Below are 70,451 nucleotides of genomic sequence, written 5' to 3'. Positions count from 1 at the left end.
GCAGACATGGAGCAGCATTAGCGTTTATTTGGAGTTTAGTTTCTGTCCACTTAACAAACGCAAGTCCAATATTTGCTGTCTTTGCTCTGTACTGGTTCTTAAGAATGCAAAATACTCCACTGTGTTCAACAGCTAGTTGCTAACTCTGCGTGTCTGTGATTTGGAGCTGGCCGGGTGACACAATCATGCATATTTTCATTTCTGTCTTTTTCTCAAAAAACAGATGATTGCTGCAGCTGGAAAGTTGAATAGATGGAACCGAAACAGTAAAGTTGCAGGCTGTAAAACCAAAACAATGAGCTGAAAGAAGCTAAAACCTAAGAGGAACTGCAGAGTCAGGAGATAATTGTCTGTGGATTTGCTACTACAAGTTACCCCTTTCACATTTCAATAAATATATCTGACGGAATTTTTTTTCACGGTGGATTTTCCCTTTAAACCATGAATTCAAAATACGTGAGTACGTTTCTTTTTATCATTTTGGAAAGGAAATAGCACCGTCCTAGAGCATCATGTGACACTAAATCTCAAATTAATATTCATTATAATCCAGTAACAATTAAAGTAATAAAAAACTGATGGAAATTGCAAAAAACACCTTTAGGTTATCCATCATGGTGGACAACACCAATCTAACTATGACTAGTTTTAAATAAAATGTTGATGGCAGTCTTTCCCTGTTTCACCTTCGCAAACAAATGGTCAAACAGCATTAAAAACTCAGTTTTCCTGCTCTACTCTACTCATATCAGAGGTGCACTCCGTGGCAAATCCACCGTGACCTGCTCTCTGCTACATAATAATAATAAGACAGCTTTTATTATTCAGACTATTGTGTAGGGGAATACGCAAAACTCAAGAGAAGGAGAGACAGTGGCATGTTATATTATTTTCTGTCATTCTTTTTTGTTTTTAAGGCCCATGTAATCATGTTACAGCTCAATTTCCCCTGGGCTACATCCTCGCTTGTCTTTAATGGAAACTAACAGGGAGCGCAAATATAAGGTAAGGCTCTTAACTCGCCCAGTGTTTTCTGCACTCCACTTCTGGTTGCCAAAGGAAACCCCCACTCCTCATATGGAGGACGATGACTCAAACCCCCCACCACCCATCCCATCTAAAAAATAAAGAAAAAAACAGCAGGTTGATACGTGCCCGTCTCTCATTGTTGCTTCCTTTTAACAACCACTTCTCAGAGCCCACCTCCACCTACAAAAGAAGCTGAAGCACCACTTGGGAGCAGAAACATTCGGATCAGAGAAAAGGAGCGCCTCTTTGAACATGCACTGCAAAAAATAAAATAAAAGAATACATTAAAGAAGCTGAGAGCGACTCATGTAAAATGTATGAACTTCAGATCAAACATGATACGGTATTATTGTCTCCCAAACTTTGACAAAACTGTTCATTTTTAAGGAGCATACAGGCCTATGTCTTACTTAAATGTCAATTTAAACTTCCAATGTCACAGATTGTACGCCACTTTTTCAATATTTATAGAGGCTTTGGATATTGAGTTCCGGATCCGTTTTCTCTTAAATTCACTGATAGGATTTGCCATTCAAAGTAGCACTGTTTATTTATTTTCATGTCGACTTACTTTTGGCTCAGACAGTGGCGGAGTGTCAGTCAAGAGGGCTGAGTAAAACCCAAATTGGGCCGCAACTATTTGGGCCGGTGCTAAGAACTGTGCGCTTCCTCTCACAGGCCGCCTCCACTATTTAAAAAAAACACAGATTGGTCGCTTTGCAAATTATTTTTCAGTTAAGGAGTAAATGAGCAACCGCTCTCCGAGACTGATGCAGCCCTACCTCGATTTGACCTGTTGAGAAACAATGGGCATCCTGCTGAAGTCAGAAGTCAGTAAACTAAATCCATTTTTTTAACAAATTAACAAATGGCATAGCAGACAGAGCAATGGCAAGCTATGAAATGGTACAGTTTATTGTTGTGGCAGGTAGCAGAAAAAACGGTTAGCAATTCAGTTTCAAGTCTGCAAGCTTTTCTTTTATTGCCGTGGAGGCTTGAGATGTGCTGGAGGGTTGATTTTCTTTATTTTGGCAAAGCCACACTAGCTGTCTCTTTGTTTCTAGTCTTTATGCTAAGCTAAGCTAACCACCTCCCAGCTAGCTTCATGTTTATCAGACAGCTACGAGAGTGGAATGGATCTTTCATCTAACATGAATAACAGTATTTCCAATGTCCAACTGTACCCGACTGTGAGACCCACCACTGGGTCTAGACTTGGTGAGAGAGTAGGTAATAAATGTCCTGTGCCCCCCTTGGTTATAAAGATGAGTCATTGTTTACTATAAGTGAAACCCCAGATATCCTTAGAGGGCTTAATAATATAACCACTGACTATGATGATAAACACAGAAGTGACCTGGGATCAGGAGCCAGTGTGTGTTCAGAATTTAAGTAGCTACAGTAAATGTATTTGAACATTATCTTTGTCCTAAGGGCAAGACTTGTGGAACCTGTAGACCAGTTTTGCTCATAGAGAATCTCTGAAAAAGCCTTTATCTCTAAATCTTGTTTTTCAACTTTACAGGAAGGCTATTTTGAGCAGCTTGCTTTACGATCTTAATTGGAGGCCAGCAAGAGCACAAATGATCCGATGTTACCCGCTGTGATTGTAGCAGATACTAATCTAGCTTTGATTCCTAGTGTTTTTGCAGCCAATCTGCACACAAACACATAACCTGCACTTGCTGGGCCATGCACTTCAATATGAATCCAATTTTTTGTGTCCTTTTATTCCAAACAGCGGGGGGGACATTACTCAATTATGCTGAAATGATGCGATGGAACCCAGTGAAACAGCCCACTTGAACTGTACCCCTACTTTAGAGTGAGATGTGTAATAAATAAACAGCATTATGTTACAGCTTTAACAGGAGTAGTCGGATTAAAGGGCGGAGGAGCGAAGGGAGCCAAAGTAATGTGATTAAATGTAATTAAGAAAGCAGTTGGATGAGACGGGCGGAATGAGTCAATCTAACTGAATCACAAAGGAGATGGTGGTGTTGGTCAGCACTTGGATTTATTATTGTTGTATACAGACATTAGTAATTCATTATTATTATTCAATTCATTTCATTGAATAAATACCATTGAATAAATAATTATATATATATATATATATATATATATATAAATATATCTTCCGACAAAATAAAGCTGCAGCGTAACACCGGCAGTATTTTACAGTATACCTTTTATCATCAAGGATTGTCATCACATGCTTTGGAACGACAGCGTCATAAAACTAGAATATTTCATTGAGATAGTGCAAAGATTCCAACATGCTACAGCAGTAGGTTATTACATGAAATCCAACAAGAAAAGAGGAAACAAGACAGGCAGGATTTGGATCATTCATTAAAAAATAAATAAAAAAGCACTTTGGTGAATGCACCTTAAATATTAAATATGTGCAGCATCTTGATTCAGTCTACAGAACAACTAAAAAAGGGAACATATAGAGGCTGGTGACAGATGGTCAACAGAAGGCCTGGGAGGGCTCCCAGCTCACAGCTGTTACATTTAAAAGTGTCGTCTTGGCCTGGGTGTTACATCTGTGAGTCGTTTTTGATATCATACAGCTTCATATTTGGGCGATGAGAGGACAACAAGCAGAGAACGAAGATAATGGCGACATCTACTGGCCGTTTGCCGGAGCTGCATTCATAAATACGGCACGCGAGGACACAGACAACATTTTGAAGAGGTGGGTAAACTGGAACCGTGCTGTTAGTAGCACTAATAGGACAGACACCTTGGCTGGGAGTCCAACTCGTATACATACAGGTCAGTTGATGCATAAATAACAACAAAAACATAAATACAAAGGCTGGTAATCCTGTGAAATGAACTGAGTAGAACGTGACACTCAATCTGCCAGAGTTCGGAGAGGCAATATTGTAAAATGTATCACTGGACTGGATAGACATGTCAACAACACAGAGTATTAGTCAGATTGCACAATAAACAATCACTGTTATCTAGCCTGTGCAGACATGCTGAATTAAGAGTGGGTAATCCTTAAATACACACAATTCAAACTATCGCCCGCTCTACCCCAAACACCTCTCTTATTGTTCAAACCGCTGCTGATTGACTGCTTCTTTGATACTGGAACCACGCAGCGCTTGAACAAAGCCTTATCTTAAATTCTCTAACGTTCCGTAATTGAAAATGTCGATCAAAACTCTGGCATAAAGTCACTAGTGAGGGTAGAAAAATAGAACAATGATTGCGTTGCTAAGTGAATTGTTGAGTTAAGATCTTGGAATGTTTCCCTTCAATTCACGCTGCTTTTTAACTGACGGATTTATTTTCCCAGGAGGACATTGAATCAGTATGCTACTCTTGGATGGATAATTATTTGGCTCGCAGTTGCGCTGCTATGCTACAAAAGAGCCTTCCTGTAGAGAAAAGATGGTCTTGTCCTTTAGAGAGCATCAATTAACTTTCTGTGTGGACACACTAGGTAATTATTAACAGAGGGTTAGTCTATTGAACAACAATACTTTCCAATGACTTAGCTCATAAAACCAGAATTCAATTATACAGAGAAATAGGACACTATGGTTACTCGACAGGTGAAATCTAATCTCACACTTAAAGTGCATAAAGAAAGACCACAAAGGCACTGCCTTTTTCATTTACATTTCAAATTTCAGACTCTATCTTAGCATCAGGGTCCAGGTCGAGATCTTGAGTCGGGCTAGTGAAGGCGCAGGCTTTGCCCAGCTGGTAGTTCTCCCTAACGGGCTCGTCCCCCTGCACGTCAGGCCGTTCCCTCTCCTTCACGCCGTTCATTTTGTCGAACTCCGCCGTGATCTCAGCCATCGTCTTGCCCTTCGTCTCCGGCAAGGTGCGCCCCAAAAACACAGCGGACACAAGGCACACGGCCAAGAACGGCAGGAAGCAGAAGCTCCCCAGGTACTTGACGATGAAGGGGAACAGCATTCCCACCAGGAACAGGCAGATCCACATACACGAGCCGGCTACCATGTAGGCGGCCGGCCGAGCCGTCTGGTCAAAGATCTCCGCGGGTAGGATCACCGACACCCCAGCCGGGCCCAGGCCGAAGCTGAGGATGTAGGCGAACACGCATGCCATGCTGAGGTAGGCCATCCCGGCCACCCCGCGGCTCTGGAAGATGAGAGCCACAGTGAAGACCAGAGTCCAGCAAGACATGAGGATGTACCCTCCCACAAGAAGGTACTTGCGGCCCACACGCTCGATCAGCAGATTGCTCAGTATAGAAGCAGTGAATTCGGACGCCCCCGTGCCTATTGTGATGTATTGGATTTTCTCTGGAGGGATCCCCGCTGCGAGAAAGATGTAGTAAGCGTAGAAGTAGAAGGAGTCGTTGCCGCAGAGCATCATGGCACTGCTGGCAGCCATGACTGTCCTGAGCTGGGAGCGCATGTTGGGATCCTTAAACAGGGACCAGGGGGTCTTGGCGGAAGCTGCGGTTCCAGACTTTAAGGCAGCGGATACTTGCTGCTCCTGCTCCTGCAGCATCTCCTCCATCTCCAGGACAGGGGCCTCCCCACCACGGAGCCTTCCCAGAGCCTTGACGCACGCCTCTCGGTCTCCCCGGTCAATGAGAAGGTATCTGGGGCTTTCAGGGAACCAGGGCAGGGTCAGCAGCTGGATCAAGCCCGGCAACGCGTTACTAGCCAGCAGGTAGGGCCAGAGAGGCTCCGTGCCCAGAACCGCAGTGAGTCCCACAACCTGACCCAGGAAGATCCCGAACGCAGTGAAGACAGCGGAGGAAAACGTCACAGCACCTCGCAGGTGTTTGGGGGAGCTCTCCCCAAAGTACATCGGCTGGACGTTCATGCTCACACCTGCGTTCACGCCCACCAGGAAGCGTGCGAGGACGATCATCTCGACCGACCTCGCCGGCCTGCTAGCGAGCACGAACACGGCGCCGACGAGCAGGAAAGAGTTGTTCAGCAGCAGCGAGTACTTCCTGCCGTAGCGGACCGACATGGGCCCGGCTAGCAGGGCCCCGAACAGCCCGCCCAGGGAGAAGGCCGACACGATGACCGTCCACACCAGCGTCACCTGAGCGGTCTCCAGGGCGACGCCCCAGCGCTCCACGTAGGTCTCATTGATGAAGCTCTGGATGTAGCTGGTGGGGGCGTTGATGATGGAGATGTTGTAGCCATACTGGAAGGTGCCTCCGATGGCGGCGAAGCACACGGTCAGAGCCAGGGTCCCGGAGCCGCCGGAGGGTTCGCTGGGTTCTCCTCCTGGCTCGGCCGAGGAGCTCATCTCTCAGCGTCGCTGTACCCCGGAGGAGAAGGCGTTCCTCCCCCTGTCTCACCGCATGTAAGCGCTACGGTTAACTCTCAATAGCCTGAAATAAGCGTAATAGTTAACGTTCTTGCTTAGCAATGCTTGGCATGGAGAAGACGTCTCGGTTGCTCTGTCACCGGAGAGCCGACGGTATCGCTGCTGTGCGGTTTGAAACGTCAAGAAAAAGGGAGATAACTCACGCTCTCCTGGAGGAGCCGGTGTACGCGGTGCTTTTCGATACCTCAGTTGACCCCTGCAGGCAATACCTGCCTACCGCCCCAGCAACAACCAAGCACGCTGAAACAAATAGCCAATGAAAAAGTTCGACCGGTAATAGTATAGCAGTGTTGCGTTTACTATTGCCATTAAGCTATCTGAATAGATGCATAGATAACAGGGTCTGCACAATTGGCAAAATCGTAAATATTACCCTGTCAGCCCAAAATGAGGGAATACAAAGTGGGTAAAATCTCACATGGCCTTGGTCTCTGCCTGTGTGAGCGTCCTGTCTTCTGATTGGTTAACATCGCTTCTGCTTACCGCGTCATCTCTATGCGACTATTACTATCGCAAGTAGGCGGGCAGGTGAAAATATGTGAGTAACGCTACTAGTTCACGTTTCTTCATTGTAAAATGCGTACGCTTAGCCCACTCACAGCAACGCAGTAACGCAAGGCTCGTCCTCAGTCATTTGTTTGTGTTTTGCTACATAAATAATTTAAATCACAGCAGCGCCATATAATGAGCCAATATTAGCTCAGTAGCTAATGCTAACACGTTGAGTTTACGTTAATCACCGATACAACGCAATGTTATTTATTCCGCTCATTTTAGTCGAGTAGCATTTGTCTTTAGAGGAACCACGAGTCACAGCTGTGTAGTCGAAATAAGTTACGTCATGACTGTATTTTCTGTTCCAAGTGATGCATTTACGTTTCATCTCCCTCATGGATGTATTCATGGGACATAGCATGAGGACACTGAACAGTCAATTCTTGTTCTGATTTATCTAAAACTGCGGGTTGCACTGGGTGTGATGCATTAGTTTTTTGATTAGTTGTTTACAGCTGCAATGGACACAATAACCAGTACTTAAATGTCTTCTGCAACGTCTTGTGATTTTATTTATTCTATTTTTTTGTATTAACCCCAGGTTGTATGAGTAAGCACACATGTAAACATTCTGATATTTAATTTTCCAATGTTTTAAATGCAGATATTTTTTGCACTATTACTGTTGCACACAGATAATTCTGCACTTAAAACTGAGATAATATCCTGTAAGATTACCTACTAATTAAGAGTCAGTTTGGAAGTTGTAATGTTCCAGACACAACACAGCAGTGTTGCATGTTGTAAAAAAAAATGTCATAAGAAAAATGTCTGCTGCCAAAGCCTTAATTCCTAACTTTTGTTTACTTTCTTCTCCTCCAACAGGGCGCCATCCCCAACAAAGAGGAAGGAGGACGACAAGAGCAAGCAGCGAGGTAAAGAGAAGTCAGGAGCCACGAAGGAAGGAGGTGACAAAGACCGGGGCCGAGACAAGAACCGCACGCGGCGCAGTGCTTCCAGTGGGAGCAGCAGGTCAGAGGCTGTTTTCATGACAATCCGCCAGTTTCCAGATTGCTTGTTCTTATGGTTCTTATTGACTTTAGGACAGGGGAAGATAAAAAGCTCAAGTTCACACCACAAGTGGTTTCAGCCTCACTAACCAAAAATCTGCTCTTGTTAAGTTCCAGCTCCAGCAGCAGCTCAGGCTCCAGCTCAGGATCCTCCAGTGGCTCCAGTTCCTCTGCCTCCAGCCACTCAGGCTCATCCAGTTCCCGCTCCTCTTCCTCCTCCTCATCCTCCTCACCGAGCCCCAGCCGCCAGCGCCACAACAACAGACGACGCTCCCGCTCAAAGTAAGGAATAAGTCACTTTGCTAATTTATATAATATAGTATAACTGATGACTGAGTTTCTCACACTGCAGTCCGGGAACACTAATAATGTCCTGGATAAGAGCAATTTCATTAATGACTGCAATAGTAACTGAAACATAAATGTCACTCTAGGTCAAAATCAGCGAAGAAGGATGACAGGGACCGACGGCGTAGGAGCCCCACACCCAAACCCACCAAGGTCTACCTGGGCCGGCTGACCAGGAATGTTATCAAGGTGAAATCTCTACATCACTTTGAGACCTTTTGAAGTCTTTGCATGATGCATATAGGCTTTTTGCGTCGGGGTAAAAGGTAACACATATGAAAGACGACAACAAGCCACCAAATAAATATCTAATATTAGGAGGAAAAAAAGTCCTCACGCTTAATAAATACATTAAGGTATTATTTAGAATATTTAGCTTCCATTGCTTGCAGTGACCTCCCCTCCTCATTAACTTGTAAATGTGGAGGGGTTGAGAATTAAATTAGTGTTATGGAAAGGGAGCCAACTGGTTGTGTGATGTCATCAGGCTCCGTCACCTTGTTTGTACATGAGCATAACTGAATTGCATGAATAAATAAAAATGGCCGATGAATAACTCCGCTCTGTTACAAATCTGGTTATAATCCATTATTGAGCCCGCTCGTAATTCTCATCAACTATAGCAAACAATTTCTTTATATTCTATTCTGAAAATGTAGCACCATTTTACATTTTCAAGAACCTCTTTAAGCTTGGCTTTACAATTTCAATTTGGCTGAACCCGTCCTCATATGGTATAAACTCCCTTCATACCAGGAGGTGAAATACATTGTACTTCAGAATGAGGATCCTGTTTACATAAATATGTCTAAATGTGCGGCATCTCAAAGCATTCTCTGTTGTCCTTTTTGAAGGAACACATCCAGGAGATTTTCTCCACTTACGGCAAGATCAAGATGATTGACATGCCCATGAACCGCGTCCACCCCCACCTGTCCAAAGGCTACGCCTACGTGGAGTTTGAGACCCACGAGGAGGCAGAGAAGGCCCTGAAACACATGGACGGAGGTAGGAGGATGTGGAGGAGCATAACATTCTGTCCGAGCAATTAAGTAGGATGGATGAATGATTGTGTAATGCAATGTAGATGGGACTAGGGGCTGACAGACTGTTTGTATCTGGCGCCTTTCTTTAAGGTCTCTAAATAATGTACTTGGTTTTATTCTGTTAAAAGGCCAAACCTTTAATATTCTTGACTTCCTGGATGTTTTCCTTTCAGGTCAGATTGACGGTCAGGAGATCACAGTCACAGCTGTGCTGACTCCCACAGTGCGCCCGCCTCCCCGCAGGCTGTCGCCTCCCCGCAGGATGCCCCCTCCACCCCCAATGTGGCGACGCACTCCACCTCGAATGAGGAGGAGGTAAGCAGAATGTGATGAGCACCGGTGCTGGAAATGACGCAGCAGTTCTTGTATATTGCAATACAGCCTCTATGCTTACTGTTGGTTGCTATGACATTCAGTTTTTTTTTACCAATGTTCTTTCCCATCATTCTGTCTTTCGCCGTGAACCTGCCTGTCTTCTCACTCCTCCCCCTCTCTCTCCTAGGTCTCGGTCTCCACGGCGACGCTCTCCAGTGCGTCGCAGGTCTCGTTCGCCGGGCCGCCGCAGGCACCGCTCACGATCCAGTTCCAACTCCTCCCGTTAGTGAAAAGGAAAACTCCCTCCTCCTCCTCCTCTTCCTCCTCCTCCCCCCCTCAGGATCTGCTCCTCCGCTGTGTTGTCAGTGTGACCAAACATGGTTAATCATCAACCATTTAATGATGAGAGCAACGACACCAACAGTCATTGGAAGGAAACACACTTAAACATGAAACAGTGACCTACCATCATATATTAACCTCGTGTTAGCATGGAGCGAATCACCTCTGGGCTCAGATTATTGATTGCGGCGTCTGTGTTCTCATCTCTGAACCAGGAAGTTGACTGATGACTTTACAACAGTCTTTAAAAAAATCCTGCAGTACAATATGGTAATCCATATTCTCTGAAATCCATCAGGCAGGGCCCTGATGTTCACATTTAGTGCTGTCCAGTATAATAAATTACTATTACTAAATTACAGATTTTAAATAGTGCTACTGGTCAGAATTTCGGTTTAAATAAGCACTGTGTTTTTAAAACCATCACTTCTCTAACCCTCGTCTTCATTTGGGAGTGATACTCCAGCATTACTTCTCATAGTCAATTACAAGGGCAGCTATAAAAGTGGAAGACCAGTTAGCAGCATGTGTCTGCTTCAGTAGAAATCTGAAAATGACATATAGTCATTATTACATTGTAATATTGTTACACATAGTACAATGAGGTAAGAGGGTTTTTGCCTGAATTCCTGGAAAATCAGGAGTTCGGTTCTTCCTTTTCCACCTATTTTTTATGTGTCACACTGTGACCTTCTGATTTAGACATTTGTGGTTTTAGTTTGACTTGGCGTCTGTTTTTTTCCCACAAACTTGTTTTGTATAGCTGGCTTATGGAGTGACAATAAAGTTCATGTTTTGAACCGTAAAAATCATCTTATCTGTCTGTGACTTAAATGCATTACGTTCATTCATTATCTTAAACTCTTTATCTTTTTAGGAAGAAGTATGACTTTGTTTTGCATCGCAGGGAAAATTTTGTGTGCCACGGTTCTACCCCCCCGAATGTAAAAACAAATTTGAATGCAGTAGAAATCCATCCCACCTGCTGTATGACGTTCATACATTGTGAAAACTTTCAACTACTGCTTTGAATAGATGGAAAACACATTTCCTGAGTTTAAATGATGTACATACATGTACGGAAGTGAAAGTATTTAATCACACAAGCTTCACCTTTTGTCAGTGTTTGTGTGTGGTGGGACAAACCAGCAATAATAAGAAATAAAGGAAATAACTGGCACAAACAATAGTAATAAAACAACATCTATACAGTTAGCTATTACAAAACTTAGCTGTAATTTTGAGTCATGAACTTAAATATTACAATATTATATTAAAGCTGCTATATGTATATGTATGACATTTCTGTTGCCTAGTCATGGCGGCTCGCAGCAAACATTGCTAACAGTGCAAACTACGCAAAAGTGCTGACAGAGCTAACAGTTTAGTTCTGTTAGAACTAATTTGCTGAAAGATGAGATGATCCATACCACTCTCATGTCCGTGCATTAATTATGGTATTGGTGCTGATGCATAGCTAAGCATAAAGAGCAGCAAGCATGTTTATCTCCACTAGTCCAAAGTTTAAGAATATGCCTGCCAGCGCAACTCAGTTTACTGTGTTATATCTAAAAAATGTAAATGTTGAAAAAGCCAGTTGTGTGCTGTAACAATTCTTGGTGTATCTATGGTCTCATTTAACTCTTGGCATGAAAGAGAATAAGTGGATTTTCCTAAATGTCTCACTACTCTTTTAATGCTAGCTGTTTTTTTTATGTTAGGTTCATTGGTTATTTATAAACCTTGTTGGTCTCTTGTCTTTTCAACCCTATAGTTTTATCACTGTTAGTGAACCAATGCTATCATGCGGACTCAAGCTTCAGCTGGCTCCCAAGAAGACTGCATAAGTTACAGAATATAAGTCTGGAGACTACGCTCTTACTTTGAAATTCACAACGGAAAGAAACGTATGAAGAAGACTTTGTTAGTGCTTATTGTTTAGTATCTTTTAATCTCATCACGTGACTTCACAATAACTAAACAACACTGGTCTCGAACTGTGGCTCCAGGTTGGAAGTCTATGTTTGTTAGACCTTCCCTTGACTGAAAACATTGTATTTTTCTACATATATAAGACAGCTGTGTTCCTTTTCTTTGAACTATTGGTATTAGTACTATTATTTGTAGTATTAGTATTAGTCTTATTATAACAAAACAGCTTTCAACCGTGTTTCAAAATCTAATATTTATGTTTTAATATATTCTATGCACCTGCTTGGAGGCTTTTAAATTTTGTTTTCTTCTTTTATTTATTTCATAATGTATCTATTTCAGGATGATACGAGCCCATCAATCAATCTGTGGTGGCAGGATCAGGTTCAGGATGAATTGAAATCAATTTGTCAATTCTCTGACTTTTTATCAGGATCAATTTCAATTTGTCCAATACTTTGGCTTATAACAAATACATTCAAAACTAACGAAATGCGAATCATCGTATACACATCAGGGGCAGATTAATTCACATTTACATATTCAAGAAAGGGTTTCCACATTTTGTTAAAGTTAGTCGCCTCTGAGTGTATTAGACAAGTCAGGAAGTCAGTCTTTTAGTTCCATTCCATTGATCTAATTTACAGGAAATCAATGGAAGTAAAATAATTTTACCTTGAACAGAAACGTCAATATCTGAACATCTGTTTTGCATTCAAAATTTCAATTGAATCAATATATTGTATTATTTAAGATGGTTTAAGGCAAAAAATAATGCATAATTGTGAATAACATGTATTTGTTTCATTATATTTGAACAGGCCCACAGGTCACTTTTACAAACACATTTCAACTATACAGCTAGTGAAGCTACTGGCCCTGATATGACTACAAGAAAACGGGCATTTTGTTCTTTAGAACCACTGCTGATACAGAAGCTCTGAAAAACACCACTGAAAAAGTTAAAATCATGAGTTCAGTTTGAACTATTCAACTTCAGAATGGGGAACTCATCCTGGTGACTGACTAACAGAAGCAAAGTCTCCGAGGAAGGACGTTGTTTTGGGCTTTTGTTCTGGCCGTGGATTCTGCTCTGGAAGGCCTACAGTTAGTACACGTAGGTGAACATCTTTTTTGTATTTAACCTGGCCTTGGAGGGATAGTGTTGTGGCACAGGTATGGCTGATGGGGCAGTTAGAACAGAGAATGTATTCCTGGAGGGGGCAAGCATAAACAGGAACTGAAAGAAGGAAAGTGCTGACTGTCAGCCCTACAACACCCAATCCAGATGTTTCGTCACCCATCTCTGCAGCTGTACCTAAGCACAAATTACGCCGTGCAAATTTGTGTCTACTGGTGTCTTTTCATTAACTTTTTATGCCGCCTCTAAAACTAATATATCATTCTGTTTGAACACACAACTTCCTCCATGATTGAACTTTCTTGTTTTCCCTCCAACTACATGAGGAATTCTCGGAACTAGAACAAAATGCCCTTTTTCTTGTTGTCTTTATCTTATCCAGTATGTTTAGTCTGGAAAAATTCACACTTTAAAAGTGACCTGTGCAGGCCTGATTCTGAATCTTTTTTGATTTGCCTCAAAGTTTGGTGGATAACACTCCATTTTGGTTAAATGCCTAAAAATGTTGTATTGCGAGTACTGAGATACATATTGTCGCTGCATGAAAATAAAATGTATTATCCAATATGTTTTTATATCACGCATTCTTAATAATGATCTAGTTCTGTGTTTAAATTAGATGAGATGAACATGACTAAAAGATGACAGTTGAGAGTGATATAACTGGAGTTATAAAGTTTCTCATACTAATTCAATTCAATCTGTGCTTATACACATGCTATTTCGCACTTGGTTTTTCTCATTGTAGAATACATGCATTCATGTAAGGAAAATTAACTCATTCTAACAACCAGCCTCATTTTGTGTCTGTGTTAAGGGATTAGGTGGGTCGACTGTTCGTTTTACCTGTTTTATGAGAAAATATCCGATAAGCCTTCTGTATGCGATGTTTTGGTCAGAGTTGGGGTTAGCACTCACTTATATTTCACCAGTTAAACAAGGATAGAAATCATAATTCAATGACTAGGAGGTAACAACATTTTGCAGGTCAAAGGTCAGTCAAATTTAACTCTAAACGAAGAAGAAGTCAGATGTATCTGTGACAAGGAGCAAATATTTTTAAACAAATATTGAATTGTTTCTGACCCCCATTTGTTTTTGCAACTCTACAGTTTTACCACTGTGAACAAAAAACATTACTGTGTACATCCAGAAGCCAGCTGGCTCAGAAGAAGAATGCACATTTTACAAAACGTAAGTTTCAAAGACACAATTTCAGTTAAATATTTCAAAACTGGAAGGGTTAAAATAAGTAAAGAGCAAATCAAAAAATGGCTATGAATTTTCTTTTTTAAATTGAATTTTTCCCATACTCCATATTCTCAAAATGTCAAAACCCTTTTAGTAATTTTGTACATTTGCAGGAAAATCAAATGTGGCATTAATGTAAGAAACACAAATTCCTTAAATGTTGGACCTTTAATTCCACGTATTAAACTAGTATTAACTCATATTAACCTGTTTTCTCCACAGAGAGGGATACGTTGCCAGTGAAAGGCCTTCAACAGCCAAAATGAGGATGTGTCATCACAACTTCTAATCAGAAAGCTTCACATTTATGCAATTTTAGTTTGTTTACAACTTGCTTAGCTTAATTTACAACTTGTAAATGTTTTATTCATTTCAAGATATTAACTGGAAATATGATTTTGCAGCAGTTTTAACATTTTCACTAAAATAAGAGGCCTTTTTTGGCACATCATGCCTTTAAGGACAAGTCTGGTGATATTCTGTATTTTTCTTATGAATTAATCCCATGAAAAGACTAACAGTGAATTGATCCTAATAAGTATTTTCTGTGTAGCCAAACCATGTCAAAGCTCATCCCTCTGTGGCATAGAGCTCCTTTGTTGTCAAAAATGATTAAAAACACTTTAGTAAGGCACAGCTTGTTCCTTCATCACAGCTTTATTTTGAGTCCACACATACCCCGTCATGCTGCTCTTAATACTATTTAACAAACCAAATACGCAGCCGATAAAGCCCTCAACAAAACCACTATTTCTTCACACTCGTAATCAGCGGAGGAATTTAGTTAATTTAATGAAGTGCTGTACTTAACTATAAATAACAGTTACTTATATTCCCATTTTATGCAACTTTATAATACTCCACTACATCTCAGAGGCAAATATTGAAAAAGTACACTGCATTTGTCTGACAGCATTATTTACTTTTAAGATTCCAGATTTTCATATACTGTTTTTGAAAGTTGTAGACTCCATTTCAGTGTACAGTTGGATAGTTTAATCCTTAATGTTTTTGTGAAATGGCAGTTGGAACATATTTAGCTTCTATAGTGTGCCATGGTACTAAAGAGATTTAATAGTTTTTTTAATATTTTTTATATAATGGGCCGGTTAGATACTAACTCTGTATTACATTTGATTAGATACTATATGTTACCGCCTCTGAGTTCAAGAGGAGAAAAAAAATATATATATATAAATGTCTCTTTCAGCAAAATAAATGAAAGAGATTCTGATATCAAAAGGGTGGGGATGTCTTATCTAATGAAGAAATTAAAGTAAGACCACTTGTTTCCCTACTAACTGATTATAATGGATTAAATCTGCCAGCAGGTGTCACCATTTTGACTGAATCAAAAGCTAGAGTCAGTCTGCACACACAGTTTACTTAAAATACAAAATATTTATTGAAATGCCAAAATAGCATCTCCATATATTATAAATTATATCTTATATACACACACACAAAGGACTGATACAATTAGTTTGCTCTCTGTAACAAACTAAAACCCCAACGTCCTCTTGAAAGCCCACATTCTCAAAGTCTCTGAAGTCCCTCGTCTCAGTGTCACACTCACAGCAGTCTTTGCCCTTAATATTCCTTGTTTAGGAGCTGTGTTGCCATCTTATAACAACAAATTGTTCGGTATGTTAAGTTCACAGCAACACCGTCCTTCCATTTTTTTTCTTTTTGGTCTTTGGGGGAGTAGCAGGTCAGGGTTTAGGGTCTCCGTCTGCTTGGCTGGGAGGAGGATCCATCAGGTCCTTGTAACCCAGTTTGGCCAGTGGCTCCTTGGCCATCAGCTGACTGGAAAACACAAGATAACAAAGACATTAGTGTGTTTATCTACATTGAGTCACCAGATATTAGGATTCTAAGAGCTACATGGGGCCTCTCACTTGTCCATGCGGCACTCCAGGTAGTCTTTGGACTGCAGTCTGCACTTGGAGTTGTCAAAGTTGTTGTCTCTCAGGCATTTCATAAACGTCTCTTTGAAGGCTTTACACTCTCCTGAAATAAATCACAGCCATTTTTGAAAAGCCACGTTAGAAAATGTCCTCTGTTTGTTGATGTCTCCCTTTGTGATGCACTCTACTTAGTGTTGTCTTGAGTTAGGCCTAAGACAGTCTCTCCAACGACACATGTGTGTATATTAATATATATATTAAAGAGCTCTCGGAAGAAGGAAGATAGAAGCATAGAAACATCTAGACATGTGTTATTCAAACAGCCGGTGTCCTCTCTTACCAAAATGATCCAGAGGGAAGGCGCCTTTATCGGGAGCCCGAGGTTTAAAGCTCTTCGACCCGAAATTCATGGCGGTAGACATGTTTAATGTTGTTATTCTGTTAAAAATGAAGAAATAAGCGGTGACTCTGCTGTAAAGTAATACGAAGTCCGCAGCAACACAGTTGATTGACCCTGTTGTCGCGTAAATGTGACGTTTGCAGACAGGCATCACCAGTCGATCCAGTCGCATCGATGATTGATCGGGTTTCTACTATATCCTAATACAGTCATAAAGAATCAACAAATCGCCCCCACAAATACATGTTAACGGGCTCATTAACTTAATATCAACTGGCTTTGGTTTGCTTTTGTTTTTTTATAAGCTAATCTTTAATAAAAAAAAAAAAAAAAACAGTTCGTGATCTGTGATATTGGGCTGAAATCGACTTGATAACATACAATCTTCTGCACACATTCTGATGAGAGGGAACCAAAAAGCCCAGATAAAAAAATGTTAAGGGAAAGCCTGCTAACAATACACCATTAATATGGCCCAATGATTAAAACAATAATAGGAACACACTGACATACATATAGGAATTAAAATGATATAGTCTACCATTAAATGCAACTCGATACTGTCTCGAGAATTATGTCTACTAAATAAAAGTAACTTAACTAATAGCCTACAATAAGAAAAAAATGCTATTCATATTTTTTTTATGGATTAATTTGTCACTTTACAAATAATAATAATAATAATAATAATAATAATAGCAAACTATTATTATTATTATTATTATTATTATTATCATTATTATTCATAATAATAATTAAAAGTATAAACTGGCACACACTATCTAATGTTAGAGAGCCTACAAGTTTAAAAAAATAGTAGTAATGTATAAAAATAGAGGACAGTCCTGCACAATATACCCTTTTATAATACAACATATAATAAAACATAATACACAGTATGGTACTCTATGAATGTGAAAAGGCTAACCATGAATTGAAAACCTGTAATTGAAAACCAGAAAAATAAAAATAGTGCTATTGTTAGTTTAATTAAGTGCAATATTCATTGGCTATAATGCTTTATTCTGCTTTGTTGTTGTTGTTTTGTAATTGCAATTTTATATTTTTTTCATACCTCTCATATATTTGTTTCTGTTGTGCATTATCTCCAAATGATAAACTATATCAGATTTGAAGTTTTAGCAAAGGCACTGTGGGTCATTAAAATAGATGTTCAGTGTAAGTAGGCCTTTGTATTGTTAGAGATGGCTTTTCAAAGAGTGTTATGGGAGGATGTTAGTCTACCACTGGATGTCTCACTCCCATAAGATATGAAGGGCGGGGAGACGGCAAAACGAGGGAGGCAGGGAGGGAGGATGTGATGGGAACGTATCGGCTTGATTATTATGCAGTCAGTGAGACTCAGTAACAGAGCTACCAGAGAGAGAGAGACAGAGAGAGAGACAGAGAGAGAGAGAGAGAGAGAGAGAGAGAGAGAGAGAGAGAGAGAGAGGAGAGAGAGAGAGAGAGAGAGAGAGAGAGAGAGAGACAGAGAGAGAGAGAGAGAGAGAGAGAGAGAGAGAGAGAGAGAGAGACAGAGGGAGAGAGAGAGAGAGAGAGAGAGAGAGAGAGAGAGAGAGAGAGAGAGAGAGAGAGAGAGACAGAGAGAGAGAGAGAGAGAGAGAGAGAGAGAGAGAGAGAGAGAGAGAGAGAGAGAGAGAGAGAGAGAGAGAGAGAGAGAGAGAGAGAGAGAGAGAGAGAGAGAGAGAGAGAGAGACAGAGAGAGAGAGAGAGAGAGAGAGAGAGAGACAGAGAGAGAGAGAGAGAGAGAGAGAGGTCTCCCTCCAGCACCGGCTCGGATCCTTCAGTCTTGTCCTGTCTTGCGTCTCCTCTTCACATTGGAGGTGACAGGTGAAGCAGTCAGTCAGTCAGTCTGTCTGTCTCTCTGTCTGTCCGTCGGACTCCAGCAGCGGATGTTCTTGGTCGGGCTTCTTCCCACCGCGGTGAAGCTGGACGGATAGACTCTCACCATGTCGCTGGAACCGGAGGGGAACAACCGGCTCCTGCAAGACGTGCTGGCGAGACCGGGCAATGAAACGTGCGCGGACTGCGGCAATCCAGGTAAGAGACCCCCCACCCCCACCCCACACCCCCACCCACCTCCACCCCGCATCATGCAGAGCCGAGCCGGTCCGGTGCAGGCAGGTGTAGCCGGTGCGTGCAGCTGCAGATGCTCCAATGCGTGTAAGATGCTGTGTCCACGGTGGGGAGGAACGGGTGGAATTTGGTCCAGGAATTATTTCTAAGGCCTGGCAGGACACATCTACACCCATTTTTGCAGGTATAATAAGGCCTTAAGAGAATGGACTCTAGACTTTGTCAGAGCCATAAACACATAAACCACTCCTGTGTGTGTGTGTGTGTGTGTGTGTGTGTGTGTGTGTGTGTGTGTGTGTGTGTGTGTGTGTGTGTGTGTGTGTGTGCATAGACATGTCAACTTTCCCCTCCACAGCTATTGTTTGTGTTTGTGTCCACAGTGTGTATGTTGCTGGTCTTGTGTGGTCTGGTGTCATCATGTTCTACAACACCATGGTGTCAGCAACACCATGCAGCTCGCTCAGTAATTATTGGTGTGTGCATGTTTGATTTCCATTTAAATGGCCCTATTTATTTTAATATATATTTTTTTTTTACCATGGCTATGTTATTCTCCATTAAGCAGCTTCATCCCTTTCTTCATCTCTCCATCCTCTCTCTCTCTCTCTCTATCCCCTCCCTGTGCGCCTCTCCTCAAATCACCCTCTCTTCCCCCGTCCTCTTCCCCCTCCTTTTTCTTTTCACTGAAATGGCAATAAACCAGTGAGTGGCCACAGAGGCTCCAGTACGGGCCGTACGCCCAGCGTTTGGAGCCGAGCCCACCCAGGAAGCCTGTTCCTTGGCCGTGCTTACGGCTCCTCTGAGGACTGGCTGTTTGCGAGCAGCTTATGGAGCCGGAGGCCCCCCCTCGCAGAATTAGATAGCTTTGTTCTGAGCGGAGGACACTTGAAGAGGGATTTCATTTTGACCATAGGATGCTATCTTGTTGGAAAATAAGCAGAGAAATTGCTTTCCTTATGGTGGGGGCTGTGTGTTTGTGTTGACAAGTAGCTTTAAAGAAATGTTTATATGGCCTTTTGGTCAGTACCATCAATTTACATAACGCAGTTCAGTTTATAGCCAGTTCATTCACACTTTTTCTAAAATATCTCCAGAACTATTGCATCATAAATTGCCATTAAACTTGTTCGACATTCATTGTTCCCAGAGGATAAATCATAAGAATTTTGGTAATCGCCTCACTTTTCCTCCAGCACCACCAGCAGTTTAAAGATTTTACTTATCTTGTAAAATGTCTCAACATCTACACAAAGTTTTGTACAGATTTTCATGTCTCAACAACAATTGGATGGACTGCCATGACATTTAGTACAGATATTCATGGTCCTCACAGGTTAAACTATAATAATTCTTGTGATCCCTTAATTCTTGCTCCATCACCATCCTCAGGTCAAAATAAACCAATCTGTTTATGACTCCCATCAATCTGAGATGTAATTTGTGTTTATTGCTAATTGAAGGTTCTCTATACAATATTCCCAGAATTAATACAGCAGCAAACAACTATTTGCTTTGTAAAGATATAGTGGAGTAATGTCTACCTGAGCATAGAATGAAGTCGCTCTCTCTGTGTCTGCGCGGGCCATTTAGTGCGTGATAGTGCATGTGAGCGTGCCCAACTGGTTAGCTCAGAGACAGTGCTCTGCGTAGCCCCCACCATAAGGTTCCTCTTCAGGTCAAAACTGTTTGTTCTCTCAGCATTTAAGCCTTAGTTTGCACTGTTAGCGCTATTAGCAGTTAGCTGCTAGCCGTCGCCACATTGAGAGACGTATGGAAGCAGTAGAGATGCTCTGAATTTCTCATTGAGCACCTATAACAGGTGTTAGCATGCTAAGATGCTAAACTCAGTTGGCGAACATGACACATGCTGAACATCAGCATGTGAACATTGTAATTGTGAGCATGTTGCTTTGCTAGCTTTAGCAATTAGCTAAAAGCACCACTGTTGGTTAGTACAGTCACCAAAAAGAAAAGTACGGACATGCATGGCTGCAGACTCTCACTTTTGTTGGGGTAAAATTGGCAGAATTACTGATACCCATATGGCCTTTATTTGACCCAAACGGTTTTGCAACGATCCAAAGAGCCCAGAGGAAACGTTGTCTCTGATTATTCATAATTTTTGCGGGGCATGCATGCCATTTTCACCTTTACAATCATTAAAAAAATCTAATTAAGCCTTGGTGAAGCAAAGGTGGGACAGATGTCCTGCGGTGTGCAGCAGTGGGAAAAGCTGGTAACTGAAGGGTGACTAATCACAGCTAGGAAAATCTCTGCTAATGAAGTGACTCATATATGCTCTCTTATCCCTCAACCAGTGCTTGGATTCCCTTGAGCAAGGCACTTGAACACAACCACCGGGAGCTGCTTAGTGGCCAACAGTTACCGTATAATTTTGGTTCAATCCAACAGCTGCTTTCCCCCATATTTGCATTCGAACGCTGGTCTCCTGCCATGAAATTTTAAGAGAGAGCAGGCTGCACAGATGACAAGCGTTAGGACAGCGATTCATCAACCAACGTATCTTTCTCCATCCCTCTGCTACCAGACCAGGCATTCCCAGGCTCATAATTCATACCTTATCATAATGGTCAAGATATGAATTATTGATGTTGGCCCGGCTGCTCCGTCCCAGAAGGGGACAGGATCTTGTCTCGGTGACCTTTTCAGAAAACATCACAGTTTCATTCCAGCTTCGAAACACCACATATAATCTGAATACAGCAAAGTAAACAGACAAACATGCACTGTACTGACGTAGTCGTGAGCCAAGGATACTTAGGAAGACATAAGGTAGTGCAGACTTATTAATGTATACTTTCTACTGATGAGCCTACTAGGTTACTCTTGTATGATTGATAAATGATGGATGTTGGCATTGCCATTGTGTGAAACATGTCCAAATGACTCTAGGATCACATCTTTTGTTGGGCATCCCTAAAATTCACAGTTTGTACAATTACTTTACCTGCCTTTAATTGGGACTAGTTAAAGTTACCTTTGTTTGCTATCTGCTATCTGTTTCATACTGTACAGTCTGCTATTGTTTGCCTCTTAAATATTAAGATGAAATCATCTAAAAAGTTAAAAAGAAAACTTTTTAATGGAAGCGTCACAACTCAGAGAAGTTCCATTTTAGAGTATTTCATGTGAATCTGCAGGCTTTCAGAGAAAAAGACAGACTATCACATCATCAACATATGATGTCCTCCCTCACCCCTGACTTATCTTTCCATCACAGATACAACATCCATTAACAGGACAGAAACCCTGCTGTAATTGGTCTGAAAACGCACAAAAGTGGCAACAACGCTTGTGTTTTTTGTATGCTTCGTCATTCTTACTCTGCCCTTCCTTACCTTTGCGTTTTCCCCCACTATCTTTTCCCTGCCGGTGTCCTCAGATGAGACCGCTCAGAGGCTGAGCCGGGAGCTCATACGTCAGGGTTTCTCTGTAGCTCAGCAGCGTTGTAGGTCTGCCCTTCGCTAAGGACACACAAACGAGCAATTCCCCCCGGAGAGACGCCTCAGCAGTCCTCTGAGGTGTGGAGAAGGTGTTTGTCGAACAGCAGAAACAGCAGGAAATATGATGAGATAGGAGGGGGTATGGGTTCCTATAGCAGCCTTTTTCATGGATTTCCAAAGTGTATTTCATTTTTTTTAAAGGAAAGTTGGAGAAAACAGAAAAAAATCTGCCTTTTCCCATTGCAACTCAGTGTCTTTGTAGATAAAAAATTAGCCCTAGCCAATTGTAACATTGGTAATGTGTTTGCCTCACACAAATTCCGACTTTTATTCTGAGGGTCCTATCTTTACATAGATGTTTTGTCTTTTTTATCTACTTATTATGAATATTCACTGTCAACTTACATTTGCAGGCATATGTTTCTAAGCACACCGACAGGATTCAACCTTTGTGACCTCCTCATGCAGTAGTTTGATGGATACATCTAATGCTCAAATCCCCATGATACCTTTTGTGAATTATGTAGCTAAATACGATACTGTACATTTTCCCAAGCCAACTTCTTCAGGTCGCACACCCATCCGGCTGTAGGAGGCAGAGGTATGACTATGTTGTCCTGTTTAGGTGTGGCAGGCTGTGTTCCCACATCATTTTTATATGTATAGGGTTAACTCTGGCAGATGCCGGTTCACTGAAAGTAAAATTAGCATATTAAATGAGCATTCTGTAAAAACAAGACGATATTAGGTCCACTACAGGCTCTTGAGGGATGAATACTCAAGTGTATGGGTGAGCTATTATCATTTAAGTGTTATGTACAGTATTTGATAGATGAAGCTATATGAAAACAGTGCTACCACACAAATACATAGATTGTAAGAAGAAAAGGGGAACATCTGATAAAGGTACTGTTTACGGAAGGAAGGGAGGAAGTTGAGATCAACCCACAAGTCACACCTTTGGTTGGGTTAATTTGGCCAAAAATAAATTGTTGCATTTTAGCTCTTGTTCAAGGGAAGTAAACACAAAGTTGTACAGACTGACAGGTAAATTGTTGATTGAACTGTTTTAGTGATTGTCTTCCTGTATCATCAGGACCCACGTGGGGAAATCAAATTCCATTCAAATCAGTGTCGCAAAGCTCACGAAGAAACAACTAATTGTAACCATTAGAATGCAAGTCAGCTGCATGTTATGATGAATAATGACAGGTGGAGACAGGAATGTACAAAAGCCCATCTGTGTTCACCCAGATGCAAATGCTGGGGAGTGGGGAATTGTTATCACCCACTTTTTAATGGACTATTGAACTGACATAGTATGTTCAAGTCAAGATTCAAGCGCAGCGGTTTAAACAGCTTTTGACATCTTTATCAGGGAAAATACGATCGTGTCCTGAACAGATTTCCCCATCAGCAGTTGGAATTATTTGTGGTTTAGCTTTTGGTTAGCTGGTTTGCTTTCACACCACAAACAAACTACCCAGAGTCCACTTGAAAGCAGACTGAGACCCACCTTTTTTAAGTGTTCTTGCTCAGTTGTTGGTCTGTACCAGCTTTCACACCGGCGTAATGAATCACTCCAGGGTTTGGTTTATACTGAGGCTGGGGTAGTGGAGTGTGGTCACTGTGGTAGTGACCAGAGTTTGAATGAAGGTACAGACAACAGTGGTTAGTGAGCAGTAGGTTATAATGACTGCTGTTCACCTCTGTGAATACACCCAACAGCTGATCAATGAGCCACTGAAGGTGAAGCATGAATGAAGCAGCTGATGCCAATCAACAAATCTAAACTCAACTTCAGCGCTCTGCCTGTACTAATGCAGCGCTCCATTTAAGTATCTCACAATCTCAGAGATTGTAAGATAACATTCAAATGCTTTAATTCAAATATAAGGAACTTTACGTATGTGCCTAAGCTTTACAAAACCTAAGGAGGAAAAATTACACTTTTAAATTACACTTAACATACAAAACAGGCTGTTTAGAGTCAAGGATTACAGGCAAAATATGCAAATGAAGGGAAAGGAAATCCAAAGCACTCTGAGTTCTGCTTACAGTGTGTCTGTGACAGGGTGTAACATCAAATGCAAGATGCTTGAAGAATAACACAGATGTGATACAGCTGTGTGAACGGGAATCAGGAGGAAAACATAGACCCACCACGCTGGCACACAGGAAATCAATTAGGTAACACTGTGAGAACCCATTCTCACCTGTCTCTCTCCATGGTAGCAAGTGACATAATACAAATTGCAGCAATACACACACACAGTTCAACGGATTCAAGTGGAATCCTTTGTGTTGTGTACTGTATTCGATGTTCACTCCTTCAAATAAACTTGATGAAAACTCCTTGATGATTTTTTAATAAAAGCCTTGGGCATTTTCTAGGTTTTTACACAGCCGGGGCCACGCTGAAGTTAAACAAAAGTTGAGTTATATACAAGAGGGACATGATCACTGCTGCAGAAACAAAAGCCTGTGTTATCGAGCCTCGGGGGTTTAGCCAAGAGATGAGAGGGTCGCAACCTCTGCTGGCCCCCACTGTCCCATCATTAACCCCCACCATGAAGAAGCCACTGTCAGACTGACGTGTGCACGTCCAGACACATGAAACTGCTGCAGATGCAGAAAAGTGCCTGCTTATGCTCCAAGGCACAGGGGCTGCCATTGTATAAATGTCCCCCCCCCCCCATCCAGTCATTCATTTATCCCGCATCTGCCATGCAGTAACGCCACAGGCCCTTCTTTCTTCAACCTTCTGCGGTCGGAATCAAAAGCTCTGTTGTCTCTCCAACAAACGAGCTGCGAAACTGGACTTTTCATTATTATTTTTTCCCTCAACAATTCCTCAGAGACGGAGCAGCAGCTCTTGAACAAACAGCATATGCACTGCACATAACAAAACAGCCGAGTCACACTACATCAGGAGTTTTCCACCTCCTGTTCGCTACGGCGACTGTGCATCTGTTGTTAGCAGTGATCCTGTTGCGAAACATCTATGAACATGTAGTGGAGGAAACCCAGTGAGTGTGTGTGTGTGTGTGTGTGTGGTTAGTCAGTCATGCGGCCACTGTAATCTCCATGAGTGCTGTCTGCTTCTCCATAAGGCCTGACTCAGACAGCGATGACCTCACCGCCCGATGGCTGGTTGCGTGTTTTCGTGTCAGCATGTGTTGTGTGGACGTGCATATTTTTGTGTGTGTGTGTGTGTGTGTGTGTGTGTGTGTGTGTGTGTGTGTTTTTCTCTGGCAAAAAACAGGAGATGTGAAAAATAAAAAAGCAACTGGTTTGATTTGTTTGCATCAAAGCGCCATCTACAGCGCTTTGTGCTTGATCGCAAGCCAGAATGATTAAAAGATGAGTTGACATTTATAAAAATAAATACATTTTAAATCGAGTTGCCATGGGTTAAGAGAGATAAATCGAAGGAAGATTATCGTGGAAGCCAGCAACACCCCTGGGGGGATCTTGTGCGCTCACGTCATCTAGAACCCACACTCTTCCTCCCTTCCCTTCCTCCGTGCCTCCTACGTCTCCTCCTCCATCGCCTCTCCATCTCCATCCACGCTTTCTCCAGCCTCCAGAGGACAGAGAAAGGCAAGAGTTGTATTTGTTTTTTCCCATCTCTCTGTCTCTCTCTGTCTCTCTCTGTCTCTCTCTCCTTTGGCTCTCAAATCATTCCCATGAGTATCAGACACTCGCCGTGCATGCACATTTATTCATATGTATTCACATGGCTGCGGTGCACCGCGCTGAGGAGGGCCTCCTTGTGTGAGAAATGGCAGCAGCAGAGAGAGAGCGAGGCAGGGAGAGAGAATGTGGTGACTTTTGAGTGCTGCCCGTTGAGGACATGGTGCTCTCAGCCGTGTGTACAGCATGCATGCTAACACGTGCTAATACCACATACACACACATATTCCAACATCCCAATAGAGCATGACTGATACAATGGCATGGCCAAGCCAAAGGCTGATTTAAGCTTATATGTCAACTGTAAAAGTCCGTCTTTGTCCCAACTCTTAAATAACTACATTAAAGGGATTATTATTATTATCATTTTTTATATTAGCAGTTGATTAAAAAAATATGAGTATAGCAACTGGCTGCCATAACATCAGGCAAACAAAAAACTGAATTAGGTCCAGGAGACAGTCATTTATTTGTCACGTAGTCACCATACTTTAGTTACACCACTCCTGTAGTTATTTTAACACAAACCACACTATTTTCCTAATCCTAACTAAGTTGTTTTGTCGCCTAAACCTGACTAAATTGTTTCCTGTGAGGAAGAAGGTTTATTTTGAAAAGACTGTATGCGTGTAACGAGCGGAAGTTAGTACTTGCAGCTGGACCTTCGTAGGAAAAACGCACACAAAATGAAGTGTAACTTTTCTGTAAGATATCATACGTACCATTGTATGAGGATACCTTGTTTAGACCCCTGGTCATAAAAATGCATTTGTGAGGATTATTTTGCTGAATAAAACTTGTAAGTATCATTAACTTGTGTTTGCCACGGAACTTATTTTCTGCAATTATCCAAAATCCAATGAAAAAATCCCATTGGCTTTTTGTCGAGGGATCAAGTGAGATGCTAACTCCCGGGGTTGGCCTACAAAAATACGTCATCCTTGCAGCCCTCTATGCAGCATTGACAAGGCTCTTGTGAACAAAAAAATGAAAGAAGACATTGGCATTTCTATCAACATTTGTGCTGAGGCTATTCACTGATAAGGCTATCCTCAGTAAATTAATCAGCAAAGGTTTCATAATCAATTAACCGTTTGGGATTTATTTAGCAACAAGCCTGGGGGTGTAAAGTGACGCTAGCAGCTCTGTGAGGCTTTGCATAAACACATGCTCTTTCTTGTAGATGTAGAGATATTGCTGTGGATGCGTGAAAACTTTGAGTTTCTGGGGGCACATAGATGCAAAGTCAGGAAATTTCATGTCAATCTATCCAACAGTTGTTGAGATATTTAATTTTGACCCAAAGCTGACTGACCAGCCCATACTGACATCAAGCCACACCGCGTGCTGGTTTTAGCTCCTTAAATGTAAGGATTTACTGTTTTTCTCAATTACTAATGATAGTAAATTGAATATTTTGGGGTTTTGATGTTTGATTAGGCAAAACAAAAACTTTAAAGATGTCTCCTTGGACTCTGTGACTCTTACCAACAGATACATTGGCAGTGAAAATGCATAAGTGGCAGCAGTAGAAAATAACCATCTGATCTGATATATGACTTAATATGAAGCTGTTTTAAACAGCCTTGTGTTACGCTGCTGTTGATCATCCTGCAAATAGATCTCTTGCACCCTTGTGCTTTCCAACGTCATTAATACCATATTATGAACTAGAAGAACTAATCAATATAGTTAATAATCAGGTTGCATGTGACTGATTAATCCATTCATTTTTTGTTTATTGAACAAGTTTTCAGCTAATAAAAATGTCACAGCATGGTGGAAAACGCTGGTCAAAACTTCCCAGAGAACAATTTTAAGTTTCCAAAAGCCATAGATATAACATTTAGTAACGCACCCTTAAAATGCTTTTTTTTTTTACCCACTGAGCTTTAATTTCCACCAATCAGATTTTTTTTTCAGTGCAAAATTCCAAATCTGCATATCATCTCTCTCTCTCTCTCTGTCTCTCTCTCACTGTCTCCCTCTCTTTCTCTCTCTCTCATTTTCTGACACTTATCTCTCACTTCACCCTGTCTTTGTCTCTCCGTCACCCTCTCTGACATTCTCCCTGGCTTTACCAGCTTCATTTGCACGGACATAATCAGAGTCTACGTGTGAAACGGTGACTCAAGTGTACCTCTGCTCAACACCCACGGATGCTGCTGCTGCTGTACCGCACCGCGTAGAGAAAAGTCTTTTTTCGTCCTTTTTTTCCATTCTCTGTCACTGCTGATGAGAGCTGTAGTTGAAGTGTGCTTTTGGTCACACGCTCAAGTTGGCAAAAAGCATACCGTGTTCTTGTCTGGGTGCATTTTAGAATGTGTTCGTTCTTTTCTGTTGTCTCGTCTAAAGTGCAAGATATTGCATGGGCAATTGGGCATACAACTGTGAGTGTGTCTGCATGGATTTGTGTGTATTTTGGAGTGCAGTGATGTTACTAACCAGATAACTAGCTCTGCTGAGTTCTGATCAGATCTCAGACGGTCTGTTTCCTGTCAGTAAGCTAAATAGGATTTCCCCCAAATCTTATTTTGCTGCCCTGCTCTCCTTTATGAGCAGGGATACTCTTGTAATATTTGCTCCATTCACTTTGCTCCTATTGCCCCTTAACAGTGCCGACATCAGCACTTTCAGTATTTATGGCCTGAACCTTGAGCTGGTGTTCTCTTTGTTGCGGCATTTTTATGACACCATTTTCTCACCCCTTCCTCCTTTATCTCTCCCCAACCCCACCGCCTTTCTCTCTATCATCCTTCTGTACCGTTTTACCCGATTTCATTTCCTCCCTTATATCTCGCTCCCCAACCTCACTTCCCCTCCTTCCACCTCCTTGCTTGTTCTCTCTACGGTCTCTCTCTCTCTCTCTCTCTTGCAGAGCCGGACTGGGCGTCGCTGACTTTGAGTGTGTTTGTTTGCCAGGCCTGCTCGCTCCTTCACCGGAGCATCCCCCACATCAGCAGGGTCAAGTCTGTCCAGGACACGTGGGATGCCAGCGAGGTGGAGGTAGGGCAGTGATAGCAAACGTGCATCATTCTCGCATCCCAAAAAACCCCACTTAGAGGTATCTATCCTGAACATGTACACATCCTAAATAAAACAGCACTTCCCCCTTCTGTTTGTCCAAATTAATTCAGCTTAAGGCATTATAACTCTCAAGTTAAACAATTGTTCTCCCCTAAATCATCTTACAAGTGGATAACACATTATATCTTGTTTGTTTAATCCAAATACAAAAGACAAAGTGTAAACTTTGTACAGGGGTTTTGTGCCAGACCGTTTCTTGGGTGAAGACCAGAGATTGTGTGTGCAGTTTATTGGGGAGACCAGTTGCCAGGCAACCAGCGTAGACTCCAAGAAGTTGTTGGCATTGATCTCATATTACATTTCCCAAAATGTTGGAGTATTCCTTTAAGGATGAGTGCTTCTTGCATGAGGCCAATATAATCACATAAGCTGTGTCAACATTCTTAAATCTGCATTCTGATTGTGTTGAAATCCCCAGTACGTTCAAGATAAGAGTTCATTTTTATCTTCAGTCAGAGGGACGGTGCACATTAATAAACATTTCTGTAAGTGTGCCAGTTGACTGTGCTACATCATACACATGAAATATATCAAAACAAGAAAAGCAAAACTGTACATATTAAAGCACATAAAACAGCAATACGTAAAACATATGCACGCTTTAGACACTTGATTGTCTTTTAACCCTTATTTTAAACTAAATTTAAGTGAGCATTCTCTGATGTGTGGCAGACTGCATTTTAAAGACAAGACAAGCGTCTTGAAATTAGAAGAGATTTTCCCAGCTCAGTAAATTGTGATTTCCTTAGGCAGTAACAATTACGAGGGGTGTTTGGCTTTCTGTCAAGTACCTTAAAAACCTGGTGGTATACTGACTGTACAGGTTTGTGCACAGCTAGTCAGACAATATAACTAATGTGACATGATCATGTCATTGTTGCTGCCTTAGTAGTTACGGCAGACATTTCAACATTAGTGTGAGAGGTCTTCTGTTGGCCTCTTAGTAAAGAGCATACAAACTGGTATGAATATGAATACATTACGGACAAAAATACCAAGACCATTATTTTTTTTGTTTCTATGGAAACGACCTAGTCAGGGGACAGTTTCTTAACAATATGACAGAAAATAAAGCAGGATGAGGAATGGATGTCGCCGATTTAAAGGCAAAGTGATTTTAGAGCCAATGTAGACGCACGCTGTATGTGGAGATCTCATTTACTCAACTAAACTGCTGGCTCTTTCTTTGTGCAGTTGTCACTCAGGGTTGTGGTTTTAGGGAACTGGAGAACAAAAGGTTACAACACAAACAAAGGAAAGTTTTATTTGGCTTGTTTTAGCCTATACAAAGAAGTTAAAAAAAAGTTAAAAGATCTGCTTAAAATGTTTGCTCTTCAGCTCACCTCCCTTTGGAAGGAGTACCATTCCACGAGTGAAACAGTTTACACTTCCCTTGGGTGTGTAAAAAGTAGCTGAGCTGTTTTGTGCTTAGCCAAGATGCCCAATTCAGAAATACGTCAGCAAGAAATATGACCTCGGTGTGCAAATCCGCACAATTAAATTCTCTGAGGTTGTTGTTTGTACGACCATAGCCAAAAATGTCGCTTGTGCTTTGCTACGGAAGAGTGAAATTGTCCCTTGAGTGGATCATGTCAGCAGTTTAACACCCTTACTGGGTGACAAAAAGGACTTTGGTGGAGGTGATTCTGGCATGTAAAATTAGGAGATTGGAGATGTGGGAGGACAATAATTGGAATTTAAAGGGGATTTGATTTAAGAGGAGAGCGAGGTATTAGGTTAAAATGTAAGAGTAATACTTTGTAGTGGTGGGTGTTTAATTATAAACCCAAAACACAAGAGTATTAGTTGATTAGACGACAGTAAAGGCTTGGTGTTCAATCACCCTTTCTGTAATTGTAGTTCTGGGTAGGCTTTTATTGTTGAGGCTTCCAGAGCTGCACATCCACAATCAGAGGGGACACTTTAGTCAAACAGCCCAAATCGTATTCCCTTCATTAGGATTTTTCTGGGGCCATTTCGGTATGTACATGAGCCTGCGTGTGGCCAAGCATTTGGCTGTAGACCATATGAGATTTATCATTGTTAATGCGTGAAGGTGGGCATGTTTTTGATTAATGAGGCCCCAGTTCTTGGTTTTATATGAGAGAGGAAAAATCTGGACTTTTGTGGTCCCATTTGTTGTTGCTATGTAAATTATGTCATCGTGAATATTTGGTTATTTTGTTGAACAGTATCTAAACGTATTGCTCTGCTGCAAGCATTTCACAATCTGGAATAGTCAGTGCTTTACATAAAGGGACAGCAGACCATATAAAGCAGAGGTCAATATTAAATGAAGCCTGATCTTTTGCTTTGATGACATTGACTAAATGTCACACCCAAGGGTGTCAGATGCATCACATTTTGGCAGCAGATGTGTCACATGTTGATTTCAGAGACTTTCTTCAGAGGTTTGTGTTTCGGTTGAATTTTCTGCTGCTATTTGACCTTCACAATAAAACGCCACAGTGCTGCATCCCTTCCCAGTGCTTCTCAGAGGATAAGAGAGGCGTTTTGAGGGATTCAGCCAGCTGGATTGGGCACAGGGATTATCCCTGGTTGAAGCGCACAATGGAGAGAACGAGGGAAGAAGGCAGAGGAGTCCCAATGCAGTGTAGCCAATTCCACAATTAATACCGTATCTGAAGAAATTCTGTCATACCTAATTATTAATAATACTAATAATACTATTATTTCTATTTAATAACGTCCTAAAGGAACAAAATGTTGGTGTTCCTTATATTTGGGCAGATTTTGGGGGGGAATTTTTGCAATTGACAAGTAAAGAAGACATATTCTGTGTTATTAAAATTGCATAATTTCTGTCAAATTGAAAAAATATTGGCTTTTATTATAACTAATACATCTGTACAGTGTAGATTCACTAAAAACTGTTATTGCTGGTATGATAGAGGGTTTTTTAGAATAAAATACCTCGAAACTATGTGTTGGTTAACAACTTAAATATGCTGTTAGATAAAATCGGTCACCCTGGACATGATAAATGCAGCACTGTGGAAAGTACTGTATAAACTATTGAAGTGAATACTCGACTTTGAAAAGTATTCAACGTTTAATGACTAGGTTGTGTTGTCTTCTGTCAACCCTTTCAGTTGATGGCTGCTACAGGAAACAATTCAGCCAAGGCCAAATACGAGCAGAAGGTTCCTGCTTTCTACTACAGACCAACACACACTGACTGCAAGTAAGTGCTAGTTCTCTCAGTTGTGACTTTCAAACATGAATACTTGAGGTGCTACCAGAATGATATTTATACAAGCTGGTGTCTGAAAGGAGAAAATATGTGCTACCTTAATTAGCCTACTTGCTAGTTAGCTAACAGAAAACACTTGACCAATGTCAAAGACAATACAGTACATTCAGTTCTCTACTGAGCGTCCATAATGGCACCAGTATCACTTAAAGGTTGTGTTTCAATGTGTAATACAACCTTTATTGGGAAAAATATCAAAGGTGACTTGTAAGTTCACTTACTTACTTACTGTTTACTCTATAAATAGTAAAGAGAGAGATAAGGTGGTGTGTCCTTTTTTGGTTGGTATGGAAGACATCTTGACATGTATTTCATAGTATGAAAAGCACAGGTGTAAACAATCAAATGAATGAGGGCTGAAGAAGATGGAGCCCTCGTTAATGTTATTGGTAACACCTGTGCTCTTGTACTATGACCAGTCAAATAGAGAGTGAGCTTGATAGAGCACCGTCAATGAAAAGATCCCCAAACATTTTCCCCATAGACTAAAACTATAAAAGAAATGTCTGTAAAGCTGTAAAATAAGCTCCAATATTAATGTTTGGATTATGACTTTTAAATTTATCGAGGTTTTATATTTGTAAAAATTCCCCAGAGCTCAGAAAAAAACATTTATTTGACTTAACAATGTAAAGCCTATGGGCTTTTTTTAAATTCAGTTGACTGGCCGCCATCTTTGAGTCCAGTATCCAGTTCTTACTATTTAACATCCATGCCACAGAGTCGGTCGCTAATTACCTGTGGGCATGTTGCTAAGGGCAACCCCTTTCATGAGACACATGATCATTCAGTTTCTAATATAAAGACATGGATAAGTGCTGATATAAAGCCTTTTAAATGTATATAATTGGCCTTTGAAGAAAATGCAGACATATTATACAGTTACACCACTCACTGTCACTTAAATATCTCTTCCTCCTTGAGTGTATAAAAGGCCTATAAAAAGTATTCACACAACCCCTTTTTCATGTTTTATTGTTTTGTAACTTTAAATCATCACCGTTTTGGAGGCTGCTAACATATATATAATACAAACGTATATATGTTTTTCTTCTTTTCTACTTCATGCACTTTAATTGTGTAAGCTGAAGTAGTGACACAGATTTTCTTGGACATTTTAGGCTCGTCCATCCATCTCTCTCATGTGTCCGCCTCCCTCCAACAGAATCTGATTGAAATAGACACAAACAGAGCTAAGAACGGTAGAGTGAGAGAAAGTTGTGTCTTCTTCCTCAGTGTCTTTGCCATGGTGTCTGTTCGTGTTCACTCACTCAACTCCCCTGAGTAGGCTACCACAGGGTTTTATTTCCAATCCAGTGTCACTAGAAGTTGTCATTCAAAGAGATATCCGCTAAGAGCAAGGCGCTTTACCTCTTCATGCTGATGGAACGGTTGTTTTGGAGCCTGAAGGGGACACTGAAAGGTGGAGAGAGGTAGAGAAAGAAACAGGATGAGAGAAATTGTTGGCATGGTGATGTGCCGGGTGTTGCCATTTGTTTCTCCTCGCACAGAACTGTAGAGGAAAAAGATTAAAATGGAGATTTGCTTCCTTTATATGCAGCTTTGGTATAAACTGTGGAAACAAAGTGTTAAAGACCATAAGCTCAAGGACTATTCCATTATTCTGTTTCAATCAGGATTGAAAGATTAAATGCTCTGTCACTGTATTCATCAATACCACTCGTGTGTGTGTGTGTGTGTGTGTGTGTGTGTGTGTGTGTGTGTGTGTGTGTGTGTGTGTGTGTGTGTGTGTGTGTGTGTGTGTGTGTGTGTGTATAATATTGAGCTACAGCTAGCAGCCTGGCAACTAGAGATATGAGTTTAGATATGTTGGAATAGTAGTAATCTTGTCATCTCACTCTTAAAAAAAATGATTTCCCAAAATCTTTTACTAGTTCTTTAAATAGATACCCAAATACATAAATAAATGATGTATACATAATTAAGGGGGATTGCATCCTCGCGTGTTCTTTTCATTTGCTTACAAAAATTGCAATAAATAGTCACATTTTTACTTCAAAAAATGGTATTACGCAGATGATACACTCAACGCTTCAAATGCTATTCAGTCATATTTGACTAAAAGTGACATTCTAGTATATAATACTTAGCCCTTCTATGTCTGTATGGTAGGGCTGCACAATTTGAGGTAAATATGCAACATGGGATAATTGTATTGTGATAATAAACAGATATATTGCTTGTTCGCTTTTAAAAAATGAAATGAAAGTCAATTTTCCAACATTTTTTTTATTGAACATGGACTGAATACAAAAGGATCCAATTAAAACAATAAGAATGATTCCTAACCTTTTTTTATTTTTTACATTTTCTTCCTTGATTGGACAGATGAGGAGTGTATTGGCAGACAGGAAATGGTTAGAGAGAGAGAGAGGTATGAAATCCAACAAAGGTCCCACGGTTAGAATCTAACCGGGGACGGTGCTGTTACGTGGCATGAACTGTAACCATTAGGCTACTTAGGTGGTACATAGCTACTTTTTAAAGTTCAGTTTTCTACTGATACTCTCTAATCCCTTAGTGCATTAGTTTAGTTGTTCATAGTGTGTTTATTGCGCAAGTTTGCATCGTGATGACAATAAAAAAACAGTTTTGAACAGCCCCGTTTTAGGGAAACATCACCACCAAGAAAGACACCAACATTTGAGTGTTTTCTCAGCGTCATTAAAGAACAGAAGATGGCAATACTACAGTCCCTCATTCTGATCTTCACTCATTTATCATGGCTTGTCCTCACATCTTTAATATCAATCCCCTAGCCTTATCAAGGTACTTACTATAGGTCAAAATATAAATGTGTATTGACTTAAAGCTAGGGTAATACTTCTGCTGTATCATTTTTGCGTAGTTAAAAGTAATGCTGTGTAAAAAGGATGCATATGTGTGTAGGACAGCAGTTAGTGAGTGTGTACCCGAAAGCTAAATGTGTGGGTTTTTTCTTTTCTATGTCTCCAGGATGCTGAGAGAGCAGTGGATCAGAGCCAAGTACGAGAGGAATGAGTTTGAGTTTATCGAGAAACAGGAGCCTTACTCTGCAGGTACGTGCACACTGACATGTTTGTATTATTATACTTGTGAAGACCCATATCAGTGTCCACTCTGATCTAAACAAGACACAGCCACATGACAGGAGTAATTAATGATGAAATGTGTATTAAAAGGACTCGGTCTCGTCTATGTAAAACACAATTGAAGAACAGTTTGTTAGGCTTCATGCGTTAGAAAAAGGGCGGTCTGTTGTTGTGCCAATCTTGCATTTTTTACCGTTCGATTAGCAGAACCTTGAAAACACCTCGGACAAACATTTCCCAGTGGATGCCACTAGCTGGAATTCATTTATCATGAAACATCCATCGATGACTTTCAAACATTCTTACCCTTCTGTCGTGCAAGTGCTTGTGTATATGTTTGCAAGCAGTGACACTGTAATTGTTACTGCCAGAGAAGAGAGATGTGTGTGTGTGTGTGTGTGTGTGTGTGTGTGTGTGTGTGTGTGTGTGTGTGTGTGTGTGTGTGTGTGTGTGTGTGTGTGTGTGTGTGTGTGTGTGTGTGTGTGTGTGTGTGTGTGTGTTTGTGAAGGACGGGTTTGCAGTATTTTTGTGTGTGTCAACTAGTATACATTTCACGACGTTGAAGAAGGAGCTTTCTGATTGGCTTGCAGTGACCTCATTTTGTTTATTGTATAGTGGAGAACAGTGCACACGCACACACACACGCACACACACACACATGCAGACAGAGTGTAATAATATGAGTCATTCTGTCATCTCTATTTCCTGCATTCATCCTTTCTTCATTACTCATTATGGGGTGCATGGCATCTGTGTGAATGTGTGTACGCGCGTGTGTGTGTGTGTGTCTGTGTGTGTCTGTGTGTGTGTGTGTGTGTGTGTGTGTGGCTGAGATTGACTGTTGGCAGTAACATGGCCTCCACAGCAGCCAATGTTAATATTGATCCGGTATGCAAAGGATAAGGAGGAAGAAAAAGAGTGTCGGGGAAGGAGGCAAGGGTGGGGACAAGGAGGGTTATTGATCGATGAGGTAATGCCAGTGTAGGTGAATGTTTCATGTCAGAAAGTCGCAGCCGCAAAGATACACTCACACACACACACACACACACACACACACACACACACACACACACACACACACACACACACACACACACACACACACAAAGATGGACACACAAAGATGGAGAGTAATAGGGCAGGAAGATAGAGGAGATGTAATCAATGACAGTGGGCATTTAATATGGAGAATGTTGCAGTAGAGTAAAGAAACAGTGTGTGGAAGATTAGATTATGATACTTGTAAGAGCCTCTTAATATATGCCCCCCCTTATCCATTGCTTCCTCTTTTATACACATGAGAAATATTATTGAATTCATTTTATTCTCGCAAAGGAACTCCTCTTTTGTCCCACACTTGTCCCTTCAGTGCAAGTTTATTCCGGAATATGTGCTCATTATTAATCAATCTGGATAACAATCTGCATGCCAGCAGTGCAATCATCAATGAAATGGCTTAAATGTAAATTTAGTCAGCTGATTATGCTGAGACATCTTCCGCCCAGTAAGCCACAAAAATAGATCCAGATTAGAGAGAAAACACGTCAGAAATAGAAGAGAAAAGACAGAAAAGGAGGCATTGTGGGCAGAGCTTTTTACCAAAAATAGACGGCGTTACAGGCTATAAATGGAACGCCGTAACATAAACATGGAAAAGGATGTTCTTTGGTCTTTAGAGACAAAAATACAATCTCTCTGTGTGCTGTCTCATGCTGCCTTTCCTGCTAAATCCATCCCTCTCTTGTCTGTTTGCCTCTTGGATGTTGTGCTTTCTCTCTCCCCGTCTCCTTTCCCCCCACCCCCCTTCTGAATGCAATTTCAAACGATATTTGATTTCTGCTTAACTGAGGTTTCATTTTACCACAAACCTGTTACAACAACTCACCGCTACCGTTATAAACGCCTCCTCTGTTGAATCTGTTCTCCAATGGGTTTTTGATAACAGCCGCCAAACCTCAAACAATTTGTTTTTTTTTTTCCTTCACTCAGGGTACAGAGAGGGGTTTCTATGGAAACGAGGAAGAGACAACGGTCAGTTTCTCAGCCGAAAGTTCATCCTGACAGAGAGGGAGGGGGCGCTGAAATACTTCAACAAGCAGGATGTAAGTGAGATGATGCAGCTGATTTTAAAGGGTGTTTTAAAACCCATCAATACTCAGGAAAAATTAATCCTATTTAGTGTTCGTGTCTTCCTCCACCTAGGCCAGGGATCCCAAAGCGGTGATGAAAATCGAGACCCTCAACGCCACCTTCCAACCGGCCAAGATCGGCAACCCCTGCGGCCTGCAGATCACCTACCTGAAAGACAACAGCACAAGGAACATCTTTGTCTACCACAGTGATGCTAAGGTACACTGTCCAACACTGTTTTGCACTCGCTACAACACTACTACACTACCTTTGAACTGTATGACTGTACACTCATACAGAGTAAGTAGTACATACATGCATGCAGTCTGCTTTACTAAACACATTTGGACTTGGAAATGTCCCATAATAATTCATCTCCTATTGGTTTTTTCCTTAACTGTTCATTTAGTACTATCAGTGGCTACAGAGCAGACAGAAAGTACTTGGATAGTAACAGAGTTTGTGTTGTATTGGCTCTGAGACAATGACTACCGGGGTAAACTGCTGACATTTGGCTTTAATTTAAAGGTGTCTACATCTACATTCAGGGAGGAGGGTAAGAATTGACTTACTGTTCAAAAATTGGAGGGCTTTTGGGGGAATAAATGGGCTGCGACTGCTACAGTGTACACCAGTATGGATGTGAGTGACCTCAGCACTTTAACCTTATAAGCATTGTTTCATTTCAAAGGTCAGAGCCGAACACAATAGCAAATGTGTGAAAGTCTTGTTCTGTTATTGTGGCTTTAGTTTTCTTAAATTGATTAGAATTGAACCGTGGAGAAGCCTCACATCTACCTCAGCATCCCCCTGTCGGGTTCAAGTATACCTTGGGGGGGGGGTATTATCGTCACTTCCTACTCCCTCCTGAGCTCAGGTGGGGAATGATGAGGTCAGAGCCTGAAAGCCAAATGCGAGCACAGCACATATTGACATGAGCTGAGTAAAATACTAAGTGTTTCACGTTGTTTAGTTTAGAGGGTCAGCAGAAAACCTTCTAATTATTTGTGAACACTATTGCAGCACTTGTAACACCCATAATTGCCAGACAATTTCCTGGAAAGGTTCCTGGAAAGGATAATTTAGTGCTAATGATAAGGGAAATAGAGACAGAAGTTCTGAGCCTATACACTAGCTAGCCACTCATTAATTTCATTAATTTTTATGTATTTGTTAGAAAGAGAGAAAGAAAAAATTAGAAGATGAGACAGAGCCTGAGACAGGAACAGCGCTGCTCCCTCTGCAGGCTGAGTGGTGTTACTGAAGGCCGTGACGGAGAGAGTTCATGGAGTTCGTTGTGTTGTCACTGTGACTCTTGTTCTGTGGTGGAGTTATCGACAGCTCTGCAGCATCCACACACGCATTTTACTACACCTCACTGCTAACAACACTGGCATCTTGAAAAAAAAAAAAAACAGCATTACTTCTGAGCCCAAAGTGCATACCGTGAAAAAGGAACTGTGTGATTTCAAGCAGGACGCGTTGCCACTGAGGGTGTTTGTTTTGTGCAGGAGATGGTCGACTGGTTCAACGCTATCAGAGCGGCCAGGTTCCACTACCTACAGGTGGCCTTCCCTGGAGCAAGTGACGAGGAGGTGAGGATTTATTGTGAAGGGAAAAAAACCGTTAAAGGTGATCACGATGCTTTCCCAAACCAAGAATGGAAGATTACAGAATGTTACTTAATAATTCAGTCACTGTATAATGAATGACATAATGTTTAATATTACATGCATGCTTTTATTTCATGTGATTCTTCGTGTCTTCCGTCTTTTCTCCTCCAGCTGGTGCCCAAACTGACCCGAAACTTCATGAAGGAAGGTTTTATGGAGAAAACAGGTCCAAAGGTTTGTGCTATCTGCAACCCCAAAACAATTGGAATTGAATGATTTTTCCCTCTCAGAATGTGTGATTTGAAAAATTGTAGATTCATTGATGTGAGCTGTTAAGGACTGAAAAAGTGAAACAATCTGGTATTTTACAACAACAAAGGCAAAGCTTAGGGATTAGATGGAAAAATGTATAACTTTGTATATCAGAATATATATATATTTTTTCTTTTCTTTACCGTTAGTCATCGAGCAACCCCCCCAAATGATCTTTTGACCACTCCCCAACTTGTTACCATTGCATAATTGTACACAATATTTACTGTAAGCTAGTACTGTATGTTACCAGCTGTAGCATAAACTAAAACCAATTATTTCATTACTTTATTTTATTTCGATTCTCATTCCAGGGGCCATTAAATGCTTAACTAACCTAAAGTCAAGTCAAGTTTGTTTGTTCAGCACATTTCATACGACAGGTGTAAGCTCAATGTGCTTCAAAATACATCATACAGATCATACATTACAAAAAATATAAAATGTGTATCATTATTCTTAAGTTTCTTATTATTAATACTAAGTTCAAGTGTAGTACCATAATTACTGAAGACACCATAAGCTTATTTAGAATGTATTCTATAGTTAGAAGACTTTTACTTTATGATCTAAGGGATTTGTCTGGACTCCATAGGTTTAAAAACAATAAAAAAGTATTTAAAAATCTATTCTTAAAAGGTTAGGCTTCATTTTGTTGACACCTCCTACGGTTACACTGACTCCCTGATGGTCTCTCTTGCTCTGCTGCAGCACACCGAGGGCTTCAAGAAGAGGTGGTTCACCATGGACGACAGGAGACTCATGTATTTCAAAGACCCTCTGGTACTTGTCGTGCCCTTTCGATCCTACTGATCACCTAGTTTGTCCACAGGATTTCCTTTCACTCTCTCTGTCTGTGTCCCAGGACGCCTACGCCCGTGGCGAGGTGTTCATCGGCAGTAAGGAGAACAGCTACACCGTCCTGTCCGGCTTGCCGTCCTCCACACAGGGCTACCACTGGAACCACGGCATCACCATCGTCACGCCGGACAGGAAGTTCCTGTTTGCCTGCGAGACCGAGGCCGAGCAACGGGATTGGATATCTGCCTTCCAGAGGGTCATCAATCGACCAATGAGGCCGCAGGAATACGCAGGTGCTGAACATTTGCATACTGACGGGTTTTATTTGCAGTGGGGGAAAACCCTCTTTTCCTGTTTTATTTGCAGTTTCTATGTTTAAAGGTATCTTGACAAGTTTTCTATTTCTGGTAGCACTGTGGAGCAATGTTTTTAAAAATGGGTCTCGCTTGGTTTGTATCTTTGTAAAGCTCACGGTACAAACCAAGCAACAAAGTCAGAAACATTTCATCTCGAAAAAAAGAAGCATACTCCTGTATTTTAAGACAAATTGGCGTCCACTTGAAAGAACTTCAAGCATAGCCGAGTGGGAAGTCCAAATTTGTAAAAATCTTAAACAATCGTTTTTGAGTCGTTTTATTTCAACTTTCTGTGTCAAGACGTTAACAGAGTTAGCTCCTCTCCTTCCTGCTGTTATTACACACATGTCTGAGCTATCCACCATCTCTCGACCTTCTCAGGACCTTGTCTCCTCTGTCGACCCAATACATTAATTTTTTTTTCCCATTTTGACACAAGTTCTCTACTCTGACAGAGCTTAAATGATTCTCCAACTGCTCTTTCTGTTTCTTTTGTTCTCTCTCTGTTACTGCTTCAGTGGCATCAGGGACCATTATTATGTTGTTTTCACCCACACTTTGGAACTCGCTGAATTTTTTATGAACAAGGAAAATGCATGTAGTGCAAAGCCCCAGTGGCCTAATGGATAAGGCACTGGCCTCCTAAGCCAGGGATTGTGGGTTCGAGTCCCATCTGGGGTGGTTGTTTTTATAGGGGATCAGTAAATGGGTGCTGTGTGCCGCAGACTCCCCTCTCTGTGACCCCTCTATTATGTCACTATCTGCCTCCCATCCTTTCCACTATATTCTCATTCAGCATGTTGCAAACAAAACCAAGTCAACCACTGTTGTCAGCCATAAAATTACAATAAGATTTTTAATATATTTTAAATTCTTTCGAAATTGAACCCTGCAAATTATTTTTCTTTGGAAGGATATGCATATGCATAATACTAGGACTCAAATATACAAATAATGCGCTGTGGTGAGAAACTGATTACAAAAAACTTCACTGGCTTCCTTTAATTTCATCTCATGTATGGCATGTGCTTCTATTAAATGTGCTACTTAAACAAAGGTTATTATCAGTTGTGAAAATGTAATGTTTGTCAATTTATTTTGAAAGGAAATTTGGAGTGGGAAAAAGTGAATGCATTCCCCACTTTAAGACAACTTTGACTCTTAACACAAAGCTCACAGCAGCTTTAATGGAGACAAAGAACGGGTCTGTTGTTCTGTATAACATAACATTTATTTTTGTGTCTTTGCAGTGGAGGCCCATTTCAAACACAAGCCTTGAAGCCTGCTGGACGCCACAACTCAGCTGGACCGGCCCGGTCTCATTCAGATCAGAGACAATCCCGGTGTTGGAGCAGACACCATGGCTGGGGGTGGTGGGGTGGGATGGGGTTTAAGGGGACAGGATGGGGGGATTTGGGGATGAGAAAAAATGATGAAGAAAAAGTAAGAGGAAGAGACGGAGGGACTCGAGCCTATCTATGTGTAAAAAAACTTGAACCCTAATGGAACCGAGGGCCCATCGTAGGGCTGAAACGTTGATGATCTGAGGCCAAAGGGTAGATGATGTCATCACTGTTGCGCCTACCAACCTTGTCATATACATTACCACCCCACCTTTCCTCTGCCATGTGGACCCTTTTCCCTTCCCAACCCATCCCCCTCAGATTTTTGTCTTGTGAATGGTTCATTCTCCCTGTAATCTAATGTAATTATGTAATCTAGAGTCATTTCACTGGTCGCTTAACAAAGACAATGCATTGTTAATTTATTGAATGTACAGTTTTGATGACAGTGGCTTACCGTGTGATTGTGTGTGTGTGTGTGTGTGTGTGTGTGTGTGTGTGTGTGTGTGTGTGTGTGTGTGTGTGTGTGTGTGTGTGTGTGTGTGGAATCGTGATGTTTTTCGTTGAGGACGCTGTGAGGTTGAACCTCTGGCACTGAGACCCTGTTGAACCTGAAAACCTACAAAGTGCTGTTAACAACAAATATGCATCAAAATAAAAAACACACACATACACAGACACAAACTCTCAGTGATCACCGTGGCGGTTAACGTAGCTGGAGGTGGCCGATCGTCATCCGGGGCAGGGTTCTTTAACGACCTCAGTCCGACAGCTGTCCTCTTATTTATTTGTACCGTCGACAGTTATTGCTGCTTTAAAGGATTGTAATGTGACAGGATTGTAATTTATACAACACTTCTACTCTACAACTGATTTTATTTACATTGTGCATCTTGTTTTAAAGACACATTGTTGTGTTGACCCTTAAATCACAGTGGCAGTTTGTTTATATCATGAACATCTTAACATGAATACAGATGAATCTGAAATCAAGCTGCATCTAGTGTTGGATTTCTTTGCATTTCTGTGTCATTTTTGGGGTTACATACTGTACAAATATGATACTTTTCAACTAAAGATAGGTTGATGATTCCGGTTTATTGCAATGTGAGTCAAATTTTTCATAATTTTGTCCCTCAAGTTATTTTTAACCGAACTGCAATTAATTTGACTCAACACCAAAGTTAAAATGATTATAAATGATCCTTTAAACTCTGTGCTGAAAATGCAGTTTCGTCCACGTATTCCAGCAGATGGAGCTCTTCTGTTACTTCAAAACGGGAGCTCTCTCACCGGACAATACTGATACAGACAGGTGAGAGGAATAGTTTGGGAATTTGGTTAGATGAGGTGTCAACACCATTATCATGTCTGCGATAAAAAGTGCTACACTGATTGCGCTCCCATAACGTTGTCAAACTCACAATTGACAATTTAAAAAAAAAAAGGTATTATAATCAATGGACTAGAATTAGAGATATTGTCTGTCTTATTGTCTGTCTTTTTCCACAAAAAAAGCCTGTCAACTGCATTACCCACAATGCAACTCAACCGCAGACAGAGGATCAGGTGTGTTAAGTTGCTCCCCGGGCGCTTCATTGCAGCAGCCCACTGCTCCTCCGGGATGGGTTAAATGCAGAGAAATAATTTCCCCATTGTGGGACTAATAAAGGCTTATTATTATTATTATTATTATTATTATTATGCTAGTAGTGTTAGCCTCAAGCAGAGATGAGGAGCAGGTCTGGGAAGCTCACTTCTTTCTGATTTAAAGCTGCCAGGTTCTTGTCTTTTTTCAAACTTTTAGTCATGAGACTTCAGGCAACAAAGTCTTAATGCAACTTTTTTTTCACACACATATATGCTGTAGTAATACTTTCCAAGATATGTGTGATTTAGTGAGTTTAAGAGACGTTGGCAGGCATATATCTATGCTATGCTAAGCTAATTGCCTTCTGGCTCTTGCTCCATAATGCACAGACTTGTGAGCCGGATTGATCTTCGAATCAAACTTGTCAAAAAAAGGATGTAGGGGAAGTTCTTAACATGTTAAACATTTAAAGACGTAAATAAATTAGCGGATAACATAACAAAATACTAACATAACATATTGTATAATCATAACAACAATATAATAAAAGTAGATGCTCTCCCTAAAGGCCACATAGCAAACCTGCAGTGTTATCCGTAAAGGCCCAACTGTGTTCACTTCTTTCATGTACCAGCAGGTGGCGCTCATCAGTCACCTGCTAGAGGAGATCACCACGTGTGGAGTTGCACCCTCACAGTAGGACAGGGTGTGAAACTGCTCTGATGGTGTAAATGTCACCTGATGATCTCGCCACTCTTACACAAACTTCCACATACTGGCTCCAGGGGCCTTACGGAATTGCAGGGGAAAGTCAATGTTGCCTCTGTCTGGCCCGTCTTGTTGTCGTTGGCGACCAGGTTGTCACGGTAAACTGCCCAGACAGTGAGCCAGTGAGCTGCAGCAGGCAGGTGGGACCCACACAGGAAGTGTTTAAAAGCGGGCGTGACGTCGGCTCAGCAGCCGCCTTGTTTGTCCAGAAGATGAGATGGTTGCAAACATTTATTAATACTAAAGCTGCTCTATCTATTTGTTATTTCTATGTTCCAACCATTTGGGGATTATACTCTATTGTGCGTTATTTTGAGTGTAAACCCTTTAGATAAATTTAAAAACACATTTAAAGTCAGACTGGATTCATGCCAACTCGTTGAACCTTGTTTTTTCTGTGTAATAAATCAACGGAGCATTTCTTGTTACAGTGCGTGGAAACCCAAATCCAGCTGTCCTGTCCATCAGGCCCCTGCTGCCGACGCTCCCGACCAGAGCTGCGACTGTGAAATTAGCTAATCTCCACACAGGAAACCCAGCAGGAGCAGCTGCTGGACTGGAAACCAACTGTTAGCGCAGCAGGAGGTTGGAACAGGTCGGCACCAAGAACAGGAATATACGATTTGAAAAACGTTCTGTCTGCTGAGCGGCGTGACTCTGACCCTTGCATTCCTTTCTTTTAGCGCCACGTAGTGTTAAAATCTACAATTTTCCGATTATTTTCTACAGTGAACCCTTGTCAGCGGATCCTGCACCTGATTTAACCCGAACAGAAATGTATTTCGATATAACCAAGATGGGTAAACTCACACACTTGATCCCAGTATGTGACAAAGTGACGGAATTTCTCCTAGATACAGAAGTGATACATTTTGATCACATAATACCTGCAAGATAAAGTGTTTACAAGGTTGTACATGTGTTCTATTTCACCCCCAAAGAGGACTTAGACTTGGGTTTAGGTTCAGTTTAGACCAGACCCCAGGAAGTCGCTAAATAGAAATAACATGGCACAGTTAGTTTTTTGTATGGATTAATAAATTAGTTTAGTTTAAATTAGTTTGTATTTTTATAATAATGTATCAACTGACAATGTGAAAACAATGCTAAAGGGGTCATTCATAGTTATGAACTCACAGAGAATTCTCCCATGCTGCCGGTTGCTTTGTATTTAGTGAACAGACAGTAGAGTTGTATCAATCTGCCCCGCAAACTATCGGCACCCAAAGCGTGAATTAGTGTGTTTACCAAAATTGCAATCTTTTTTTTAACCTATATTAATTAGAAGAGGACACAAATATCGGCCTCTTTACAGTTTAATAAAACACACTTTCCTGCTGGTTTAAAATCCTCACAGAATAATGCAGACCCTTAACATAATTCTGCCCTATAAAAAGGGAAAAAGAAAAAAGAAATACCTTCGGATTCAGTCAAAATATAACACAGTTGACTTTGAACCCCGTCGATGTGAAGGTGAGGGTAAAGAAACTACTGTGCTCCGCGGTGGAAAAAAATCCTATTAAACCTGAAACTCCCTGTTTTAAATAGGTGCTGCTCACATACCAAAATCTCATTAGTGTGGAGTTCAAATGGAACGTTTTAGTGTCCGGTGCAGGTTTAAACGTCATGCCTCAGTCCTTTTCACTCAGAAAAGAGAATCTTTTTTTAATTTCAGGAATTTTCTCAGCATGAAAATGAACAAATTTTACCATACATTGACGCGCAATATGAAGCTTTGACCAAAAGATATCACCGCTGTCCTTTAGAAATACACACTTGTCAAAACCTCAGGAATTAACATTTTAAGTCAACAAATCTCTTAAAAGTCATTAAAGCGGGCTACTGTTCTGTCCCAATCTGTGTAGTCATTAAAGCTTTGGTCCATATAACCAAACACATGAGGGGGTTTCCTCCTCTTCAAGGCCTGCCGAGGGTTGTGTAGATAGGCTGCTCCCAGCCAGAGGGAGGACTGTGCGGAGGTGGCGCCAAGGCCAGGCTGTTGATTAGAGGAGTGGAATAGGGCCTGCGAGAGGAGTGAAAGTACGGGTACTGATACAGACTGGCGGGGTACCCGGAGAAGGCGCTGTAGATACTGGAGCCTTGGAGGTCGGTGTAGTCAGATTGGTTGGCGGAGGATGAGGAGGGGGAAGTGGAGGAACTGAGGGACGTGTACTCGGGTTGTGGAGGTGGGGGAGTGGAGGAGGAGGAGCTGCCGTAGTGACCCGGGCTCATCTGCTCAGTTTTAATCTGAGTTTTTTGGCTGTGGTCACGACTGGACGAGGACGGTGACACGCCAGTGGAAGTCCCACTCTTGGGTGTCCAAATGGGGATGCTGTGAGAGTGGATGCCGGGCAGGAGGAAGGACCCGGGGTGGTTGCTGTGTCCGTGGCCGCTGTCCGGCGGGGTCAGAAGGGTGGAGCCGTGGCTGTTGGGGGGTAGGTACTGGTCGAACTCGTGGACGTCGAATCCGTCGATGGTGCCGATGACGTCGGTGCTGAGCTCCGAGATGTCCACGTTACTGAAGTCAATGTTCTGACGGTTGGTTGGGGGGGCGGAGCCAGAGCTGCTGTCCACGGGCCGCGGGCCTTCATGTTTGTTCCCCACGTGGAGGTCGGTTTTAGGGGTCGTGGGAGGTGTTGGAGGTCCATGAGACTGACCTGGAAACCAAAACAAAGAAATCGCCAATCAATATTTCCATGCTGAAGCAATACATTTAAAAAAAATTTGAAGTAAGTGGCAACACATTCAAATTAAAAAGCGAGTCATCTAACCTGTCTTGTCTGGGTGGTAATGATGGTGCACTTCCCCTGTGCCAGACAGCCTGGCCACACCTGGTTCTGTCTTGTACAAGCCCTGCTGCTGCTGCTGGACCGGTCCGGGTCTACAGTCCCCCTGCCCCGGTTTGGTAGTCTTGCGTCTCCGTGGCTGGTACTTGTAGTCCGGGTAGTCTTTCTTGTGCTGCATCCTCAGCCTATCGGCCTCCTCGACGAAGGGACGCTTCTCTGTTTCAGAGAGAAGTCTGAGGAAGAGAGTCATTGGATGATTGAAGGTCCTTTAAAACACCAGCAGATGCATATAGGCTATGCAGTACAGTACACATGTTGCAATATGTTCTGTGTTCACTGTTGAATTCTCTAAAATACCAGACCGGAAATGACAAATAAGAATCATTCATATTCCTTAGTGACATTTTGTGCAAATGTACTATTTACTCCACCACAATTAGGTGCACTTTTTTTTATCCACTATCTAACTATCTTTACCAATCAAGACTTAACGCACAAAACATATGACGAGCTCATGAAAGCCTATGCATTGATATAGATTGAACTACCAAAAAGTGTATAAATAATAGTTGAAATGCTACGTAAACATCAATGCATCAGTAATAACAATCCAAAAAGATGATATAGTGTATGACAAATGGTCTTTTTTTTTCTGTAAAATGAGTAATGTTACTTTTGATACTTAAATCACACTTAGTTAATAATACTCACATACCGTTCCTTCAGTAACATTTTCAGTGCAAACTATATTTTTGTATTGCACATGAAGGAAAAAACACATACTATCTCTCGGCATGCGTTCTAATTCTGCACCACTTTTTACAAGCACTTCCCCATCAAATGTTTTTAACTCTAACTAAGTTGATTGAAGCCAATTAGTAGGATCATTTCAATGCTTGATAACTTCATTAATGCATTAGTTGTTTTTTGCTTGTTAGCTGTCATTTTATCAGAAGAGATGTCCTGCTTTAAAAAGGTCAAATTCTCATTTGGGATAAAAGTAACCAGGATTAAAAAAGGCCTAAAAACCTACCTTTTTAAAAAAGCCTTTCATTAGTTGTTTCCTTTGGAGAGACGTTCTATCTCTAAATTTTAACTTTTACTTTTCTTTTTTTTTTTTCTTATGTAGCACTTTGAGATTGTTTGCTCAATATAAAGTGCATTACAAATAAAATTCATTATTATTATTATTATTATTATTAAACGGTGCTGGTCTTCAGACTCAGAATGCATGTAATACTAACTCATCTTCAGTTAAACCTGAGCCTGTTTTGGTGCAGACTGAGCACCCACCTCCAGAGTTTCCCCAGAGTCTTGCTGAGCTCCGCGTTGTGCAGATGAGGGTACTGGTCCGCCAGCTTCCTCCGAGCAGCCTGAGCCCACACCATGAAGGCGTTCATCGGCCGCTTCACCCGGGGTTTGCTCTTCAGCCCTCTGTCCCCGTGTGAGGGCACCGGTACCAGAGACCAGTCGTAACCCTTCAGCACCTGCGACACCGCGTCCCGGATGCAGGCTGGGAAGCGCTCAGCCGCCGCGCTGCTCTCCGTTTTGGGCGCTGCCTCTTGGGCGTCGGACCCCGCCGGAGAGGTCGGGGGCTCCGAGTCCGACCCATGCTCCGTGGAGGACTTCTCCTCTGTCATTACTGGCGGGTAAATCGTTGCTTCCCGAGGATATCTCCAAGTGCGTAAATAGACTGTTTCACCCCGAAATCAAGTATAATCCCAATATCCTCCTCTTTATTCCCTTCTGCGTCCTCCGACCCAGCTGCGCACACTTTGCCCAGCCTACACTGTCCTGTTGGTACTTTCTGCTTTAGCCCACTTGCATCTCTCCACCCCTCGTGTCCCATTGGCCTCTGCACAGGTTTACAAGCACAGTTCCTCCTAGTTTGCCAAAACTGAGCAAGAGGGGGGGCAAATTAAGTTAAAAGTCGATATTACATAAGATAAGATAAGATAAGATAAGATAAGATAAGATAAGATAAGATAAGATAAGATAAGATAAGATAAGATAAGATAAGATAAGATAAGATAAGATAAGATAATCCTTTATTAGTCCCGCAGCGGGGAAATTTGCAGGCTTACAGCAGCATAGAGTTAAAGTGCACACAAGAGACATAGTAGAAGAAAGACAAGATAAAAATAAAAATAAAAATGAAAAGTAAAAAATAAAAATAAAAAACAAGTATTATAAATAAGCAATAAAAACAGTAGAAAAACACAATAACTGAAATATAATATTTACAGACAGGAAAAAAAAACTATATTAACTATTATTGCAAATTATAAACATTTAAAACAAAGTGTTATGATGGTTCGAGTAGTAGCAATTAGAGCTGGGTTGATTTTTCCACGTTTAGAGAAAGAAATCACATTTTTTTTGCTTAAGTATTTAAATGTTATGCTATTTTAGGATAAACACTATGCAAACCTCACTTTACTTAAAAAAAAAATGATATACTTTATTCTGAACTATTCTACATAGGCCTATTTAGTGAGTATTTAGATTTCTTATAGACAAAAGATGAGCGCACAATGTATCATATAGCGTGAGATAATAGACACTACAGCAGTATATATATATATATATATATATATATATATATATATATATATATATATATATATATATATACAAGTACTTCAAATAAGCTCCATCTTGAGCAAGTATAACATTTAAATCCTGTCGCTGCTTATTATTATTATTATTATTATTATTATTATATTATTTATTTGTATTATTACAACAGACCAATGCCCCCAAAGTAAGAGGAAACGCTCAGAACTTGTTTTTTAATTACAGTTTTGTTCTTGATTCTTTATCTTTTTTTATTACGTTATTATTTAAATTCCAAGAAATGCAAATATTAATAATATTAATGATAAGATTATTAATAATTATAATAATAATAAGATTCATAATAATAATAATAATAATAATAATAATAACAATAATTCAATTATCTATATTATTATAATTACAAAAATGATGAAGCATTTCCGCGTCCTAATAGTCACATGACCGTGAAGCCCCGTAAACATGGCGGCCGCCGGTGACAGCTCGCAGAGCTCCGTGAGGAAACGACGTGTTGACAGCAGAACGACGGAGTCAAAGTGTGCCGACAGCAGCGAGGAGCATGGAGCGGACAACCGCGAAGACCCGGAGGAAGGACAGAGACTCCGGCCGCTACAGACCGGGACCTACTGGCTCACTCGCATCGTGCTGCTGCGCTCCGTCGCCTTTATTTACCGTAAGCACGTCGGAGTTGAACGGTGATGTGTTCACTGTCAGTGACGGGGAGTCGTTACCTGACCCAAAATACTGCAAGGCTAAAAGTTCACCTTTTTAATATGTACAAAACATCTGTACCAGTATTAGTTACCAGTGGTAATTGAGTATTGGAAGTGTTGATTTTCATTAGAAATTGAATAGACTTTTTTATTTATTTAGGTAAAGTAGTAATACCCCAATGCAGAAGCCCTGTATTTAAACTTAACTTAAATAGTGTTATGTTAGCATTCCTCCACCTCCTCTTTAGGGTATTCCTGTGCTCCTTGTGCAAATCCCTCCACGCTTTCCAATGTTTGTCCTGCAGTCTCCTCCCAATCAATAAAACGATATGCTGCCTGGGGTTTTACATTTGTGGGCAAACCATCTTGGATGCTCTCTGCAAATGAACTTCCTGTTCAGGAATGTAATCCCAGCAGCCTCCTGTTTCCATGACCTAGATAGATTTTTCTTTTTCTTTTTGTTGCATCTGTAAAACCACATTCTCAGACCTGCTGTAGCTGATCTTCCAACAGACCACATCTGACCCACTCACTCAGCAGCAAGTTATTATCGTGCATGATCGGAAGTCACGGTCCAGTGAAGCCAGAATGACAACATCATCCACAAAACGCAGCTCAATTTCTCTTAATTTGGCTCTCCTCAGACCTCAGATTTGGCCTCGCCGCAGGAGAAGTGACCATGCATGAATTAAATGAATACGCAATCTTCTTTGTTTGAGCCTTTTAATGCCCCTGCTGTCTCCTCTCTTCTCTGCAGTTGTGGCCTTCAGCGTCGCGTACAACCAGAACAAGCAGCTGATAGGCGAGCGTGGCCTGATGCCCTGCAAGGACTACCTCAACAGCGTGAAGCGCTATGTGGGAGGAAAGATAGGCATGGCCGCCTTCGCCTACACACCCTCCATCCTATGGTTCCTAGACTGGAGCGAGATGGATGCCAACCTGGATGGCATCGCCCTGGTGGGGATGGCGCTGTCTGCGTTTGTCCTGGTGACGGGAATGGCCAACATGGTGGTCATGGTTACGCTGTGGGTGCTTTACCACTCCTTGGTCAGCGTGGGACAGCTGTGGTGAGTTTTGGATGTAGACAAACATAAATACTCCCATACAGCTGTGATTGTATGTAGATGACAAACTGTGAAACAAGAACTCTAAATATACAATTTTGCTAAATAAAATGGCCAGATTAAAAACCTTCTTTTAATCTTTACATTTTGTGATTTAATTCCCTTATATCATAGTGATCTTTTAACGCTGCGTGAGAGGGAATGCTTGTATTTATGAACACACAGAGCATTATCAGGTAACTTTGCAGCAGTTTGGATCCTTTTGGTCTATTTTGGATCATTGTTTTTTTTTTTTTTCCTGGCCTGCAACTCTCATCAATTCTTTATCCAGCCACAGAAGGCAGCGATTATCAAAAAATAAAAGAAAGCTCCGATAAACAATTGTGCACTAACCACCCAAGTCAGTAACTGGAGCATTTAGCTGGTTAAAAAAGCCTGAGTTGGTTGAGACCCAAATCAAAGCTAAAAAGAGAGTAAACACTGCACATTGCATTCATCAGGTGGACAGAGACAAAACTCCCAATTATTGCTTATTTTGTGACTCTTAGATGTGTAAACAGGCTTTATAGGTTTGTTCCCATGTCCCTAAAGTGGCCAAAATATAAAGAAAGAAAGAAAATAATCATCAGTTCTTTCACCTTGAGTCCATTATAGCTACTCCATTCCAGCCCCTTAGTTTGTTGCATTAAGGAGTGCATCAAAGTGTTAATTTATACACGACACTCTTGCTGTGACGCCCTGAGCATAAATATTATGCGTGACCGTGCACACTCTTTTGTCAGAGTCTTCTGCTCACATTGAACATACTAGACAAGGTGAATACACACCATATCCAAAGTAGTATGATAAGTTGCTTTAATTGACATAAATGCATGAGAATTTTCTTTTATAAAAAGTTATAAAATGTTATAAAATGTCAGAGTTTTTTAATATTTCCGTGTCCTTTTTGTTTTCTGTTCTTCTCTTTCTAGGTACTCCTTCGGTAAGTGAACACTGTCGACACCAAATTCCTCCACCCTTTTATGTATAATTCAAGTAGGATTTTATGATTTTATTGTGAATTCACCTCACAGAGTAAAAATAAAAACGGCACAATCACAGCATGAATCTGCTTTATACTTATGCTTCTGATTGACACTCTCAGCTTTCTCACTGTTGTTCCCCAGCTAGTTTACAGACAGTTATTTGGTTAAATCGCAATGCATGCTGGTTTACTGACGTGCAGGACAGTGCCTACTTTTAAAGTGAACCCAATAAACTCTCAGGAACGCAATAATAGAGGGGGGAGGACAGAAAGGAAAGACTTAAGACAGAATAAATGGGAGTTTGTACGTAGGGCTCCGGCCCAGATAAGTGGCGAGGTCAGTGGCAGCTCTGTGATTGGTTAATAACACTTTGTAGTCAGAGACGCCAGGCCAATGTCTGTGGTTGGGGATTGTGGCTTCTGTTTCTCTTTTTTAAAAACTTTTTTTCTTTCTTTTTCTCTCACTCTCACTGTCTTTAACCCTCACTCTCTGTTTTCTCTTGGACCTATTATCACCCTGTAGCTGACGGTTGAAGCTTTAAGTCTGCAGACTAAGCTCCAACAATTGTTTCCAAGTCTAGACTAAAAAAAACAGAGGACATGTTCTGTTTGCTGTTCGGGGCATTAGTCTCTGGAATAGCATGCTTGACAGACCTTGTTCAGCTTATTTTTAAATATAAAAAAACTCATAAATGAGGTTTAATAATCTTTACACAAGGTACCTACATAAGGTCTTCTGGGACTTTTGACCATATAAAATGGTCTTCATCAGGAGGTGAAGTTTGCTCAGTTGTAATCAAACTGCAGATTTCAAACGTTCCATTCTGCTGATCACTTGTGATTTCTTGCCAGGCTAGCTGCACGGCTACTGAAATATTTCAAAGATGGAAGTGGAATTCGATACAGACAATTATGGTCCTCAGAGAATAAAGCCTACTAATTCTGGTGATCCCTGACATGTCATTTGGCTCCACCAGCATGTCAAAGATCTCACTTATCCTGTGAAATATCTCCACATCTGCTAAATGGATTGGCACCAAATTTTGCACAGACATGCAGGATGTATCCTAATGACTTTGGTGAATTGTAAAAACTTTGGTTTCCTTGTTTTGCCAGCACCATCTAATTAGCCAATGTTAGCATACTTCTATCATACCTACTTAACATCAGCATGCGCATTGTCACTGCAGGCACATTATCCTGCTTAAATTAGCTTTTAGCTCTAAGCCAATACGGTTATAATAAGCTAGTACACACCGTTTACCATTGCATCAAACTGTTTCATTACAGTACATGATATTCTGCTTTGAGCTACGAAAACATTTTTTTTTACAAATGATTCTCTGAATATTTGTACAGGTTGGGAGACTCAGCTGTTGGAGACAGGATTTCTGGCCATTTTCCTGTGTCCGGTGTGGACTCTATCCCAGGTCCCCCGCCGCTGTCCCCCCTCCCTCATCTGCATCTGGACCTTCAGATGGCTCATCGTTCGCATCATGCTAGGAGCTGTGAGTAAAACACTTTACAAACACATACATAGGTGTGTTGCGCCTCTCGGACTGAAACAAGATAGACTGTTTTTGACGGAACCCTAAAGAACGTCTTCTTTTTTCATAGAACTTCTCTAAACAGCTGTTTAACATGTCAAACACAATAAAACACAATTTATTGGAGTTAAGTCCGAACATGTCTTATTAACTAAAACCCATTCAGTGCCACCAGCACCTCGACTAACACATTCCCTGTGGGGAGACCCTGCACAGACATTGATGATATTCCAGTCTAAGCAGAAAGACATGTACTGTGCACAGACAAACACGCACACGCACACGCACACACCTGAATACATGCAGCAGGCCAACATGGAGACATAAAACCATTTTGCAACATTTTATTTCCCTTGGGTATTTCAGTGTTTGTCCTCCTGACTTGAGATCGTTTCTTTTGGAGCAGTTTGCTATAAAACACTGCCAGTATTTAGAAATCCAACCCAAATATATGGTCGGCTAAACAACATGTCTGGTTGTTTGACAGTTTCCATGGTGAATTTTAGACCACCGACTCGGTTAGATCTGCCAATCACTGCAGTCGCCACAAATCCAGAAGGATTTTTCCTACAAGGGCCGTGAAGAGAGCTGAAACACAAGGGGAACCCCCTCAGCCCTGTTTGACTGTAGAGAACTAATTTCATTCAGCAAACTGCAAAGTCAGTGAGTGTTTAGATGTAAAGTTAGAAAGCCCCCACTTAAAACACCTCATCTGCACTCCTGCTACAGTATTGCTGATTGCAGAAATGTACTTTTACAATTGAATCATGGTATGTTTGACTGCATTTATGTTCTCAAGGGTAGAAGGAAATGTCAAGTTGACAAAAAATATAATCTTTGTGCGTGCGTGCTGTGCAGCAATAGATCGGATGGCAGAAAATGTTTGTGTGACTAATTGAATAATTGATAATTTAATTTTCAAGCAGACATGTTATGATGGTGAAACCAGCTTCTTAAATGTCAAAATTTGCTGCTTTTTCATGACTTGCATGACAGTAAATTGAAAGTTGTTAGTTTGAGGCTGTTTGTTGGCCAAAACAAGATATTTAACTACATAACCTTGGGCTCTGGGAAATTCGAGTTAAATTAACTTATATTTTAAATACTATTATTGATTAACTGAGAAAAGTTGGCAGATTTGTTATAGTCCTAGTTCAAACAGTATGTCCGCTGTTTCAGCATAACATCCACCTAATCTGTTTATTACAGTTGGCTACTCTCTTACTTGTTTCTTAATTTGAATTGAACCCTACATTATACGTTGTTGTTGACTAGATATTGCATTGTAATGCAAGTTCTGCTTGTGTTTATTTTAGATTTTTAAATGTTTAAATGGGTTCATCTCCTCCAGTGACGGTAACAGAAGGTGTTGGTGTTGCAAAGTAGTTCAAGAAGTCACCATGATACATTCTAAAATCTGCAGAGAGCCGATAACTTTTAGCAAAATTGGATCAGATGACTAGATTTAGGCGATAATCCAGATCTGGGATTTCTACAATGAGATTTTCATTTTTTTTTTTGTAATTTGTCAAAATCATGCATTCAAGTGCTAGTAAGTATGTCAGACAACCAGAACTCTGGAAGATTGTCAGGAAATCAAATTCCGATGTCACCCAATAAACAAAGGAAACTAATTGTTCACAGGGAAAACTTAAATGTGTAATCAACACTCCCAGAAATAGCATTTGCATTTACTTCAAAGAGACAGATCCATTCCAGAATACATGATGATACGGGCGAGAGCTCCAGTTGTTTGAGACTAGGAAGAGCTAAGAGTCCGTCACAGTGTGTTTTGTGTAGCAGCTCAGCAGTGTGAAGTACAGCACAGCCCCTGCCTCAGTCCCTCAGTGTTTGATCCACCCTGGTCACAGGCATTTATCTGTCTGACAGCCCGTGGTTCACCACTGCTCTGTCACTTCTACGCGCTTTCTGCTTGTGAGGACGACACGGCTCAGCGCACAATTCAAAGGACCCCTTCCTCGTAGGAAATTAGTGGTAGATGGTGTGTATGAGCCCACCCATCGTGTTGGTTGGGTGTTTTTCCGCAGCGTGACTAAGAAATGTCTAAATAATTGTCACACTTTGGTAACATCCTTTGATCTCTAATGTGTGGAGTGATGCTGCTTTTTCTGTCCCCACATCATGGTACATGCTGTCATGGTGGCATCTGTCACGTCAATATTTTCTAAATGCATTATGATTTGTAACTTATATTAATGCTTTGGATGGGCTCCTCCCCTTATTATCGTTTTAACCAGCTGTTTTGCAATAACTCAATGCAAATGCTTAAAAAAACATTAATGAGCGTTGTTGTGGGAAAGTATCCTATTAATATTGAAGCAATCAAATGCTCCTGTTGCCTTGGTTACCTTTTGATATTAAGCTCTGCTAAGCTAGATAAAGCACCGCCTCAAACGGGAGTTAATTGTCCCACCAGAACTAACAGAACTTCAACACACACACACACACACACACACACACACACACACACACACACACACACACACACACACACACACACACACACACACACACACACAGAGAGAGTATTTATTGGCACAGCAGGTTGCCTAAACATAATCATTTCCAACATGTTGCTGCATAAATAGAAAAAATCAGCTGACCATATGTTATGCTAACCAAGAATGTTAACATGGACATATTTGCTAATTAATAGATGAATTGCCTTTATTGGTGTACCAATTAGCTTAGCTGGATGTGTTCATACATCATGTGAATTGGGTTGGGACATTAAACAGCTGGTGGGATTTGTGCTGCAGCAGCTTGTTTGCATCATCGGACTGTGCAGGTAATCAGGCGAGACGCTACAAAAAAGTGTAGCTAATGTGATCTGATAGGACCGTGGTGGCTCACAGCAAACATTCTGAATTATGATTAGTCATGTTTACATAAAGGCAGAGCGAAAAAGCAGTGCTGATTGATATGCAGTCCTATAGACTTTTTTAAATTTCCTTTTTTTTTCTTCTACAAATTAATTAGCTTGAGGTTTCAGTGGACGTCAATGCAGTAATAGCGCTTTAAGATGTGGTACCGCTATTTAGTTATTGTGCTGGAGTGATACATTTTAAAGTACTTGTTTACAGGCTCCCCAGCCTCTCACCATCTGTACACGTCACTGAAGTTCTTCATCATATTAAAGGCTGTTAGCCTCTGTTAAAATTGGCCCTGCAGTCTCTCAGTCTAGGCCATGGGACTTAGTGCTGCAGTGAATTAACAGTCCCAGTAAAGCCCATACAACATATTAATGGAAGCAATTTTTTTTACCTGTTCTAGTCTTTTGCTGCATTCCATTTACCTGCTGGGAATTACTTCACATGCAAGTTGACTGCGTTTCCAGTGGCTGCAAGTAGTCTGAAAAGTTTATGGGGTTTGCTCCAGCCAGGTTAGCCATTGTTAGCAGTAACAGTTGATACTAATGCAATACTTCATTATTTTGCACATACAAACACCGTAGCAACATGTCCATAGAAAGAAGTTGGGCAGTACAGTATGAGTTACTGATCTAATGAGACACAAGTAAGACAGAAGTGTTAATTAACAGCACAATACCAATTTTTATTTTTTTGCTGTTGATGCGCTTAGCAGCCATCTTGCATTTTTGATGTTGGGTTTGTTGGAATTAATCCGGTCGTTAATCAGACTCCAGGTGGTGCTTGATTTGAAATCACGTAAATTTCAACTTCCCTGTTAAAATGGATTGCAGCATATATATATACCTGGGCTTCATTTCTAACATGCCACCAAAAGATTTAAAACATTGAAACAGACCTATTTTTACTTGACTGCAGTTTACTGATAGCATAGCATTTCCTAGGAGAAAAACATTTTCGGAAATATGCATTTATGCTGGCTTTTTTCATAATCACATAAGGTTTATATTAATTTAATCTTTTGTTTCTAGTATAGAGATATGTCCAGAACGTGGTTAGCCTAGTCCTAGCTTAGCACAAAGATCGGAAGTGGGGGGAAACTGTTAGCCTTGCTGCGCTCATTTACTCCTTTGTTAGGAAGCAGGCTATATTTCGGTGTAGTCCATAAGCTTTTACAGTGTTAAGTGTTGAATGTTTTAGCATTCATTTTTCCTTAATGAAAACACATTAGATGAATCATGTTGTTTAATGGATAATAAAGCCAGTGAATATGGTGTTCTTGATGTTTAACTAATATCTGAATGAGTTGCCTGAGGACATTTCTTGTGAAGCAATGGTTAAATGATTAATTTCTCTGGTTTTCTGCTAATGTTTATGAGCTTCCTGTTTAAAGTGCTGGCACTGAGATTTTGAATTGGATTACACATTTCACTGCTGGCAGGAACATCTGCATTAAACACTCCAACAGTTGGAAATGCCATGCTAGGTGTGGAGTTTAGGGGTGTTAACTGGGATTAGAGAAAGCGTGAGAATGTGTTTTGTGAGTGCAGATTGGATCGTTTTCTGGATTTTGGGTGTTTCTGGCAGACCAACTCATCCAGGGTGTTGGCAGACAACTGATATGATAAATATCTGGGGTGACAGGGACTTTGAGGTACAAGTGTAGTTGATGATGAGGTCCTATGGTTCTGCTTTACTGCTGCTACAAAGTGGATCTGACCTATTTTGAAAAATAAAGTTTTCTTCTCTTAAACCTATGAAGTTACAAGGAACAGTTTGGCAAAAAACTGGTATATAAGGATAAGAGTTTTGTTTTGTGGTGCTCTAATTTGAATCAGCTTTCAAATGTTCAAATACTCTTTAATACTAAAACAGGATGTAGGATAAAAGCTAGAAGAAAACTGACCTTTTGAAAAACCTCCTTTTCTTCCCCCCATTTGTTTTCCTCTGTTATCTTTTGAAATGAAAAATCTGAATTAGTTTTCCTAAACCTGGACCACCTTTATGAAATAAAACAAAAAAAAATGATCTGAAGTAACAATTTAAACCAACTGTTAACTGTGAGTGAGAAAAAGAAGTGATGACCTAACACAAAACCCTACACAGGGAATACAACTCAAAACATGGAATGTAGTATATACAGTCATAAAGGTAGACTAACGTTATGGGCTTTTATTTGGCTGGATACCAGGAGATATATCAGCATGATTGGCCAACGTAGTGTTAGCATTCCTTTAGCATAGCATTAGCTAGCTTAGCTTTTTTCAGATTGTTGCATACTTTTCATTTGGCTTGTGGATCTCAAGGTCCTGTAACCACCCATCTGTAAATGACAAGATTTAAAAAAAAAAAAAAATAATTGCTTACAGGTGCAACATAAGGGGCTAACTGTCAACTTAAGTCTCCCAAAGTTCCTTTTTTAGCAAATCAAATCACTTCTTACTGTGACTTATTGGTGTGTCATGCTGACAGAATGTTTCATGGTGTCCTACAGTGATGAAATACATTGAGAATTTACAATTTTCTTTAAATCTAGCAACAAGTTTATATACATTTCAGAGTATCAAAATAGCGTGGACAAGTTTTTTGTTACTCTCTTAATTAAATCTCAGTGTTCTTCCTGGAAATTTGCTTAATCCACATCAGCGACCCTCCTCAGGGCTCTGTGCTCTGTTTATGTCAGAGGTATGTCAGTTTGTAATTGATGGCATTTCAGGGTCTCATGACTGAATTGGATTATTGGCAGCATCTTCTGCCACTTCATCTCACCAGCCAGCAGCTGCAGTCAGCAGCCAAAGCTCATAATCAGAGTGAAATGTGCAAAGTTAGCGGATGATTTATTCTGCATTCCATGCGGTCGACTGATGTGTCAATATTGACAGTCTCGTGTCCTGGATAGCTTTATTTAGTTCATTTGGGGAAAAACAGGCTTGGAGCAGAGGACACATTCAGTGTGTCCCACTCTGAGCAATTTCTGATAAGTGTCAGTGTGGGGGGGTAATTACCTGTGCCATCTACCTCAGTTAGTGATTTCCTTCATGTCCCAAAATGAAGACATACCTGGAGCTACAGAAGCATATCTCTCTTCTTTCATGTTGCATAATAAAATTCTTTAGATTTTTAGAAAGAGCATTAGGTTCCTAACACCCTGTATAGTCAGATTAATTAGTGCTTATTGCCTGTCTGTGTGAAGCTCTCTGTTAGTGGGACAGAGTGCTGCTGGGTCCTGAAGGTCAGAGCACATCATGATGTGTTCAGACACCAAGCCAATTAGATTTGTTCTTCAAGATTAGTTCTTTAAGGCAGACTGTCCATTTTGTAGTGTGCAAGGTGATCAGAGTATCAGAATAATCTTTCCTCAATGAGAAACAAAAGATTATCTTTCAGAAAATATATGGACAAGAGCGAATGGCAAGAAACAAATGCCCTACGAACGCAAACCTCTGAGTGAGAGACGAAGTTACACCATTGGTAGGTTGAGTTGGAGTTTGCCCATTGGCTGCCGGCATTTAGAAGTGAAAAGAGTCATGCAAAGATGACGTATTTCTGTAGGCCAGCCCGGAAGTTAGCAGCGCACTTGTGCCCTCGACAAAAAGCCAATGGGATTTTTCCATTGGCTTTTGGATTATTACAGAAAATCAGCTCTGCGGTAAATATACTTTTATGATTTAATTCCGAGTCGAGACCAGAAGTTCAAAAATGCTAACTCATTTCAGGGTTTTAGGATTTATTACTGCAGCACTGTTTCAACAAAGCCTCTCCCTGTGCCTTCCATCCGTCCACTGGCGACTGAATAACACTTTAACAAATTGTTGAAAATAGCATAATCATATTATTGAATTTATTAAATTCAAGCAGTCCTCAATTAATTGTCTCAAATGTAGCTTAACCTTATCATTTGATATGATACTTCAGTCCAAGAGCATATATTACTGGAACCAGTACAGAAAATTGCAGACTAATCTTTAATATCCTGGAATTCACATTATAGAGGCCGTTGAATATCCCTGTATCTCTTCAACCACAATTTAGCACTTTGGCCAAACACGGTCCAGCCAACTACTAGATTTCCACCTAGTCTTGTTTCATTCCATTATTGTACTTTTGAGGTCACTATATAGTTGATTAATTAAAATATATCTTATTGTTAGTACTCAACCTGTAACTAAAGTCAGTCTCCTAGCTCCCAGTAAATGCAGAGTGGTCCTGAACATCTAATTTTAAATGTGCACTTTACACATTTCTGCAAAAGCCATTACATCAATATTTACCCTCCTAATTATATCTTCAAAACTACATATAATATACATACGCTAGGTACGATTGTACTGCTCGATTCAGACCAGAACTAACAGCACAGTCGCCCCCACCACACTGCAGCTCACTTCCTCCTTACTTTTACTTTATGCCCTCTTGATTCATTTAATCTGTTCATTTTAAATGTGGTTAACTATGTGGATTACAGATTCCTACCTACAAATAACCATGCCTCCTCTGTTTTCAGAGCATAGTTGTGAATTAATTAGGGTCAATGCATTTATAGCTCATGTTCCATTCATGTACCCACCTGGGCGAGGGTAAGGTTTTATTCCTTTTGGACCATTCAGGTAATTATGGGATTTGAATGAATGTTATAGGTAATCTGATTTTCTAATGAGCTGTTGATGGTTGCTTATTTGACTTAATTTATAACAGAACTAATAAACTGTTTGTATGTTTTCTGTCTCTTTCAGGGTCTCATAAAAATCCGAGGCGACAAATGCTGGAGGGACCTCACATGCATGGACTACCACTACGAGGTGTGTGTACGGAATGGTTGGGTATTTAATTTACTCTGTGTGTGTGTGTGTGTGTGTGTGTGTGTGTGTGTGTGTGTGTGTGTGTGTGTGTGTGTTCCCCTGCACTGTGTCATGCTACCGCGTTAGCTAGCCAAATGCAGTACATCAGCTATAAATTGATTAAACTGACCAACCTTTTCATCAGCTGCTCAGACTTTCATATGAGAAGCCTGAAAGAACTTTAGTACTTTCCACGGACAAGGAAACCATAATTTCCTTCAGGGCTGCAATTACTGATTGTTTTTGGAGGATTATTTTATTGATTCATAATTTTTTTTCTATTGACGAAGTTATATATTCCGATTTTAGTTTTTTTGTTCTTTGTTTTGCTTAACAAACAGTCTAAAACCCAAAGATATTTGGTGTAAAATGATTTCAAAAGAAATTCAGAAATCCTCACATTTGAGAAGCTGGAGTTGTTCCGCTATGTTCACTAGTCGTTAGGACAGGTTAGGTCAGTTGGTTTATCAGATAAGACTGATCCAAACATGCAAAAACATTGTCCCATGGCTTTGTCTCGTTGATGATGACAAGATGGAAATTAACTTGCATCAGGTCAACCACACCAGGGCAACACATTACAGTAACCACGCTGTCGAGGGTTTCAATAAAAACAGTCTCTTATGCAGACGATGAGGTTGTGTTAATCCCACTGCTCTGTGTTACGGAGCTGCAGAGGCAGGAGGTCCGGCTGCTGTAATTAACACAGACAGGAATGCACTGGCTCCTATGGGACCAGATGACTGGAGATGACACTCATGCACATATCAGGAATAAAATATAGATACTTTCACAGTCTGAAATGGAAGGGAATCAGGAATGATATGCCTCATATTTGCACTGTTGCAGTTAGGGTTTCTGCCTTTCCATTTATTAGGAAAATAAATGTATTTCGGTTTGCTGGTACACTTCATGATTGCTGCAATGTATCCCCCAATTATTGGTTCCCAGGGTTAGAACAGTTTTAGCATTGCTAATTCCATGAAAATCACTAAATGGTAAATGAAACATGAGGTAGGATATTTTATCCACCACTGTAATTCATTATCTCTGATTATGTAAAATACCAAATGGTCTCTGTCCTCTCTGATAATTAATCAAATGAAACAGACTGACCAGGGGAAATTATTCTTGGGTTTCTCTTTGTATATGTAGTTTTACCTCTGTGCATTATGTAGATTATGATAGTGAGTCACAAAGTCAGTACTTTAGCTTTGTTTTAAAGCTAAAGTACTAATTTGCTGACAGTGTCAATTTAAGTAGCCAATATATGATTGAGGAACATATACAGGAGCAATGCAGTTTCGAGTTGTCCACTAAAATGGCTTACTTGAGTTTAGAGCGCAAGCATAGATGACAAAACAAATTCCTGCAACATTAACAAGGAGCCGCTAGTTGTCATGCAACCAGTAGCTTTCTACAAGTTGATGGTACTAACCTAAACATTTTCGCAATAAATGCAGGAAAATGTGAGCCCGCTACAGTGTCAGCATTTGTACTTGATGAACTTAACAAGGAGAATCATGTGTACCATTGAAATGTAAGCTGGGTATTTTCATATGTAAATCAGTATGGTGTGGCTTCCAATGCACCCTACTGCGTTTTATATCTAAATATATATCTGTCTCCTAACTGCTTTCCTTAATGCATGTGTGTGTGCCCATTACGCTTTAAATCAATTCTTTTTTTTATGATGTGCTTTACTGTGTCCTTGTGCATTTCTGTTCTACTTTTCATCCAGCTATATATCGGTCAGTGTCTTTAGGGTTTTTGCGTGGACAAGCTGGCAAACATTTGCCTAATTACGCATTCAGCTGATTTGAATGTTCACCTTTCAAAATGTAAGTCAAATTCTACGTTTAATTTTTTTACCCTCATCCTTGAGTTGCCGTGTGTGGCCACATTTACTTACAAAAGCTACCATGTGGCTTTGACAGAACTCCGAATTCAACTCTGAAATGGGAGAAAATGCTCTGCAAAGGAGATTCTTTGAATTACACGCTGACAGGTGTTTAAAATATAAAGAAATGTAGTGCGTTACAAAAATGTTGTCGCCTTACAAATCGTATTTCATTATGGACCTTATTCCACGTTGGGTCAGTTTCTCTGACCTGCTCCAACCTCAACTGTCAACGGCCTTGGGGGTAATGTAGATTTACACACACACACACACACACACACACACACACACATACATACAGAGCACCGGAAGCCTCTGGCGCCAGGTGAGGCCTTATTAACCCCCCCTCTGACACACTGCTCTCTTTCAGACCCCCTCCTGCATGGGTGTGTTTCGGCACAGGCGGCGTTTTGTTTGCCCCGGTTTGTTTGTTGTAACGCAGCTAGCTCTCAGGCCAGGTGGGGGCTGTTTGGTCGTCTGAGGTTGCAGGCTCTTTGCCCTTTGGATTTCCAGGGGTGGTTCGGTGAGCTACAGGTTAAATACCCCCCCACTTCTTTTCCTTCCATTCCATAAAAAAACAATTAGAGGATAGACGAGCGCGCCAGTGTCCTGTTTTCTTTTCCCCACCACCTATTTCTGTCCTGTATTTATTTTTCACCACCTCACCTGACACTATTTGCATGTCCAGCTATTACACGGTTCGCATGCAACCACCTCTCACACACACACTTAATCATACGTCCACGAACACAGCACGGCTCTGTGTACGTGTTGTTTTTTTTGTCTGTAGGTGGGGTTTCCTTAATTTAAATAAAGTTCCGCCTTTATTTAGACATGGAAATGTTTCCTCTCTCCATCCTGGGCTCAGGCAACATTTAGCACCAAAGTAAAGCTGAGAAAACGGGCATTTTTAAGCAGTAGAAGAAGTATATATCTAAATAAAGTTATTAAGTGTACATTTAAGAAAATGTTTGGTACAGGTATTAAACTCTTATGCATAAATGCATGGAAATAAAATCCATGGTGAGAAGGTCATGATATTGACAAACCCCTCTTTTCTGAAACTTGCTAAAAAAAAATCAATCAACTCTGGCATCATCAAAAGCTTAAAAATAGTCTAGGTTTCGAATTTTCTCCTCTTACTGTCCTCTTTTTTTATTCTCTTTCTCTCCGTCTCCCAGACCCAGCCAGTTCCCAACCCCATGTCCTACTACATGCACCGCTCCCCGTGGTGGTTTCATCGTTTCGAGACGTTCTCCAACCATCTCATCGAGCTCATCTTCCCGCTCTTCACCTTCTTGGGCAGGCGGATGTGCATGGTCAACGGAGCGATCCAGATCCTGTTCCAGGTAACTCGCGCCGCTCACTAACTCGATGTCACTGACTGCAACTTGTGAGGGAAAACCTGTACTTTTAGTGGTTTGCTGTTCGGCCTTTTGGTAGTTTGGACGTCTTAGTTCTTTCTTTTGGATGAGTCATAGCATTACATGGTTAAACATGTTTACTTGATGATTAAAGCAGATGTTTTATTACTTTTAACTGTGTATTTATCGAATTATGTGTCACTGTGAACTTAAATTTAATGTGCACATCATGTGCAGTGGATGTCAGAGCTCAAGTTACTGTAGTTGATTTTGCATGACTCAAAATAAGTCAGTACTTGTCATCCATGTTGGCTAAAGTCCTTAAAATGCCTCATAATGCTAAAGTGAAGAAATATAATGAAGCCAACAGTTGTGAACTATAATCTATTCTATACCACCTGTGTGTCTTTCCACTCTGCCTCGTCTCTTGTGCTTTAGGTGGTTCTGATAGTGAGTGGGAACCTCAGTTTCCTTAACTGGCTGACCATTGTTCCCAGTCTGGCCTGTTTTGATGACGCGTCGCTCGGCTTCTTGTTTTACTCTGGAGGCGGAGCTAAGAAGGCAGTGCTCGAGATACAGAATGAGGATTCAGCTGGACGCACCCCCAAACCAACCAAAGGTACTCACGGCCGTATCCACCAAACTTCCTAAGGCTAAAAGTAGAGAGACAACTCATTCAAATAAAGAATACACATTTTCACTTTTTTTCACTTTTTTGCTTTTCAGTCAAAGAGTTAAACCTGACTCCAAACAATGGGTCCAGAGACTCTTGTACTATTGTATAGAAAGTTGGTATCTCTAACAGTTGAGGCTAATGGATACAAGAGGAAGGGAATTATGGAAGAAACAGGGAATTATGGGGAAAAAAGGGATTAGCTCTTGGACAGCTGAGAAGCCAGGACAAGTAAGCCACATGGTTTACGGGAATTTAATGGGATGTGGCTTACATTTTTACAATTAGACTTCTAAAAATGTGGTTAAAAGCAACAGCGGCCCTTCTCTAATTGGTCGCATTGGACCCATTAGTGTCTTTGCCTTATCGTGGGATGTTGAATATAAAATAGGCTTTTACCTGGAGCGTCAGCATGTTTTAATCATTTGAGCAATTTGAGAAAAGTGTCAGTTTGATTTTGCTGATGTCTTTAACATGAGCGGGTTAAGCAGGCAGACACAGGTGGGAAGGAACACGCGGTCAAACCTCTTCCACCGAGGAAGTGTTGAAGTCATCACACACACATATACACACATAGATTTACACGCAACGTAGCAGTAACTTTTAAACACGCACACGAACCAGCCAGACACCAACAAATATGTCGCCTTGATGCAAGCTGTAATTTTCTCCTGGGCCACTCAGTCTCATTTTGAAATCCTGGACTAGAAACATGACATGCAATATTTCTCTAAAAGTCAACACAATTTAACAAGAAAACAAAATGCCGTAGTACCTTCTTCAGGCAAAACAAGTAAATTTGAGCAGTGTCTAGACAGAGTGTGAGGACTGATGTTAGAGTTTTCTATTGGTACATGCTTTTCCACTTCTTGTGTTTGTGTGTGTGTGTTTATGTGTGTACATACTCTATGCATTACAGGTATGTTGATGCGCCGGGTGGTGAACATTTCTTTGGGCGTTCTGATTGGCTACCTGAGCATTCCCGTGGTGATGAACCTGTTCAGTTCCAAGCAGGTGATGAACACTTCCTTCGACCCGCTGCGCATCGTCAACACCTACGGGGCGTTTGGCAGGTACAGTACACTCAGGTCATGAGGTTCTACTATGTATCTGTGGATCAGCTTGAAAAAACCACTCGAATCATGTCTAAATGTAAGGCTTTAAGATGTTTTATAATGCTCTTTAAGGGATAGGTTCACATTCATACTCACATGCCCATATGTAAAATTGATAAAGTTATCGTTCACTGTTCCATTTAACATTCATGTTCGCTTATTAGTTGAAACCGAAACTTTCAAAGTTCTTTTCAGGCATTCACTTGAGAAAAAAACATTTTCTCAGTTTTTCTGGATTAACAAGATGATCTCATAATTCTAAGAAAGGTTTTAATGCGAAAAAAATACTATCTTGTTTCTTTGAATCGAAGAGATAACAATTCTAGTTAGCCGGGTGGTAGAGGGCATCCTGCAGCTAGATATGACATAAACAGTGTCTTGGGAAATAGTGTTATAGGGCACTGAATATGATGAATGTATTGTTATCCTTAAATGTGCCACAAATGAGACAAATTAACTAGCTAGCGCACCCTGCAGTAGCTCCCCCTCACTCCCTGGCGCTAGGAGACTGTTTTGCACTTCTGTGAATATCAAAAAACAAAATAAATGTAGTTCTATGATAGTTATTTAGCCATTTCAAAAGTTTTGTTTTTAATTGCCCAGGTTTTAGGTATCCGTCCATGAGATTCCTGCTGTAACTCCGCCACAATTAGGAGGAAAGACATTTTGTCCTTGGTGTCTTTCCAGAAAATAAAGTAAACCAAACTCCTCACTGTTTCTACAAACCAAATATATTTTTTTTTCAAGAAAAAATGTGGCTTTGTGAAACTTGAAGCAACAGGTGAGTGTCATCTATGCAGCAAAAAAGGAACATTGTAACTCTTATGGTCAGAACCTGTCTGTCTGTCTAAAAATTTGAATAAGTAAGTGATTTTGCCACATTCCTGCTGCCATTACACACATCCTTTCACACATGATTTGAAATCTGTGCATGTAAAGACATCTGCACCTTCAAATCGTCTGCATTCTGGCAATTATACACATCCACTCTGCAGCCTTCTTCCCTCTCTCCCTCACTGTATGAGGCATTTAGTCTTGGTTTACAAATCAGCGTTACCTACTAACTTAATTCCTCCCTTACCTCTGTCCAGCATTACCAAGGAGCGTACCGAGGTGATTTTCCAGGGCACTCTAAACCAGGATCCCAAGGACCCTGAGGCGCTGTGGGAGGAGTACCAGTTCCTGTGTAAGCCGGGGGACGTTTACCAACGGCCATGCCTCGTATCACCGTACCACTACCGCCTGGACTGGCTCATGTGGTTTGCTGCCTTCCAGGTGAGATACTGTAGGAGTTGATGTACAGAATGAAGTGCACTTCAGCAAAAAACACATTAACTTGGCTTATATTCTTGCCAAAATGGATGTCATTAATCAATATCTTTAGATGTAAGACTTCCATTCCCCAAAAAACATCCTGTCACCTCTGGTAATATGAGGTTAACTAGGCAAAAACACAAATAGAGACATGAGTTTAGCTGGTTTGTCATCTTATGTGGCATTAAGCGTGTCAAGCCACTAGGTGACAGTAGTTTCATGTACTAACCTCACTAAAATAAGGTTACTTTTGGTATAGTCAGTCTCTATCTGTGTTTCTCTTTTTCTTATCTTCTGCCAGTCTCTGTATCTTTCTCCTTATCTCCTTGCTGTTTACACACCTGTCCCTTTTTATGCAACACACACTCTTTGTCCTTCGTCTTTATTATTTTGAATCAGAGACTCTTACAACATCCTCCGTCTCTCCCTGCCTCTGTAAATGCACATGAACGTCTCTTTCAAACCCTGTGTCTCCTTCTCTCTGTCTTATTTTCAATTCCTTTCAAACACCATGCCTCTGTATTTCCAAACAGACCTACGAGCAGAGTGAGTGGGTGATCCACATGGCGGGACGTCTGCTGTCCAATGACAGCGCTGTCCTCTCCCTGCTCGACCACAACCCCTTTAAAGGCAGAGAAACTCCCAGGTAAACCCAGAGCACACAGTCGCAGCAGAGATCCGTCTGCAGGGTCGTCATACAGCATGAGGAATTTAGCATAAATCAGTTTGTGTCGACATCAACCTCATTAAAGCACACATTTGTCCTATTAATGCTCAAGCTCTGGTTGCAGAAATGTGCTTGTTGGCGGCAGTTAATGACAATCCCGTTCTGCCCATGTGTAATTATTCTCTGTGCTACAGCCCCCTCTGGTGAAGCAATGAGCACATAGTCGTTCTTTTGCTAAAAAACTAAAATTGAAATGTGTAAATGATGAGCATTGTCTCACAATGAATTTGTTAGAACAATATACTGTATACTTCTAAATAAAAATATTAATAATAATAGTATAATCATTTCTTGAGAGGAGAAGTGTGAATTTTCTTTTCTGGAGATCCATTCTCAATTTATCAGGAAGTAAGATTTATGCTCCTGTGTTTTCGAAAAAAAGGTTTTCCAAAATAATCTTTGTGAGGTCCTTTTTTTATATGCAAAACAGGCTGGGTTAAAAAAGTTTTGGCAAGGGATTTTTTTGTTGTCCTCAGGATGAAATGTGTCTGTTGTTGTCGTACTTATTTCGGCCACAAGAGGCCAAAGTGCACCACTGCCCCATGTTCCACATGGGATTCATCACTTCCAGGTGAGTTTTAATTTACACCTTGACTAAAACACAATATTTGTACCTTGTGTTTATAGACTGCATGGGTTTCTAATCCAAGTTCAAAGTTAACTTTAATTCATCTCTGACTAGCAGCCGCTAGAGGAGAATAGTAATAATAACAGAGATTTGTTCTGGTCCAAAGAGGTGAAAAGACTGACATTGCTGCAAGCATACATGGCTAACAGCTGATCTATGTGAACTGTTCCAACCCCATGACAAAGAGGAGTGAAGTGCACCACATCTGGCTGATTTTGGGCTTTAATGAGACAAGATGCTGACAGTTATAGTGCCTTTTATTTCATGGGACTAAACTCCTTTTCCGTGTCCTCCTCCTCCTCCTCCTCCTCCTCAGGTGGGTTCGAGGGGAACATTTCAGGTATAAGTTCAGCCAGCCGGGCAGCACCAGTGCAGCAGAGGGGAAGTGGTGGCTGAGGAAACGCATCGGAGCGTACTTCCCTGCCGTGGACCTGGAAGGACTCAGGGGCTACTTCCAGTCCCGGAGCTGGCCCCACCCGCACACAACGCCAAAGAGGAGCTGAAGCCATGACGCCTGAATGCAGCATCAAGGGGAAATCTGAGGACTTCAGTGGTTGAGGTGGGAGAGAGGTCAGTTCAAAGACAGTTTCAGTGCGATGCTGCTGGTGTGGGACAAAGGTTCAAAGGACCAAGGAAGCCATCGAGTGTTTTTTTCTTACATTGCAATATTTCATGACGAACTGCTTGATAAAACCTGATATTTTCTCCCAATCAATGTGATGCTTTTTAAAGTTTCATTGAAGGAATGAATCTATGAATAAAAACTGTTTCACAAAACAACGTCAGTGAAAGCCCAGTATTGAATGAACATTCCAACATTAAAACTGCTTCAATAGAATTTCGTTTTGAATAGGCTGAACATGTCGTGGCTGTTGCTCTGTCTCCTTGCATTTACTAGCTTAGCTGTGGTTAGGAACAGGCTACATTAGCCGCTACTAGCACAACATACCCGCCCTCGATCGAGTTGCATTGTGGGCAATGTAGGCACCAAATTTTGATGGTGGAGGAATGTGTAGACTAAAAAAGACAATATCTCTGGTT

General features: G+C 40.9%; 6 protein-coding genes and 1 non-coding gene across 8 annotated transcripts; 4 read left to right on the top strand and 3 right to left on the bottom strand.

Annotated features, from left to right (window-relative positions):
• Positions 1-3,172: 3,172 nt before the first annotated feature.
• Positions 3,173-6,834, bottom strand: LOC129091469 (solute carrier family 2, facilitated glucose transporter member 11-like). Its single transcript, XM_054599104.1, has one exon. The coding sequence runs from the start codon at positions 6,295-6,297 to the stop codon at positions 4,678-4,680; it is 1,620 nt and encodes a 539-aa protein (XP_054455079.1). The 5' UTR covers positions 6,298-6,834; the 3' UTR covers positions 3,173-4,677.
• LOC129091470 (RNA-binding protein with serine-rich domain 1-like) lies at positions 6,830-10,792 on the top strand. 2 transcript variants are annotated; one of them, XM_054599107.1, is made up of 7 exons: positions 6,830-6,916; positions 7,759-7,905; positions 8,061-8,225; positions 8,378-8,480; positions 9,146-9,299; positions 9,511-9,652; positions 9,840-10,792. In XM_054599107.1, coding segments are annotated over exons 1-7 (813 nt in total). In that variant the 5' UTR covers positions 6,830-6,914; the 3' UTR covers positions 9,940-10,792. The 2 variants fall into 2 exon arrangements, with proteins under 2 accessions (XP_054455082.1, XP_054455081.1); XM_054599106.1 differs by having other exon boundaries at positions 8,055-8,225.
• A 4,961-nt stretch (positions 10,793-15,753) lies between these two features.
• LOC129091687 (cytochrome c oxidase assembly protein COX19) lies at positions 15,754-16,751 on the bottom strand. Its single transcript, XM_054599384.1, has 3 exons — positions 16,566-16,751; positions 16,217-16,328; positions 15,754-16,124 (listed from the first exon to the last, which is right to left on the bottom strand). Exons 1-3 carry the CDS (start codon positions 16,645-16,647, stop codon positions 16,031-16,033), a joined length of 288 nt encoding a protein of 95 aa, XP_054455359.1. The 5' UTR covers positions 16,648-16,751; the 3' UTR covers positions 15,754-16,030.
• Positions 16,752-18,595: 1,844 nt separating this feature from the next.
• On the top strand, positions 18,596-41,863 carry LOC129091567 (arf-GAP with dual PH domain-containing protein 1). The gene is made up of 11 exons (XM_054599241.1): positions 18,596-18,686; positions 28,761-28,888; positions 32,083-32,174; positions 35,220-35,302; positions 37,325-37,437; positions 37,538-37,684; positions 38,977-39,060; positions 39,250-39,312; positions 40,102-40,173; positions 40,256-40,484; positions 41,798-41,863. Exons 1-11 carry the CDS (start codon positions 18,596-18,598, stop codon positions 41,824-41,826), a joined length of 1,131 nt encoding a protein of 376 aa, XP_054455216.1. The 3' UTR covers positions 41,827-41,863.
• trnar-ccu (transfer RNA arginine (anticodon CCU)) lies at positions 41,156-41,228 on the top strand. The gene has a single exon. It is a non-coding gene; the product is annotated as a tRNA-Arg (tRNA).
• A 4,108-nt stretch (positions 41,864-45,971) lies between the features above and the next one.
• Positions 45,972-48,812, bottom strand: sox8a (SRY-box transcription factor 8a). Its single transcript, XM_054598452.1, has 3 exons — positions 48,329-48,812; positions 47,021-47,268; positions 45,972-46,906 (listed from the first exon to the last, which is right to left on the bottom strand). Exons 1-3 carry the CDS (start codon positions 48,673-48,675, stop codon positions 46,167-46,169), a joined length of 1,335 nt encoding a protein of 444 aa, XP_054454427.1. The 5' UTR covers positions 48,676-48,812; the 3' UTR covers positions 45,972-46,166.
• Positions 48,813-50,069: 1,257 nt separating this feature from the next.
• lmf1 (lipase maturation factor 1) lies at positions 50,070-70,190 on the top strand. The gene is made up of 11 exons (XM_054598841.1): positions 50,070-50,285; positions 51,083-51,392; positions 52,361-52,371; positions 53,773-53,921; positions 61,585-61,650; positions 64,771-64,938; positions 65,392-65,572; positions 66,546-66,699; positions 67,833-68,016; positions 68,589-68,701; positions 69,727-70,190. Exons 1-11 carry the CDS (start codon positions 50,075-50,077, stop codon positions 69,911-69,913), a joined length of 1,734 nt encoding a protein of 577 aa, XP_054454816.1. The 5' UTR covers positions 50,070-50,074; the 3' UTR covers positions 69,914-70,190.
• Positions 70,191-70,451: the final 261 nt, after the last annotated feature.

The sequence above is a fragment of the Anoplopoma fimbria genome, chromosome 5 (genome assembly GCF_027596085.1).
Source record: "Anoplopoma fimbria isolate UVic2021 breed Golden Eagle Sablefish chromosome 5, Afim_UVic_2022, whole genome shotgun sequence".
Classification (NCBI taxonomy): Eukaryota; Metazoa; Chordata; class Actinopteri; order Perciformes; family Anoplopomatidae; genus Anoplopoma; species Anoplopoma fimbria.
This window is presented reverse-complemented; position numbering and strand designations above follow the sequence as displayed.

Excerpts from the sequence above, each read along its gene's own strand:
- LOC129091469 (XM_054599104.1), bottom strand. The coding sequence starts at position 6,297 with ATGAGCTCCTCGGCCGAGCCAGGAGGAGAACCCAGCGAACCCTCCGGC.
- LOC129091470 (XM_054599106.1), top strand. Across the intron at positions 7,906-8,054 it reads GCTTCCAGTGGGAGCAGCAG|TTCCAGCTCCAGCAGCAGCT; the intron begins GTCAGAGGCTGT and ends GCTCTTGTTAAG. Across the intron at positions 9,300-9,510 it reads CCTGAAACACATGGACGGAG|GTCAGATTGACGGTCAGGAG; the intron begins GTAGGAGGATGT and ends TTTTCCTTTCAG.
- LOC129091567 (XM_054599241.1), top strand. The coding sequence starts at position 18,596 with ATGTCGCTGGAACCGGAGGGGAACAACCGGCTCCTGCAAGACGTGCTG. Across the intron at positions 37,685-38,976 it reads TCTACCACAGTGATGCTAAG|GAGATGGTCGACTGGTTCAA; the intron begins GTACACTGTCCA and ends TGTTTTGTGCAG. Across the intron at positions 40,174-40,255 it reads TGTATTTCAAAGACCCTCTG|GACGCCTACGCCCGTGGCGA; the intron begins GTACTTGTCGTG and ends TCTGTGTCCCAG.
- sox8a (XM_054598452.1), bottom strand. The coding sequence starts at position 48,675 with ATGACAGAGGAGAAGTCCTCCACGGAGCATGGGTCGGACTCGGAGCCC. Across the intron at positions 47,269-48,328 it reads ACTCTGGGGAAACTCTGGAG|ACTTCTCTCTGAAACAGAGA; the intron begins GTGGGTGCTCAG and ends TCTCTTCCTCAG. Across the intron at positions 46,907-47,020 it reads TTACCACCCAGACAAGACAG|GTCAGTCTCATGGACCTCCA; the intron begins GTTAGATGACTC and ends TTTGGTTTCCAG.
- lmf1 (XM_054598841.1), top strand. The coding sequence starts at position 50,075 with ATGGCGGCCGCCGGTGACAGCTCGCAGAGCTCCGTGAGGAAACGACGT. Across the intron at positions 53,922-61,584 it reads TTCGCATCATGCTAGGAGCT|GGTCTCATAAAAATCCGAGG; the intron begins GTGAGTAAAACA and ends TGTCTCTTTCAG. Across the intron at positions 61,651-64,770 it reads GCATGGACTACCACTACGAG|ACCCAGCCAGTTCCCAACCC; the intron begins GTGTGTGTACGG and ends TCCGTCTCCCAG.
- LOC129091687 (XM_054599384.1), bottom strand. The coding sequence starts at position 16,647 with ATGTCTACCGCCATGAATTTCGGGTCGAAGAGCTTTAAACCTCGGGCT. Across the intron at positions 16,329-16,565 it reads CTTCCCTCTGGATCATTTTG|GAGAGTGTAAAGCCTTCAAA; the intron begins GTAAGAGAGGAC and ends GATTTATTTCAG. Across the intron at positions 16,125-16,216 it reads CTGGAGTGCCGCATGGACAA|TCAGCTGATGGCCAAGGAGC; the intron begins GTGAGAGGCCCC and ends TGTGTTTTCCAG.